Source organism: Pyrus communis, chromosome 1, assembly GCF_963583255.1.
Source record: "Pyrus communis chromosome 1, drPyrComm1.1, whole genome shotgun sequence".
Lineage (NCBI taxonomy): Eukaryota > Viridiplantae > Streptophyta > Magnoliopsida > Rosales > Rosaceae > Pyrus > Pyrus communis.
In genome coordinates this window covers 20,723,345-20,791,002 of record NC_084803.1, presented here as the reverse complement: position 1 = coordinate 20,791,002, position 67,658 = coordinate 20,723,345, and the positions used below count along the sequence as shown (strand labels likewise).

General features: G+C 37.5%; 5 protein-coding genes, 1 non-coding gene and 1 pseudogene across 6 annotated transcripts; 1 reads left to right on the top strand and 6 right to left on the bottom strand.

Moving 5' to 3' along the window:
• Nucleotides 1-22,179: 22,179 nt before the first annotated feature.
• Nucleotides 22,180-25,441, bottom strand: LOC137737424 (mitochondrial outer membrane protein porin 2-like). The gene is made up of 6 exons (XM_068476891.1): nucleotides 25,283-25,441; nucleotides 25,089-25,156; nucleotides 23,489-23,599; nucleotides 23,322-23,408; nucleotides 23,021-23,229; nucleotides 22,180-22,903 (listed from the first exon to the last, which is right to left on the bottom strand). Exons 1-6 carry the CDS (start codon nucleotides 25,329-25,331, stop codon nucleotides 22,597-22,599), a joined length of 831 nt encoding a protein of 276 aa, XP_068332992.1. The 5' UTR covers nucleotides 25,332-25,441; the 3' UTR covers nucleotides 22,180-22,596.
• A 5,630-nt stretch (nucleotides 25,442-31,071) lies between these two features.
• Nucleotides 31,072-35,511, top strand: LOC137733824 (calcium-transporting ATPase 2, plasma membrane-type-like). The gene is made up of 7 exons (XM_068473023.1): nucleotides 31,072-31,539; nucleotides 31,840-31,894; nucleotides 31,991-33,939; nucleotides 34,048-34,206; nucleotides 34,325-34,496; nucleotides 34,612-34,910; nucleotides 34,996-35,511. Exons 1-7 carry the CDS (start codon nucleotides 31,366-31,368, stop codon nucleotides 35,233-35,235), a joined length of 3,048 nt encoding a protein of 1,015 aa, XP_068329124.1. The 5' UTR covers nucleotides 31,072-31,365; the 3' UTR covers nucleotides 35,236-35,511.
• A 218-nt stretch (nucleotides 35,512-35,729) lies between these two features.
• LOC137733832 (uncharacterized) lies at nucleotides 35,730-39,118 on the bottom strand. Its single transcript, XM_068473028.1, has 2 exons — nucleotides 38,222-39,118; nucleotides 35,730-36,616 (listed from the first exon to the last, which is right to left on the bottom strand). Exons 1-2 carry the CDS (start codon nucleotides 38,968-38,970, stop codon nucleotides 35,974-35,976), a joined length of 1,392 nt encoding a protein of 463 aa, XP_068329129.1. The 5' UTR covers nucleotides 38,971-39,118; the 3' UTR covers nucleotides 35,730-35,973.
• On the bottom strand, nucleotides 37,521-37,615 carry LOC137720417 (small nucleolar RNA snoR109). Its single transcript, XR_011066513.1, has one exon. It is a non-coding gene; the product is annotated as a small nucleolar RNA snoR109 (small nucleolar RNA).
• A 5,302-nt stretch (nucleotides 39,119-44,420) lies between the features above and the next one.
• On the bottom strand, nucleotides 44,421-45,655 carry LOC137732893 (probable 2-oxoglutarate-dependent dioxygenase AOP1; annotated as a pseudogene).
• A 3,868-nt stretch (nucleotides 45,656-49,523) lies between these two features.
• Nucleotides 49,524-51,925, bottom strand: LOC137712100 (cyclin-D5-1-like). Its single transcript, XM_068451246.1, has 6 exons — nucleotides 51,672-51,925; nucleotides 50,689-50,982; nucleotides 50,517-50,599; nucleotides 50,115-50,409; nucleotides 49,898-50,031; nucleotides 49,524-49,822 (listed from the first exon to the last, which is right to left on the bottom strand). The coding sequence occupies exons 1-6, from the start codon at nucleotides 51,832-51,834 to the stop codon at nucleotides 49,616-49,618; spliced, it is 1,176 nt and encodes a 391-aa protein (XP_068307347.1). The 5' UTR covers nucleotides 51,835-51,925; the 3' UTR covers nucleotides 49,524-49,615.
• Nucleotides 51,926-62,351: 10,426 nt separating this feature from the next.
• Nucleotides 62,352-66,989, bottom strand: LOC137742172 (formin-like protein 6). Its single transcript, XM_068481962.1, has 4 exons — nucleotides 65,354-66,989; nucleotides 65,071-65,270; nucleotides 63,717-63,958; nucleotides 62,352-63,621 (listed from the first exon to the last, which is right to left on the bottom strand). Exons 1-4 carry the CDS (start codon nucleotides 66,784-66,786, stop codon nucleotides 62,830-62,832), a joined length of 2,667 nt encoding a protein of 888 aa, XP_068338063.1. The 5' UTR covers nucleotides 66,787-66,989; the 3' UTR covers nucleotides 62,352-62,829.
• Nucleotides 66,990-67,658: the final 669 nt, after the last annotated feature.

Genomic DNA, 67,658 nt, shown 5'->3' with positions numbered 1-67,658 from the left:
TATCAAAGTACTTTATGGGGGAGCATTTTATGTACTCATTTTATTATTTGACCTAATTAAAAAATGACATGTGTTTCTTATTTTTTAAAGTCCCCGATTTGGTCACTGTTCATGCACATGTTAATTCTTGTGTTTTTGGGAATTTCAAGCTTGTAGGAAGCTTGGTGAGGTTCTTAGGAGGCTCGGGGTGGTTCGTTTGAAGGTTTGGCCGGAGTTGGTGGTGTTTTCCCTGCGAGATTCCGTTGGTTTTAGTGCTTGAAAGTGGTAAGGATTTGTTCCTCTTCTTGTAAGCTTCATTTTGGTACCAATTTTGTGAAATTTGGATGAAAAACGAAGGAGATATCAAGTTTAGAATTTTTCCCGGTTTTCCGGCGCCGTCGCCGGCGCCGGAGGTTGGCCGGAGAAGATGATGGAATATTCCGTCAGTTTGGACGGAATATTCCTAACAGCATTAACGGAATCAATTAGATTTAATGGAATATTCCTGACGGCGTTAATTGACGCCGTCAATGTGCCAAACACGTACCTGCGCGTGGGCGGCGCGTGGGGGCGCGTGCGGTGTCAGAAAATTATTTTAAAAATATGGAGATGTTCGTGAGGTTGAGTAGATCACGTTGGTGTATTCAACACCCCATTTGAGCATTGTACGAGAAGTTATTTCGTAATGTTGGTTATGTGCTTTAAAATTTATGTTTTTATAGTTGTTTTGCATATAGGTGAGACTTATCCCGAGGACGAGCGCGGTCACTCGAGGCAAGGGGGTTACGACCCTTCTACATACCAGTGAGTGGGCTTTTGGTTTTCCATATATACCTATATACTTGTGTTTTTCCCAGAAAGTGAAATGAAACGTTTATATGTTTTAAATGCCATGAATTGCAATTGCATATTTAATTATGCATTATTAGTGCATATATATATATATATATATGTTTGGTACTGCGAACACACAGGTAAATGCCGAGTAAGTTATGGTTTATGTTTATGTTCAGTAGTGATTTGAGATGCATAGAGAGCTCATAACATGCACCCCCGGTGTTAGTGCTCCCGCCCAGAGTTAGGCTCAGTCCTTCATGTGATGTTCACCTCCCGCACCACACGCTTATCTTGGATCCAAGTTAGGTGCACAGTCCTGTCGTACAGACCACTTTAGGTGGTTCCGACTCGTAGGTGACCCGCGATTATTCGCCCAGTCTTCACGTAATCGTAGCACTTGAGCATACTTATTTTACACCCAGTCTTGTCGTACAGACCATTTTAGGTGGTTCCGACTCGTGTGCAAGTATAGTTAGTGAGATGGAGATTTGAGCTCTAGATTCAGCCGCACAGGTCACATTAGGTGACTCCGGCTGACAGATTACATGGCACTGATTTGACATTACCTGAGTACTTGCATTTTATTTAGAAGCATTTGACATGACATATTTCTAAGCATGACTTATATATATATATATATGTATATACTATTTTTCTGGGAAGTATACAATTTTTACAGCGAGGGGTTAGAACTTTGTTTATGAAATGATTTTTTTTTTAAAAGCTTTGTTTTTGCCCACTCACGCTTTCTGTTTTGCGCCCCTCCAGGTTCTAGTTTGGTTAGCGCTTTTGGTGGTTCCCCAGAGGATTTTCCCGGCTTATCTAACAGATTATCATCAGTGTAGGACCACCTTTGGGTGTTTTTATTTAGTGTTGTTTCTCCCGGACTGCACTAGGTCTTCCGTGCTCTGAACTTTGTTTCTCACACTTATGCTTGCACATGTATGTTATTTACTTTGTGTATAGCTAGGTCTGTTTTTTGTACTTTTATTATTATTTATTAGCTTCCGCACTGTGCACATGGTTACGTCACTTCCACGTAACAGCCAACATGCCCTGATCTCGGTTAGGGTGTGTCAATTTGATATCAGAGCCTTGGTTTGGCAGTCCTATACTTTTGTGAGTATTCTAATGGTTTTGGTGTCTTCTGTCAGAATTATGCTGCCTCGTCGGGAACCACGTCGCTCTGCTGAGCCTAGTTTCCCCGATGTAGCTCAACTGGGGGAAGTTATCGCTACAACTATTCAGTCGGTGATCCGCCCTCCCTAGATGACTCCTCTAGAGACTATGTACAATCTGAAGTTGGATAAATTCGAGGGCCACGAGGGTTTTGAGGGAGCGGAGCGGTGGCTAGAACATATTAAGAAGACCTTTCGTGTACTGCATAATCAGGGGAATCTCCCTGTTAAGAAGTGGGTTAAGACAACATCGTGGTTTTTGGGTAAGGATTCTGCATCCTGGTGGGAGCAGGAGGTTCGTCGTTTATCCCCAGAAGAGATGACTGATTGGGAGGTATTCAGAGATCTGTTCAGGAGAAGGTTTGTGCCTCTTGAGTATATTGATCGCAAAAAACAGGAATTCACTGCGTTGAGACAGGGGAAGTTAACGGCAAACGAGTATTACCGAAGGTTTATTGATCTGTTTCACTATCATCTGGATGTTGCTGGCAATCCGACAGAGATGCTTCGTCGTTTCCATTTGGGCACTAAGAAGAAGTGGCGTTCGATGGCGACCACTACCCCTTGTGACACCTACCAGGAGTTTTATGAGATTCTGTTGAGAATTGAGGATTCCGAGAACATGCCCAGCAAGAGTGAGGAGAAAGAAAAAGATGGTAACCAGAGGAAAGATGACAAGGGCAAGGGTCCGGCGTCGTTCGGACCTCGCAAGACCCAGAGTTTCAAGAAGGGTGGCACTAGTTCTAGTTCTTCTAGCGGTGGTTTTAGTGCCACTGGTCAAGGTCATGGTGGTAGATTTACTGGTGGTGCTAGAGGCCAGAGGTAGGGTGATGCTAGTAGAGGTAGGGCCCCAGTTTGCCGCAGGTGTAATAATCGACATTTTGGTGAGTGTAGGCACGGCAGCGACGGTTGCTTTACTTGTGGGCAGATGGGACATCGGGCTGCAAATTGTCCCTAGAGTCAGTAAAGGCCCCAGCAGACTTTCTTGCCACCACCTGCATCGATCCAGCAAGTTTCTGGTCCTGGTAGTTATGGGCAGACAGGTCAAGGTGGTGCCTATTACTATCAAGGTGATGATGTTCCTTATGCCTCTGGACAATATCCATATCCCTAGGATCCATATTCTCAGGGTGGTATCCCTAGTATTCTGGTGGCTATATGTCGTATCCTCCAGTTTCAGCAGGCGGGTCTCAGTGGTTTCAGGAAGGATAGTCTCAACAAGGGGAGATTACTGCGAGTAGTGTGGGGTCTTCGAGGCAGTCTGGTCAACCCAATTAGGGGCGTAGTGCACAGAGTCGTGGGGGCCAGTCGAGTAGAGGTCGTGGTGGACGGCAGCAGACCCAGGGGTGTATTCACAATATCTCTCTGCAGGACGCTCAAAATAATCCAGACTTGATCATGTGTACGTTAAATATCCTTGGTTATATTGCTAGAGTATTAATTGACTGTGGTGCTACACATTCTGTGATTTCTCATACATTTGCTCAAGTGACGCAACCTCACCCTACACCTCTAGGGTATGATTTAGAGTTTGCTATGCCTAGAGGGGAGAGATGTATTGTAGATCATGTGTACCCAGGATGTCCAGTGATGGTGGATGATGTTATTATGCCAGCTGATCTTATCCCGTTGGATATTGTTGACTTTGATGTGATTTTGGGCACGGATTGGTTGCATTTCAATCGTGCCAATATTGATTGTTACGGGAAAATAGTTACTTTCCATCGTCCTGGATTACCTGTGGTTACTTATGTGGGCGAGCAGAGTGGGGTGAGACATGGCGTTATTTCTGCTATGCGAGCGAAAAGGTTGTTATCTAAAGGTTGCCAGGGGTACTTAACTCATGTAGTGTTGGACGATGCTACTCCTAGTAATATGGAGGATGTAAGGGTAGTCAGACATTTTCCTGATGTTTTCCCTGAGGATTTACCTGGTTTTCCGCCAGACCGAGACGTGGAGTTCACCATTGATTTGCTTCCAGATACTAATCATATATCTTTGACTCCTTATCGTATGGCTCTTGCTGAGTTGAGGGAATTGAAAGTCCAGGTGCAGGAATTAGTGGATAAGGGTTTTATTCAGCCTAGTACTTCACCTTGGGGAGCCCTAGTGTTGTTTGTGAGAAAGAAATATGGAACCTTGAGGTTATGTATTGATTACCGGCAACTGAATCGGGTAACGATTAAGAACCGTTATCCGTTGCCGCGTATTGATGATTTGTTTGATTAGCTTCGAGGTGCTTGTGTATTTTCCAAGATTGACTTGAGGTCTGGATATTATCAGCTGAAGATTAGTAGGGAGGATGTCCCTAAGACGGCTTTCAGGACTCGTTATGGTCATTATGAGTTTCTGGTTATGCCATTTGGATTGACGAATGTACCAACTGCTTTTATAGATTTGATGAACCGAGTATTCCAGCCATATTTGGATAGGTTTGTTATTGTCTTCATTGACGATATTCTGGTATACTCTAAGTCTAAATTGAAGCATGGTCGACATCTTACTTTGGTGTTGAAAAGGTTGAGGGAACACCAATTGTATGCTAAGTTTAGCAAGTGCCAGTTTTGGTTAGACCAAGTTGCATTTTTGGGGCACGTCATTTCAACTTAGGGTATCTTGGTGGATCCTCAAAAGGTGGCAGCTGTGGAGAAGTGGGAGCAACCGCGAACCGTCACTGAGGTAAAGAGTTTCCTTGGTTTAGCAGGGTATTATCAACGGTTTGTTAAGGATTTTTCTGTGATTTCTTTACCACTGACGAGGTTAACGAGGAAAGATGTTAAATTTGAGTGGGATGATAAGTGTGAGCAGAGTTTCCAGCAATTGAAGTATTGTCTCACTCATGCACCTGTTTTGGCACTCCCGGACAATAGCGGTGATTTCGAGGTTTATAGTGATGCCTCCTTGAATGGCCTGGGATGCGTGTTGATGCAGCATGGTAGGGTAATTGCTTATGCTTCACGACAATTGAAACCTCATGAGTTGAATTACCCTACTCATGATTTGGAGTTAGCTGCCATTATTTTTGCGCTGAAATTGTGGAGACATTACCTTTATGGAGAGAAATGTAAGATCTTTACAGATCATAAGAGTCTTCAGTATCTTTTCACACAGAGGGATCTTAATCTTCATCGGCGGAGGTGGTTGGAACTGCTTAGTGATTATGACTGCACGATTGATTATCACCCTGGTCGTGCAAATGTGGTAGCTGATGCACTTAGCAGGAAGTCTCAAGGCTGTAGTCACGTTCCTCTTTTAGCAGATTTAAGATCCACGGGAGTGAGGTTGGAGGCAGAAGATCGAGAGGTGGCTTTACTTGCTAATTTTCAAGTTAGGCCAATTTTAGTTGATCGGGTGCTTAAAGCTCAGGTAGCGGATGAGGAAACTCAAGAATTAATCTAAGCTCGAGATCAAGGGAGGAGGAGAGACCTCAGAGTTTGTGAAACGGATGGCATGCTGATGCAGGAGGGTAGGATGTTTGTACCTAATAATTTGGATTTAAAGAAAGTAATTCTCGATGAAGCACATATCTCGGCTTATGTTATGCATCCAGGAGCTACTAAAATGTATCATACCATTCGACCATTTTACTATTGGCCAGGTATGAAGAGGGAGATAGCTGAGTATGTGAGTACGTGTGTTGTATGCCAGCAAGTTAAAGCGGAAAGGAAGAAGTCGTTTGGGTTGTTGCAGCCGCTTCCCGTTCCAGAGTGGAAATGGGAAAACATTACTATGGATTTTGTGTACAAGCTTTTACGTACACATAACGGTTTTGACGGCATTTGAGTGGTTGTTGATCGGCTCACTAAGTCAGCACATTTTATTCCAGTGAGGGAGAAGTATTCTTTGGGCCGATTAGCTGAGTTGTTCATCTCGAAGATCGTGAAATACCATGGTGTCCCTGTGAGTATTGTCTCGGATCATGACCCAAGATTTACATCTAAATTTTGGGTAGCTTGTCAGGAAGCTTTGGGTACAAAACTACTTTATAGTACGGCATATCATCCTCAGACAGACGGACAGTCAGAGAGAACCATTTAGACGTTAAAGGATATGTTGAGATCTTCGGTGTTGCAGTTGGGTGATGCTTGGCATAAGCGATTGGATTTAATGGAATTTGCCTGCAACAACAGCTTTCATTCGAGTATCGGCATGGCACCATTTGAGGCGTTGTATGGTAGATCTTGTCGCACACCCTTGTGTTGGTCAGAGGTCGGAGAAAGAGTTTTGGTGGGTCCGGAGATTGTTGAGGAGACTACTCAAAATGTTCAGGTGATCAAGTCTAACCTGAAGGTGGCCCAGGATCGGCAAAAGAGTTTAGCAGATCGGCATCCTATTGACAGAGTGTATAAGGTTGGTGATTGGGTATTTCTGAAGCTTTCACCGTGGAGAGGTGTTGTACGGTTTGGAAAGAAAGGTAAGTTGAGTCCCAAGTATATCGGACCGTACGTGATCACTGAGTGAGTTGGTGAGGTAGCTTATAGACTTGAGTTGCCTTCTGAGCTAGCTAAAGTACATAACGTTTTTCACGTGTCTATGCTTCGGCATTATGTTGCGGATCCGTCTCATGTGATACCTCCTCACCCCTTGGAAATTAATCCGGATTTGACTTATGATGAGGAACCAGTGACGATTTTGGATTGGAAGGAAAAAGGTTATGAGGAACAAGACAGTGAATTTGGTGAAAGTTTTGTGGAGGAATCATACTATGGAGGAAGCTACTTGGGAAACTGAAGATCGAATGAGGGATTTGTATCCTCGGTTGTTCTTTGATCGCTAGTAGTTGCTATGAGTGGTTGTTTTGAATTTCGGGACGAAATTTTATTAAGGTGGGTAGGTTGTGACAGCCCTTCCCGGACTTTTCGTATCGTAGGGGTGAAATGACAGTTTTGCCTCTAGTATGTTTGTTTCGTTGTGTGGTCATTTTTGGGCTTTGGTTGGTTGATTTTGGACCACACACACATCCACATTCATTTCTCTCTCTCTCTCTCTCCCTTTCCTATCCTTTTCGTACAGACAACACCACAAACCCTTGGAATCGTCACAGATCGAGGAAACAAACTATACATTTGTGCTCGTGAGGTTGTTAGGAGTTCAACCATACCCATTTCAGGTAAGGATACCTTCGTTTTCACGTCGAACTCGAAATCCCCGATTTGGTCACTGTTCATGCACACATTAATTCTTGTGTTTTTTGGGAATTTCAAGCTTGTAGGAAGCTTGGTGAGGTTCTTAGGAGGCTCGGGGTGGTTCGTTTGAAGATTTTGGACGTCGGGATCGTGAGTTGCAGGTTTGGCCAGAGTTGGTGGTGTTTTCCTGACGAGATTCTGTTGGTTTTAGTGCTTGAAAGTGATAAGGATTTGTTCCTCTTGTTGTAAGCTTCATTTTGGTACCAATTTTGTGAAATTTGGATGAAAAACAAAGGAGATATCAAGTTTAGAATTTTTCCTGGTTTTCCGGCACCGGATGTTGGCCGGAGAAGATGACGGAATATTCCGTCAGTTTGGACGAAATATTCCTAACGGCGTTAACAGAATCAGTTAGATTTAATGGAATATTCCTGACGGCGTTAACTGATGTCGTCAGTGTGCCAGTCACGTGCCTACGCGTGGGTGGCGCATGTGGCCATGCCTTGGCAGGCGCGTGGGGGCGCGTGAGGTGTCAGAAAATTATTTTAAAAATATGGGGATGTTCATGAGGTTGAGTAGATCACGTTAGTGTATTCATACACCCTATTTGAGCATTGTATGAGAAGTTATTTTGTAATGTTGGTTATGTGCTTTAAAATTTAAGTTTTTATAGTTGTTTCGCATATAGGTGAGACCTATCCCGAGGACGAGCGCGGTTACTCGAGGTAAGGGGGTTACGACCCTTCTACATATCAGTGAGTAGGCTTTTGGTTTTCCGTATATACCTATATACTTGTGTTTTTCCCAGAAAGTGAAATGAAACGTTTATATGTTTTAAATGCCATGAATTACAATTGCATATTTAATTATGCATTATTAGTGCATATATATATATATATATATATGTTTGGTGCTGCGGACGCACAGGTAAGTGCCAAGTAAGTTATGGTTTATGTTTATGTTCAGTAGTGATTTGAGATGCATAGAGAGCTCATAACCTGCAGCCCCTGTGTTAGTGCTCCCGCCCAGAGTTGGGCCCAGTTCTTCACGTGATGTTCACCTCCCGCACCACACGCTCATCTTGGATCCAAGTTAGGTGCACAGTCCTGTCGTACAGACCACTTTAGGTGGTTCCGACTCGTAGGTGACCCGCGATTATTCGCCCAGTCTTCACGTAATCGTAGCACTTGAGCGTACTTATTTTACACCGAGTCCTGTCGTACAGACCACTCTAGGTGGTTCCGATTCGTGTGCAGGTATAGTTAGTGAGATGGAGATTTGAGCTCTAGATTCAGCCGTACATGTCACATTAGGTGACTCCGGCTGACAGATTACATGGCACTGATTTGACATTACCTGAGTACTTGCATTTTATTTTGAAGCATTTGACATGGCATATTTCTGAGCATGACTTATATATATATATATACTATTTTTCTGGGAAGTATACAGGTTTTACAGCGAGGGGTTAGAACTTTGTTTATGAAATGATTTTTTTTGAAAAACTTTGTTTTTGCCCACTCACGCTTTCTGTTTTGCGCCCCTCCAGGTTCTAGTTTGGCTAGCGCTTTTGGTGGCTCCCCAGAGGATTTTCCCGGCTTATCTGACATATTATAACCAATATAGGACCACCTTTAGGTGTGTTTATTTAGTGTTGTTTCTCCCGGACTGCACTAGGTATTTTGTGCTCTGAACTTTGTTTCTCACACTTACGCTTGCACATGTATGTTATTTACTTTGTGTATAGCTAGGTCTGTTTTTTTTTTTTTTTTGTACTTTTATTATTATTTATTAGCTTCCGCACTATGCACATGGTTACGTCACTTCCACGTGACGGCCAGCATACCCTGATCTCGGTCGGGGTGTGTCAAAAACCCATCATGGTAAATTTCTCTAACAAAAACTCAATGACTAGGCTCCAACTAAGCAATATTCATCATTAAGTTTGGCTTGGCAAAATTTGTGTTTTTGGATGTCTAAATTACCCCTAATAAAACTTACTTTGGGTCTCTCACTTATCATCTACATTTATTTTACATTATTTCATTCAATTAAATGTCTTCAAATACCTTATGGGGATTTGGAAAAAAATTTAAATGTCATGATTCCTATGCGTTTAATAACAAAAATTTACATGATACCAATGTTCCTTATATAATTGTTTTCACATGATGCTAACAAGTAAATTAGTATATCCTACAAATATAAAAAAAGTGTTTTATTCAAAATTATCAATATTTTAAATATAACATAGGTAAATTATTTTGCACAACATATATATAATAACAATATAAGTTCCTAGTAAATTATGTAATGATACATGCAAAATAGTTTACCTACAAAATAAATAAATATTTTTTATTCAAAATTAATTAAACACCAATATTTTGCAAAAATATATATATATATATATATATATATATATATATATATAATTTACCTACAAAATAAAAGAATGTAGATTGATTGCACACTCTATATAATAATAACAAAATGTGGCTAGTATATATGTAATATCACATGAAAAATAATTTACCTACAAAAAAAATAAATGTTTTTAGCCAATTGATCCAAAATTAATTAATTACATATTATTTTACATAAAAATATAGATAAACTATTTGCACGCATATATATAATTTTAACAAAATGTGCCTAATACATACATGCAAAATAATTTACCTACAATGATTGTCAAACAAATAAAAGAAATGAAATATATGAGGGTAAGAGAAGTATAAGGTAGATAATTTTATAATAATAAGGCACTTATTTCCCACAATTATGGTGGATAATTAAAGTCATTAACATAATTAGAGTGTTGTGGCACAATTGTAAATAGTTTGAAAATAATAGGTATTTATTTGTTTACATGGCAGTCTACTTCAAATTTGAGTTTTATTTGGATGTTTAAAATGAGATGAGTTTTTGACAAGGAAGTAAGTGTTGCATGAATTTATATCTAAAGAACCTTTTTTTTTTTTTTTTTCTTTCTTGTTTGGGCTTTTTCACTTAGAATCTCTTGAAGGAAAATTTTGTTTATACTTGATTGTCGTCTATGGACATCCATTTATTTAGACACCCTTCTAAATTTTTTAACTTTCTTTGGACATCCTACTAAATTTAAAATAATTGACACACCCCGACCAAGATCAGGGCGTGCTGGCCGTCACGCGGAGGTGATGTAACCATGTGCACGGTGCGGAAGCTAATAAAACAATAATGGAAATAGTGATACGAATAAATAAAAACTAGTTTACACGAAATGATAATAGGTGCAAACGTAAGTGTGACACAGATTCAAAACATAACGCCTAAAGCAGTCCAACGAAAATGACGCAACAACAGTACACCCGAAGGTGACCCTACGCTGGTGATCGTCTGTCAGAAATGCCGGGAAAGCCCTCTGGGAAACCACCAAACTTGCTGGACAACTAGAACCTGGAGGGGCGCAAAACAAAAGCGTGAGTGGGCAAAAACAAAGCTTTTGAAAACCGTTTAGTAAATACGTTCTAACCCCTCGCCGTAAAACCTGTATACTTCCCAGAAAATAAACATATGTACATATATATACGCATATACGAATCATGCTCCAGGATATGCCATGCCAAAACTCAATATGAAATGCAAGTGCTCAGGTGAAAGTCATATCAATATCATATAGTCTGGCAGCCGGAGTCACCTAACGTGACCTGTACGGCTGAATCTAGAGCTTAAGTCTCAATCTCAATAACTAAACCTGCCCACAAGTCGGAACCACCTAAAGTGGTCTGTACGACAGGCCTGGGTGTAATACATATAAACGCTCTAGTGATACGATCACGTGAAGGCTGTGCGAATAATCGCGGGTCACCTACGAGTCGGAACCACCTAATATGGTCTGTACGACAGGACTGTGCACCTAACTTGGATCCAAGCTGAGCGTGTGGTGCGGGAGGTGAACATCACGTGAAGGACTGTGCCCTACTCTGGGCGGGAGCACTAACACCGGGGGTGCAGGTTATGAGCTCTCTAAGCATCTCAATCGCCACTGAATGTAAACATGAATAACACTTACCTGGCACTTACCTGTGCGTCCGCAGCACCCAATATGCATATGTATATATATACAACTAATAATGCAACTAATGATGCATAAATAACGATAATCTAATGCATGGCATATGGCAAATGACAATTCAAATCAATTTCTGGGAAAATATAAGTATATAGGTATATACGGAAAACCAAAAGCCCACTCACTGGTATGTGGAAGGGTCGTAGTCCCCCTGCCTCGAGTGACCACGCTCGTCTTCGGGATAGGTATCACCTATATGCGAAATAACTACAAAAACGTTAATTTTTAAAGCACATAACCAACCTTTTGAAATAACTTCTCATACAATGCTCAAATGGGGTGTATGAATACACCAACGTGATCTACTCAACCTCAGGAACATCCCCATATTTTTAAAATAATTTTTCACCGCCGCACGCGCCCCCACGCGCCGACCAAGGCACGGCCACACGTGCTTGGCACGTTGACGGCATCAACTGACGCCGTAAGGGAATATTCCGTTATCCCTAACGGTTCTGTCAACAGCATCAGGAATATTCCGTCGTCTTCTCCGGCGCCGGAAAATTGGAAAATTTTCAAACTTTAATATCTTCTTCGTTTTTCACCCAAATTTCACAAAATTGGTACTGAAGCTTAGAACTAGAGGAACACAATCATACTACTTTCAAGGGCTAAAATCCACGAAATCTCACCTGGAAAATCACCCCAACTCCGGCCAACCTCGAAACTAGTGATCCCGACGTCCAAATCCTTCAAACGAACCACCCCAAGCCTCCTAGGGACCTCACCAAGCTACCTACAAGCTTGAAATTCCCTAAAACGTGAGAAATCACGTGTGCATGAACAGTACTCGAAATCGGGCATCGTGGATTCGACGTGAAAACGATGGTGTTCTTACCTGAAAAAGGTATAGTTGCACTCCTACAAGCCTCACGAGCTCGAATATGTGCTTGGATTCTACGATCTGTGAAGGTTTGATGGGTGTGTCAGTTTGACAAATTTGGGTGAAAAACGAAGCTTGGAACTAGAAGAACACAATCATACTACTTTCAAGGGCTAAAATCCACGAAATCTCACCTGGAAAATCACCCCAACTCCGGCCAACCTCGAAACTAGTGATCCCGACGTCCAAATCCTTCAAACGAACCACCCCAAGCCTCCTAGGGACCTCACCAAGCTACCTATAAGCTTGAAATTCCCTAAAACGTGAGAAATCACGTGTGCATGAACAGTACTCGAAATCGGGCATCGTGGATTCGACATGAAAACGATGGTGTTCTTACCTGAAAAAGGTATAGTTGGACTCCTACAAGCCTCACAAGCTCGAATATGTGCTTGGATTCCACGATCTGTGAAGGTTTGATGGGTGTGTGGGTGTGTCCGTACGTTTCAAAGGAAATGGGAAGGGAATGGGGACTCGGGACAGTGTGCAGGAAACAGGGGGAAAGGTTGTGGTGTGTGGGGAGGTGTGTGTGGCCTACAACATGCCAACCAAACTCAAAAACAACCAATAAACGTAAAGAAATCGAACTAGGGGCAATTTTGTCTTTCCACACGTACGTTGTAATATTTCTGGGACGGGCTGTCACAATAATCCTAAATCAAACACAATGCATGTTGTGGCCACGAACAAGATGAAATTCCTCATAGCCTCTTTGGGCCTAGGAAGAGTGGATAACCATAGTTGCCACCCGTTGTCCCCATTTTTTATGAAAAAAAAAAAAAAAAAAACACAATGCATGTTTAATATAAAAACAAGAGTGTACATGGTCCATATCCTATTGAATAGCGTGTTGAGTCTCTATTAACGTGTCCTAGGTTCGAAACTTCCCCTCTCCAAAATATTGTAATATTTTCGAATTCTTCTCCTCCCCTTAATAATAATATTTAGAAAAAAAATAATAAAAATAAGTGTCTTTTAATAAACCCAAGAAGTTTAGGCCATTTTGCTACAATCTCTCATCTGCAACCCCTAATCTCTCTTCCTCCCTCTCTCTATTTGACGAGAACTTGCTCGAGTTTGGATTGAAGAAGCTAGCCACATGAACATGCACATCTCTCTCTCTCTCTCTCTCTCTCTCTCTCTCTCTCTCTAATATACTAAATTGATTGCATATAGTAAATATAAATGTCATTGCACCATTATAGTTATGAGCACTTGATGAGTGATATTTCATGTCCTTCAATTTAATTAATGGGTAGTGTTAAATTTTAAACCAAATTTGCAAATCAAATGAAGTGGTTGTTGATGATTGGATTATTACTTAAGCGTTGATTAATATGCTTATTTTATATTGGTGACACATCATTTGATTTGCACATTTAGTTTAAAATTTTGGTCTCCCTAGCATTACCCTTAATTAATAAACATACCAAAACTAAAAGTTCGTTGGTTTACTTCTGTGATGATGAGTTTCATGTAAGAGATCAGAACTTGCAGTCCCTCTAACTCTCATCCTATAAGAAGAACCAAACTCCAATCCGTTGTTTTTATTCTCATCCAACGATGCGTGGGAAGCTTACAAACCCATATAATATGAATTTAACGTTCGTATTCAAGCAATTGGAAGTCTGTAGCTCATTGTCCATATAACCATATGGGATATGACTATGTTCAACTCGATGTATGGTCACCTTGAATATTTTTTTCTCGACATTGATGAAATATTATTTTGTCTTTTTTTTTTTTTTTTTCATAGGAATGAAACAGCACATCCTAGTGACAAAGTTATTCGATTGAATCAGAACCTGGTGTTCGTTGATTCAACACAATTGAGGACCTAAAGTTCCTCGACTTTAATTGCATAACCACATTCGACAAATTATTTTGGTGGTACTTATGCTATTGAAATTAGGCATCGACCACGACTCTGCTATATGCCACAATATTTGGTGTATTTTTGCCAAGTCTTGATTCAAAAATGGTTGAGACAACTTTGATTATGCAATGAATTTGACCTCTGTGGATATAACCAGCTCTCAGATATAAGATTTGCTCTCCATACACATGGAAAAATCATTTCATTCCATTATTAGTGGTTGAGTTTTATCTCCTACATTGAGCTTAAGCAATTAACGGTAGAGATATCTCCCAATAGCTTGACTTTTCATTTTATTTTATTATATTCATTTCGTTTCTATTTATTTCAATTTTCTTATGTTATTATGAAATCGTTAATTGAATTTACTTTTATATTAAATAGTATTTAATTCCATTCATTCCACTTTTCGAAAGAAACTTCTACTTCTACGGAATGCATCGTCAAATATTCAATATGATTCCACAAGATCTAGTTTTGTTCAAGTAACGGATTCTAGCCAATTGAAAGGATCCTCTAATCAATCCAGAGATTATTTCAATTCCATTAGTAATGAGGATTCAGAATATCACACATTGATCAATCAAATTCAACAACTAAAAGAAAGATTGATTCTTTGGGATCCTTCTTTTCTTCAAACGGAACGAACAGAGATAGAATCAGATGTCTCGGCTATTCACAGAACGTGAGAAGCAGATGAATAAGCATATGATTCCGGAAGAAATCAAAGAATTTTGTTGGGAATCCTACAAGATCCATTCGTTCTTTTTTCTCTGACAGATGGTTAGAACTTCATCTGGGTTCGAATCTTACTGAGAGGTCTACTAGAGACCAGAAATAGTTAATATATTCAAGATAATTACGTATCTCATTCTACTCTTTTCTTTCACAAATGCATCTAAGAGGAAATTTTTTTCTTATCACAAGACTTGTGTGTGATATATATGCATGATACGCATACAATACAAATGATTTGAGTAAGGAATGCGTATCGACCCATGCAGTGCTGTAGCTAACGCGTTAAGTATCCCGCCATGGGGAGTACGTTCGCAAGAATGAAACTCAAAGGAATTGACGAGGGCCCGCACAAGCGGTGGAGCATGTGGTTTAATTCGATGCAAAGCTTATCATGACCATTCCTGATCCGCAATGATGTGACAAATTATTATAAATCTGTACATACATTTTTGAGGCCTCAACGTAGTGCATTGTGCACGTCCTTACAAGGATTGCTCACATGGAAAATTAGTACTCAGACCATCTAAGTCACCATTGAACTTGGATCCCCATTTTGTTCTCAAGAATTTAAAAGCACATTGTGAGCTTAATCAACATCTAATTGTGGACTATTTGACCTAGATGTATCTCCAAGATGGTCGTAATATTATTTGCTTGTTTATACAAGCGCAATTTCTCAAATTTTGTAGGCTATTTCATGCCACTTGGGATTACTTTTGAGCACACATTCTTTTTCATGGCTTACCACAAGGTTTAAGCATTTTATGCATTGCAAATTTTTGTTTGGGAGATGCATCTTGATCACTGCATCATCATGATCAGTTTGGTTGAGGTATATTTTCTAACCACTATGTAATTATGTACACAATGACATTTTTCATCTATTAACATGAGGATTCAAGTCAATTTATTTTAAGTTGTGCTCATAGTTACCGTAGTTTTGCCGATTGTCACTTTGGTCCTGACGTTAGGGGGAGAAATGACAGTTTTCAAAGAATCATCGAGAATTAGCGTTGATACATCCGCTTTCGTCTCATCCAAACTATATACAAGTCATAAGTGACTTAGATTAATATGTTGTATGCCTAAAGCATGATACATACATATATATATATATATATATGTAGGTTCTAAGCTTTGAACTCTCCACAATTGGAGATTAATAAAGTTCAAGCCCTAATTGAAAATAACTCTATGTAGGAGGTTATGATCCAAGTCTCTAAGTAACTCATCTTAAGATGTTTGTTCTAGATATGACAATAGAAGCCCGAAAGAGGCATTGTACCCAAGCAATGAAATACTTATAAATTTAAGTATGCACATGCGAAAGAGAATTGTTGGATCACAAATTGATGATCATCAAGGACTAGTAAGTCACGTTTTTTCATTAAATGTCAACAAATTGTAAAAGGGTTGGCCAAATTGGAAAGAGGCAAATTCCACTTTGAGAGCCATTGAAAAACGTGAAATAAGGGAACCTATAATTTATACCCCAAACGTTTTTTATAATGAAATAAAATCACCATATGACATGGTGCTTCATAGTAGAGACATGAGTATTTTTTTTGTCATCATATATGCAACCACGTTTCTACAAGTACAATGTTATTTTAACGTGAGACTCATAGCATGTGGAGATTTCATACTATTTGAGATTTTTAAGTTTTGGTCTCTCCATCGAAGCAATTTTATAATAAATATTGAATGCATGAAATTCTTTATCAAAGATTTCAAATGAGGAGTATAATTCAAAATATGTACTCAATACCTATATTAAATAAATTTAGTATAAATTGCTTCAACAAGTACTTTTTATTAGTTTGAACTAAGTTATATTGATGTAACATACTCTTAAAAGAGTTCAGAGTTTTTAGTATGACTCTTGAAGAGCCTACAAGGCTATTTGTATACATGGTTTATGTAATACCCTGAAAATTGAAAATAAATCGATTTATGATTATGAAAAATTGAATTGAGAACGTTTAAAGGTTTATTTCCAGGAATTTTTATAATTTACGTCGGTTTTCCTTGTCGATAAGTGAAATGACGAAAATGCCCTAGTTGGTTAAATTGAAATATACTAGGACGTATCCTATCCTTGCATATTTTATCGTTTTCTTGGCATATTAGGATAGAGTTTGAACTCACGAGCGTGAAACAGAGTTATACGTTTGAAGTTAGGGACATTTTTGTAATTTTGACTTTCAATTCTAGAAGGCTCCAGTTTTTCTAGAGCGAGGATGGCTGTGATGAAGCCATGTGTATGGCTGTGATGGGAAACAAAGGAGAAAAATGAGAGATAGCTGAGGGATCGGAGGGAAGAGGGGGAAAGCAAGGAGGAAAAGGAGAGAAAAGAAAAAGAAAAAAAAAAAGAGGGGGGGGGAACAGGAGTTCTTCCCGACCCAACCCGTGACAGCAATTCGACGTCAAATTGCAGCGTTCCACGGTGGAATTTCTGCCATCCCTCACTTGGAAATACCTACCTAACCTCTCCTCTACCCTTTCCACCCAAAATTAGGAAAAGTTTAGTTGAAATTTGGTGGAAAACCCACCATGGGTGCCGCAGGTATCCTTGGCCGAAATCCATCAATTGTGAAATGTTTTCCTCCAATTTCCACTATGACTAGACTTCCCTTGAGGCCTAGAACAAAGCCCAAACAACTGTAGGGGCGGCAGAGTACCGGAGGTGATGATTCGAGGCCACCCATTTATAGGGTTTCCGGCGGGTTCGAGGCAAATTGGAACCTTTCCAGGACAAATTGGACTTGGCCGTAGGTATAAAGTTTGCTCTACTCTTTGAGATCTTCATTTCTGTAATTTTTGAGAATTTTTAGAAATAGTTGAATTTTCCGGCGAGTTGGGGCTGCCGACCGCCACTCGCGGTGGCGCATGGCCAAGGAGCCGACATTGTGTTTTTATGAGAATTTCGTTATTCTAATTATGCTTTTGAGATCTAACTACTGTGGTTTGAATATTAATATGTTTGTGGTATATGTTGGATTAAATGAATATATTCGGATTTGATTTGAAATTTGGAAATGTGAACTACGAATGGCTTATCCCTGTTTAGGGTAAGTAGGCAGCCTAACGAGACGTTAGATGCAGCCATAAAATATGTGAGGTTAAATAAATTGGAGAATTTAGGTTACAAAATGGAAATTGGTCCATAAAAGGAAATGGTGATAAAATATAAAAAAAATAATATCGTACATTTGGTAAGGAATTATAATTATGGATCATGGGTAGAACTAAGGCTCGAAAATAATGAATCAAAATTTATAGTAGTCAAACAATCGGGTTTAGACCTCTTGGTTGGGAATTTATTATGAGAAAAGGAAATGGCAGGTATATGGAAGAGAAGAAATGGAAATCAATTGAAAGTGTTATGGCATGTGTTGTTAAGTCAATGATGATTATTGAGCATATGTAGAATCAAGGCTTCTATATAAGGATTAGTGGTGAATGGTTGTGAATTAGATAAATATTTTAATTTGATCTTCCATAAAATAAGTGAGATTGAATAATCGAGACAAAATCCTTGTTTGAGATATTGATCTAAGTAAGGAATACTGAAAAATAAGAGTTTACCCTTATGTTTTGGTGAGTAAATTTTTGGGCATAAATAGTTGTGTGGAATCATGAAACTTAAGTAGAGATTTGTAATTGTAGATAGTTAGAAGAAAAATTAATTAATTTGGGCCTATCAACAAAATTAATACCCGAAAATAAATATTTCAGGGGCGGGGCGTTACAGTTTATATTTACGATGGAGTTTTTATACTACTCTTAGTTTATTTTATCCTATATTTTATTTTATATTTGTTCTTTGTAGAAACACAAACAGCTGTTGTCAACCCCCGATGAACTTCCGCGTTTCCCCAAGTCAAGCCCTACTCAAGCTAATACTAAAGCACATTACTTCAAACGTGACAGTGATGACTAGTTGAATCAAGGCTTACAATCATCTATGGGAGTCAATTATTCAGAGTTATTCATTGGGGGGAGTCTTTGACAACATGCTATAATGGACATACAACCGCATTGTGCTCCTTCATTTCGACCAGGTTTTTATCCCACTGGGTTTTTTTCAGTCAAGGTTTTAGCAAGGCAACATTATGATCGTCTAACACCATATCAATATTTCATAATCATGGTGCCCAATTTTTTTCCTTCACTTAGGTTTTTTCCCACTGAGTTTTCCAAGCAAGGTTTTATTGAGGCAATGACCATTGATTGGTGAATATCCAAGAAGAAGTGTTATAAATAAGATTTATTATATGGTTGTTCACATTCTGAGTCAATATGTAATATGTAAATAGTTGAGACATTTTCTATGTAAATTATAAGCCTATAAATAGGTACTTTAATAAGAAGGAAGGGCACATTTGATTTCTCCTTCACATTCACTCGTCTCTCTTGTTCATTGTCTTTCTCTACATTTTATTTCTAACAAAATGTGACTTGTTTATAATTCAAGAGATGGAAGAGATTTTTTAATGTGCCCTTAACATTAGGCGATAGATCATATATTATTATACAAGTAAATGGAAATTCTTCTTTTAAATGTCTGTTTACATATATATAACATATGATGTATGTGTCTGTGTTTCGAACACACTGAAAAATCTATTCGAAAGATGTTAAGTGGAGATTTGATTGAGGTTGGGCTTCTGACAGAGGACGGTTGGACAAGGAGAACTGTGTAGCGAGAGAGAACACACATTTTCGATCAAAAAGGAAGTTCGGTCTAATATTAGATGTGAAATGCACTGAGGCCATCTCATATGTTACATCTCGTCTTAAAATTGACAAAATCTGCCTTTAGCCAAGTGCCAAAAAAATAAAAGGAACTTTAACGAAAAGTTCTCGATATTATTCACTTTAACAAAAAATTATATTTTTACGTTAAAAAGTCAATCATAATACTATTTACTTTACTTTTTAGTTTGTCCTTATCGTTAAAACTCAAGGTTTTCAAACCATTTTTATTAGTTTTTCTAAAAATAAATTTATACGGAATCAAACTGCATTTGGCCAAAGACACCGTCATGAATTTGTCAATGGATGGATTAGCTACAGTAAAGTATCATGATCACTTTCCTTTTTATTTGTTTTGCCTTCATGCAATTATAAACAAATCCTTCCTGAAAATAAAATTTGAAGTAGAAAACCAAAAGGTCCATGACTCCACTAATTGAATTTCTAACAATCTTCAACAAAAGAACATATAAAAATATATATTATCAATGCCATGACCGGTGGCAAAATACATTCAGGGAGTGTTTACATATAGGGAATGGATATAGCGGAATGAGGGTCATTCCACATTCCTAATCATTCCTCCGTTTACTAACACTTGGAAATGAAAAAAGTGTGTGGGACCCACTTAATATAGGGAATCAGACTCCCCAAACTCTCGGAATTCAATTCTCGACATTGAGGTGGTAATTGAATTCCCCGAAATGAAGCCTATCAAGAATCCACCTTTTGTACCAATATTAGCCCCATAGTTTTTTTCTAATTCTAAAACACTCACAGTTTTACCTTCCAACTCCTTTGCAACCCAAGACCACCCTCTCAATCTTCTGTCTTTCCCAAATCTACCACCATAAACGGACACAATAACAACCATACCAACCACGCCTATCACAACCCCTCCTAAAACCACCACAAATATAACAGCCACAAATTTAGAGAAAATGAAAAGAAAAAAAAAAGAAAAAGAAAGAACCCATCAGCCAAACATATACCCACTACGATCGGTAGTAGGCAACCCACTCAGGAAGCATATATGAGATCTTTGAACTTCGACCCACTCATCGGCTTTCACAAACACGTTGGATTGAACGGTGTTGCGAACCATGGTGGGAGTAACCGATAAAGCGGAGAGGGAGGGCATAGAGGAGAGAGATGGAGGATTTCAAAATTTGAGGCTAGGGGCGGTGGCTATAGGGGTAAGTGGGAAGGAGGGCATAGAGGAGAGAGATGGAGGATTTCAAAATTTGAGGCTAGGGGCGGTGGCTATAGGGGTAAGTGGGAAGGAGGGCAAGGAAAGGCAGGGATGGGGGAGGGTTGTTATGGCTAGGAAAATAAAGTTTTCAGGATGAAAGGGGTGGTGTGGGAAAACAGACAGGGTGGTTTTGGATGATGGGGGGCAAATGGAAATAACCATCTTCTAACAAAAAGGAACCTCTTTAATTATTTTTTATATAGATAAATTTTGGTATATAAAATTGGTTTGAATTTTTTTTTTTTTTTGAACAATAAATTAGTTTGATTAATTAGTATAAAAATAATTTATTTATATAAGGGCAATGTAGTAATCAAGCTAGTTTTAATTCCGATTCCAGTGAATTAGTAAACAACTTATATAAAACCAACATCATTCCTCTCCGATTCCAGATAGTTTTAGTAAACAACTTCAACAGGAATCTGATTCTACTTCCACCTCATTCCAATTCCTCCTCAATCCAATTCATCTCAATCTGATTATGGATTAGTAAACGCACCCTTAGCAAGTTGGGTTCAAAAAACTGAAAAAACCGAAACATTCACCATAAAATACCAAAATTGTTCATCGAACCAAATTGAAGAAACCAAATACAACCGAAAGTTATTCGTTAGGTTTCGGTTTCGTAGGTTCAGAAACCGAAATGAATCGAATAAAATATTATTAATTAATTAATTTAGGATGGAAGGGTATTCGTTTCTAAGCCCAATTTCAAGTCACGTATTTGCTTAAGTTCAAAATGTTAGCAAAGAACCCTTTTCGACCCTTAAAATAGTATAAACCTGGAAGAAGCCCATAAAGACCCAAAGAAAGAAAGAAAAATAAAGGCCCAAAGAGCCATGGTGGCCATTAGTGCTGATTGTAGATTACTCTGAGCACTACAGTAGACGTAGTCCAGTTTTTAGGGATGAACAACTTAAATATTGTTGTTCGGTTCTTATTGTTTCAATTCCGAGTGAACACAAAATAAGCATACATAAGCCTAACTTGAGTGTTAAAAGTCTAGAAGTCGTATCCCTTGAGAAAGCCTAGCCTATCCTATTCTTCTTTCCTTGTATCCCATCTTTCCCTCTTCTGTTTACTTGATATTAAGCAGCATATTTGCTTTGCCATTTAAAAGTCAAAACCCTAGCTAGCTAGCTAGCTGTATTACGTCGTGATGATGGCAGAAGCTGCGAATCTATGTATTTGATCCATCTGATCTTTCTCCTCCCACCACACATCTGCTTCGTCAATGTCAATCTAATTTTAACTCCAAATTCTAGCTAGTTCTTTATGATTCGAACTTTGTCTTCCGTATTGGTTTGACTTGCCTACCTTTTTTTTATTAAAATACAGGGGAACTGAACGAAAAATACGAAACCCATACATAGAATTCGTTGAAATTCGATCACTACGTCGACCCAAACAAGCACAACGCTAATACCCACTAAAATTGAAGGTTAAAGTCATTTTTTAGAAAAGCTAAAAGAAGAAAAACTGACCATAACTTGCGGCAACACATCGGTCAGTAATATCAATGTTGCAGTTATAAACTCGATTGTAGTTAACAATCGCATATCACTTGCCCCAACAATATATGCAAGCATATCTTCTATCAATCAAAATTCTAGGGTTCTCCATACAAGGAGACCTGAACGTGCAACGCCTCATCAACCTACGGTTACAAACCAAAAGAATATAGAGGAAAAGAAGAGACCACGACCACGCAATAGAGGCCCAAGCGCCAAACGATCCATCCACGGTCATCACGGACTAGGACAAATCTTTCTGTGGAACTAATTATTAAGCGCTCCTCTCAAGAGCCAGTCAAAAAATTGAGCCAGGTATTGAATTCATTAACACCAAAGAATCAAGGCTTGAGTGCAATGGCCACGCCAAACCTGGGATTTTTGTCCAAGGCCTTGGTGTCTACCTCACCAGATATTGTCAGCACCGACTTTGGTATGACTTCATGCTGCAGGAGGGCTCCTAGCTTTCCGTGATTGTTGAGCTTAGCTTTCACTACAGTGTAGATATCAACAGCATATTGCCCCCCCACGGTGAAAGTGTTCTCGTTCGTGGAGAACTTTCTAGTGATCTCTCCCACAGCAGCACTCCTCTTCAACAGATCCATATAATGCACATATGATGCTCTTATACTGTCTCCTTTGTCACCCCTGAGAGATTAGAGAGAGAGAGAGAGAGAGCTGATATCAGAATATATAACCGTTAATACTAGAACAACCGAATTTAAACTATTGTACATGATAAAAGGTTAGGGTACAAATGCTTACAGAATTATTGAAGCAGACTGATCTGGCTTTGTGATGCTGATTCCAGCAGTGTACTTCGTAAAGTTTCCAGACGTAGTGTCATAACCCCCTTCTGCACCAAATGCAATGGTTGGGGTTCCAATGGTGGCTGAAAAATCAATAGCTGGGGATTGATTCAAGGCAACGGCTGTAGTGATGGTTGCATGGTCATGGAAGTACTGAACCTCCAACTGAACAATAAATTTAAAAAATGACTCATCATATAGTTAATCACAAAAACAGATGTAAATATCACCTAGCCTAAAGATCCCAGATTTTATACCTTGCCAGAGTTGAAATCAGGCGCTTTGAATGAAGCTATAGTTTTTGTGGATGGGACAATCTCATTGATCGTGAAGGTCGTTGAGATCTGCCAAATCAAAGAGAAAAGTGGCATGCTTAAAAGAACAAGAAATTTTTTTGTAATATTCAACAAACAACGCAACCCACATTTGATTCTGTGTCAACTTTGACATCAACCACCGTGTTCTTGTACTTGTATTGTGTCAAGATGTCCCCAGTGGAAAGTCCTCCCTTCTTCACTGCTGTTGAGGTGAGGGCCTAAAGGATCCAGAAAGGAAAGTATTGGAACAAAAACAAAAATTTATCAGACAAGGAATAAACTCAATAACTCGCACAATTTCTTCCAAGAAACCATCACTACCATAGTCTAAGGTTGATCGTAAGAATTCAAAATTTATGATGGCATGGATCTTAAAGCATAGTAGGAAATGGAACTTCTGAGCTATAAATATCAATTCAAATAACAACTGCAGTACTGATAATTAAAAATGATGGGTACTAGATGACATTTCAGGTGTCTCCTCATCTTTTTGTTTTCAAAAAAATAAATAAATAAATAAATAAATCAAGACACCGTTCCTGTGCACAAAAGTATGCAAAATCTCAAGGTTACTCTTAAAATTGTTGTACTTTCATCCATTAATCGACCTGATAATACTACACAGCCAACTGTTCCAATTCTACACCAACATTCTCAGCTCAAGTTTTGAAGCTTCAATACAATATTACTTGAAATTGAATCACGATGAATCTTAGTAAACTTAAATATCATTTCAAATATCAACTGTAACCATAATGATTGGAATTGAGTCAATTGACACACACACAATTCAAAGGAGAAAAATACAATATTCACTCCAGCTTAGTAAAGAAGAAACATAAGAGATGAAATTTCAGAAGCAATGTCCTTTAATAAGTCAAGATATTCCCTTCATGTATGTTAGAGCTCACTTTTATTATTTATGAAAATATGTATTTAAAGTGTTACTAAGCGAATTTTCCTATGTCATTATAAGATGCATGCACATATATGCCCAAATCTATAATAACATAACACAAAGAAAAGAGCTGCACAGGGAGGAATAAGATACAGAGTAACAACAAATGAAACTGTCATGATAGTAAATTATATTTTTTTTCCACAAAAATCCCAACAGATAAGTACTTCAATCATGAAAATAATGAAAATTAGACAACCCCACAATCTCCCAGTTTCCAAGAAAAAACAAAGACAAGGAAACACTTAACTCTTCTATTGCCTAAGAGACCGAATTATAACAAAAATTTAGTATTCGAATACCAAAACAACTAAGGGTCCCGTTTGATAACCATTTTGTCTCTGGTTTTCATTTTTTTTTTTTTTTTTTTCCTGCTACAGATAGAAGAAAGTATGTGGGAGAAAGGAGGAATGGAAAACACATACGCTTTCACTCTATCTCTAGCGCAAAAACTGAAAGCTAAAAACTAAAAACGAGATGGTTATCAATCGAAAACGAAAAATATGATCTAGTTTATAAAAAAACAAGCGTACAAACTGATTTCGGGCAGAGGAAAGCTACAAACTACAAAAATGACTCAATTCTCAAATGCAACAGCCTCAATTTCGAACCCAACACGGAAAATGGCATGAAATTTGCACCATAATCGAGCTCAAAGAAGCCACACTAGCAAAACAACACCGATCCGAAAAAATATTTTCTCGACTAATCAATTACATTTTCTTTAAATAAGAGCTTCGAGTGCGTACCACGCCGGCATCGCTGTAGGTGGAGACGGTGAATTTCTGATCGGAACTGTAGTCCTTGGTCAGAAGATCTGCAACAGAAGCCAAAACACAACGTTTCAGTTGCAAATTACGCGATCGAGAGAGCGACAAACAATAGAAATATCACAGAGACGAAGAGCGAGAGAGAGAGAAAGTGAGAGACAACGGTTCGTTACCTTTGGCTTTCTTGCCGATGTCGGTGAAAAGTCCAGGTCCCTTGCTCATCTTTACGGCGGAGAGAGAGTCTGGGAAAATTGGGGAGCGAGAGCGGAGGAAGCGAAATGAAAGAGGAAGAGGGTTGTTTATTTTCGTGGTGGCAAGTTTGTGGTGTGTGATCGACGGCTGTCGCGGTCTTGTGCTGAATCGTCGCTTCCCAACCGTCGATTTCAATACTCAAATTCTCTTTTTCTTATTTCTCTGCTTTTGATTTGTGGAATTAATAGTTATTTATGGTTAAGGAAGAAGAATCAATGCTTTGATTTGACGATTCACTGTCAAATTATTTGAAAATTCGTTTTGAAGCGAAAGGTTTTTTAGTTAAAATAATCTACGAAATTTGTATAACTTATCATTTTGGTTTATAAGATTTAAAATCAATAAAAGTGCATTATTGAAATTGTCCATCATCAATCATTTTAGTCATTCTATGAAAAAATTATATTAAATAAGAATTAAAATGACAAAAATACCCTCAATTTAATAAACAATGGCCCAAATGATTTGATAAAAATTGAGAGTATTTTTGTCATTTTAGCTTTATTTAACAGAGATTTTTCTGAGAATAATCAAAATGATTGATAGAGGATAAACTCAGAAACCATTTTTATTAATTTCAAATCTCATATTTAAGACTTTGGAGATGTCATAAAGTGTCAACAATAATAGTAAAAAAAGACGGTGGTTTCTAGTTGAGATGTCAATGAAAAATTTTATTTGAACTCATATAACCTCTTTTTACAACCAACTTAAATTTTAAATATGAAGTGTCTTTTCTACCCAATTACATAATTACCATAAAGTACAAAATAAGATTAACAATAAAACTAAAATTTATCAATAAACTCACTTTCAATAATCAAATCCTTATCATTATGCAGTCTTTCTCTTACGTTCTATTTTGACTAAAATTCTAAAACGTTCTCATAAAAAAAAATAAATTCTTTCCTTACAGAGATAAAGTACTCAAAAATAAAAAATTAAAAAAAAAATTACGGAGGCTTGCATAACCATATTTGTATAACATCAACTTTAAGCCGCTGAAGTTCAACTAGACGATTTAACACTAGGACCCTACTGTGGCAATTCCAATATAGTTCTACACTCCGGGACTTTTGCAAATTAATCCTATCCCACTTCTCCTAACTTAGGCTTCCCAAAACAACTATGTATTACTCTCAATATACTTTACATCCCCATAATGGCGACCCAAAGCTGTGCAAGTTCTTTCCTAGATTGCAATAGACAATTAAGACTCATATGTGACGCACATAGCGTCAGTTTTCACGTGATTGTAGAACTAGAGCGTAAATCATTATTACACCCAGTCATGTTCATCTTAGAATACCTCTGCATGAACTCGTGTGTCAGCATATGTCGATGAGCACATGTTAGTATATGTTTATTTATTCAAGATATTGGGGTTACCAAGTGTTATGTGAGTATTGCATCCTCGACGATTTTACTGTTTACGGTAAGTATTTTCATACTACACTAGTCTGGTATGTTTAAAAAATATACTTGTTTTACAGCGAGGGATTATTATGTTTTTTAAAAGGTTTTTACAAAACTTTATTTTTAGGCCCACTCACCCTTATTTTTCGCCCCTCCAGGTTTTAGTAGTTGAGATTTCGTATCGATGAAGATCTTGGCCAATCTTTGTATGGGAGATTACCTTCAATGGTATAACTCTCATTCTACTTTTATTGTGCTTTACTTAAACTCTGACATCACGTGTGAAATGGGTTCATTTCCGCTCACTAGCGCACTCTTACATTTAAGAACTTTTAGGTTTAAATTTACTCACATTTTCCACATCACTACATTTCATGGCTTCATCACCCTCCTGCTGTTGGCTAACATAACTTGATTCGGAGTCCAGGTGAACATTCCGAGGCAGGGTGTGTCACTTCTTCTCTGGTAGTGAGAGATCTTAGGTTCGAATCTTGTAGATGGCGAATTCGAAATCAATTTATTCTCTTACAAAAGAATAACAGGCAAAGAGACGAGTTACATCATTGGTTTCGCGACACATATAAGAAGTAGCTCCAGGCCACCCTAAACGGCCACTAGTCGTTAGTGCCCATTAACATCAATAGCCATGGGTTTGTACGTGGCTATAGATCAAATTCTAGTAGAGAATCCCACTTAGCATCACTTTTGAATCATCCCCAATCTGTCCAACACTGGACATTTTAATAGAGGGGACATGAAACGTCGTAAGGAATTGGAGTGAATCACTTTCTAGATAGAAGTTTGAAAATCTCATTTCCGTCGCCAAATAAGGCCTTCTTGCATGGTCGCACCGCTAGGGGCTTCTTCAACCCAAATTACAGTGGGAAATGTTTTTTTTTTTCTCTCCAAACCTTGCTTGAATTCTAGCATGAAATGTTGATTATCTTTGAATAAGTACATAATTGGGTTGCCACTTAGTACTACGGTCTAATAATATTTCTCTTCACTTGTAAATGAGGTTTTAGGTTTGGTTCTTATGAAAGACAAATTTGAACCACATTATTGCTAGCCTATTGTGAGAGTAAACTCACTCTCCCATCTCTTTAATATAAATAATGTCGTTTATTAAAAAAAAAAAAAAAAAAAAAAGTACGCACTTCTTCCTTATTCATGATCTTGTAAAAAATCTTAAATTCTAGTAGTCAACGCATTCATTCCTTTTGGGCCTCAAGTGTTTCTTGGTTGGATCAGGTTTTTGCTCATGTTGCTACATATCTTATAGCCCAGTTTGTAGCACTTACATTGAATAATAAATTACGAAAATCTATGAGGATCAGGGGGTGTAATCAATTGGAACTTTGGAGGATTTTAATGGATTTGAATTCCCTCAATTTCTCTGGGGGAGAGGTGAGCTTTGAGACTGCTTAAAATATACTATGAAATCTCTCAAATTCCTTAACTTTTTAAAATCCTTTAAAACCAATTTCTAATTGAATACACCTATAATGTTTTAAACTCCTTTAGAATTCTGATTGAATATACCTAGACTTTCAAAGAATCACTTAAAATCATGATTGAATATCCCTAAATTTATAAAATGAATTATATCTCTCAAAATCCCAATTGAATACACCCCTATCATCCAATTTATCATAATGTGGAATAATGGGATTTTGGGCGTTAGAACTTTGGTTTGTTATTTTCCTCTTTAAATCTTATATTTTGGATAGAAGTTCTAACAATGTTACTAAAAAAAATAATTACTTTTATATTATGATAAGTTTAGAGATCAAAACTCACAAATTTGTATTTCAGAGATTAAAGTTTTAATTGAGTTAAAATTCAAAGACCCATAGTCTAATTTTCTCATAATTAGACCATCTCCAAAGGAGATGCAAAATTTTAATCATTAAATTTAAATTTGCTAGCTTATGTAGCTCTTTGACATCTTTAAAGTTTGCTCTCCAATATGTCAAATTAAACTATATTTTATTACTTTTTTTTTGTGTACGAGAACTAGAAAACTTGTAGATTTAACACGTGAAAGTTAACTTCTTCCACAACACCAAAAATACACGGACTCTTATTCAAACAGACATTAAAACAGAACAACATTTTTAAGACCACCAAATTCCAACTGCAACAGAAACCTCCACTCGAATTCTGCAGATGACTTGACCTTATATGTACTCATTTAGTTTTGGGGGTGACGAGATCATGGCTGTTTTGGAGGAGATCATCATAGTGGCCTCTCCGTCCTGTAACCTGGCTAATCTGGGCATCACAATGGAGCTGCGAATTGTGGCACTCAACTTAAGTAAATATATTATATACTGTATAAATAAATGTCTATTTATATTTACAAATGTACATATTGTATTGGGCTAAAAAAAACTACAAAATAAAATGTCATATAGATTAAAGTATTTTAACATATTGAAAATATAGGAAACAAACATATAATGAGTGTTCATACAAGTCTTTAACAAGTTTCTTACAATTTATTAAACAAAAATAAAATCGAAAATGAAAGAGTTATTAATTTTCTGTCAAAGTGAGAGTCGCAAACTAAGCGGGTACCTAGACGGGCTAAGCGAGTGCTTATGCAGGCTGGGTGGACACCTAAGGAAGTCTAGACACCATTTTTTTATTTTCAAACGGCTAAAGATTAATAAGCGTGGTAGTCAACTACCTATCACCGAAGATGTGACATAGACAAACTAAGCGGAAGTTTTTAGAATATTGGTAGCGCTCACATCTCCTCGGTCTTTTGGTACCGCCCCGAATACACGTGCTCCCGGAACTTTCCCATCCCTCTCCTTAGAGAAATGTGAAACAATAAATGTTTTTGAGAACTGAAACAATAAATGTTTAAACAAATAAAAAGCATGTAATAATTAATTAAAAAAAATATTTAAAGTTGTTGTCAAATTTAATAGCAATCCTCTTATCATTCTATGTCATGCCACGTGTCTTTTCATATCATATCACATAAGAATTGATATTAGAAAATTTTATTTGAACCCATATAACTTTTTTCTATACCCAGCTTACTTACTATACCAAAATTAGGTTTAATTAAACTATCAATATCTCTTTAAATCCAAATTTACTACATAAACTATCCTCACAAACCCAATTTAGTTATGTTAAATGTCTCTACCCATTAAAAAAAAAAAACTCAAGGCATACGTTCTCTCCTGATTTGTGAATGATGCTTTCTCCAAACACTGTCAAACATGCCCTAATTAAACAATATAGACTTAAAAGAAGAGGAAGGTGGTTGCCATGAAACGTTAGCGGTAGACTTTTGAACAAGCTTTTGGTCTTTCCTTTTATTCTTGTCGCATTAAACGGTTCGAGTTGTCTCTAAGTCTTGGTCCCCTCTTCTGCCATACGCGTACCCAACGCGGTATAGTTACCTTATTCTTTTAAATTTCAGTACCCAAACCGCGTTATCTTATTCTTTTAAATTTCAGTAGTATTCTTCACATTCTTTTATCAGTACTTCATGTGACTTACAATACTAAATTCACAATATATATATACACAAAAATGGTTGTGATGTGTGAGACGCGAGCACAACCGTTGATGATTGTAGATTTCTTGATGATTCTCACATTGATTAATAGTTGTGTCAGCATTACAACGATAGTGACTCCATAACTTTTCTTTTTGTTTGAAGGACTCCATTAGCTAAAGTAGAGACATGAGGCCACCTGAAGATAATGTAAAAAGGATCATGATTTTGAAATTCCAATATCATCGTTGTAAAAATATACAATGTCTAACATTTAACTTAAACTTAAATCCACCACTTAGTACTACAATCTAGTGATATTTATTTTCCCTTGTAAGTAGTCTAAGGTTCGATTCTTGCCAATGATGAATTTGAACTACATTATTGATAGTCCTGCTCCTTAATATAAATAATATCGTTTGTTAAAAAAGAAAAAACGTAAACTTAAATTCTTATATAATTATTAATTTCGCATAGTTTTAAACTGCTCTAATATAGAGAGAAATTGAACTTGGATGCAAAATTAACTGTCTTAACTGATATTTGGTCGATTATTTCTTCTCTGATTTTCAAACATTGTTCCACTAAAATTGTTTAGAATGATTTAATCTGGTCTTTTTTTTAAGCATCAATTGTTTCGAAGTAAACTCTATTTAACATCCAAAACTTTGCAGTTTTTAGTGTTGAGCGTTGACCGCGCAAATATTAGGAGAGATAGGGCAACAAATAAGAGGAAGAAGACGAAGAAGCGCTATTAGCTCTCAAGCCATGCAATTCCCACCAAAATTTCGGATCCTCGGTCGTTCTTCCTCCACTCAGTTTTTTCGTATTTTCCGTACACAATTGCACAGAGAAGAAGAAAACAAATCCCATTTTCTTATTCTCTCCTCTTTCCGAGAAATGTTACTGAAACTTCCTTTTCTCAAAAGCGCTTTTCCTACGCGTTTCGCTCTACATATATATGCCCTGTGTGTTTAATCTGTAGGAGGAGGTTGTGATAAAAAGAATAAAATATAATTAATTGCTTGGATAAGAAAGTGAAAGAAGGGTAGTTAAATTAGTTGGTCGATGGAGAGCTATTTGCAAGAGTTCGGGGAAGTGAAGCCGAAGGGTTCGTCTGAAGAAACGTTGCAGAAATGGAGGAACCTTTGCAGCGTTGTCAAGAACCCGAAACGGCGGTTTCGCTTCACTGCCAATCTTTCCAAACGTTTCGAGGCTGCTGCTATGCGCCGTACCAATCAGGTCTTTATTTCATCTCACCTCTCTCGCTCTTCTTCTTTTTCTCGTTAGAAATACCTCGTCCGTCAGTCGATGGATGTTATGTATTGATGTAACGCTCAAGTGCTAATTATTTAATAAATTAATACGAAGGTTACAGACCATAAAACAATATGATTCCCATGATTTATCATATAGCATGCGTACTAGAGCATTCATGCTCTGTTTAACAAACACAGAGACGACCAAGACGTTTCAAATTATAGTTTTCAACTTCAAATTCTTTACTAATCCTCCGATAAATTTCTGGTTTGAAAATTGCAGGAGAAACTGAGGATTGCTGTTTTGGTTTCTAAAGCTGCATTTCAATTTATTCAAGGTGAGTGTATTTGGCATTAAAGATGAAACATCATCAGTTCATCATATAACAAGACGAGGTGGTTTTATAGTTGTTCTAAATTTCTAATGTCTGCAGGTGTGCAACCAAGCGACTACGTCGTACCCAAGGAAGTTACGGACGCAGGTTTTCACATTTGCGCTGAGGAACTGGGATCCATTGTTGAAGGCCACGATGTAAAGAAGCTAAAATTTCATGGCGGAGTAAGTGGCATCGCAGAAAAGATCTCCACATCAGTAAAAGATGGGCTTAACACCGAATCAGACTTGCACACTCGAAGACAGGAGATTTATGGAATCAATAAATTTACCGAGAGTGAGCAACGGGGTTTCTTGATATTTGTTTGGGAAGCCCTTCAGGATATGACTCTTATCATCCTCGGAGTGTGCGCATTCGTGTCTTTGGTAGTTGGGATAGCAATGGAAGGGTGGCCAGTTGGAGCACATGATGGACTTGGAATCGTTGCAAGTATCCTGTTGGTTGTTCTTGTAACAGCAACGAGTGATTACCGCCAATCGTTGCAGTTCAAGGACTTGGACAAGGAGAAAAAGAAGATTGCGATGCAAGTAACAAGAAATGGATATAGGCAGAAAATGTCAATCTATGATTTACTGCCTGGCGATATTGTGCATCTTTCTATTGGAGACCAAGTGCCAGCAGATGGGCTATTCGTATCAGGATTTTCCGTGTTGATTGACGAATCAAGCTTAACTGGTGAGAGTGAGCCAATAATGGTGACTCCTGAAAACCCTTTTCTTCTTTCGGGGACTAAGGTCCAAGACGGGTCATGCAAGATGATGGTTACAACGGTTGGGATGAGAACCCAGTGGGGTAAATTGATGGCGACTCTGAGCGAAGGTGGAGATGATGAAACCCCCCTGCAGGTGAAGCTGAATGGAGTGGCAACCATTATTGGAAAGATAGGCCTTTTATTCGCCGTTGTGACTTTTGCAGTTATGGTGCAAGGATTGTTTAGTCGTAAACTGGCTGAGGGGACACACTGGAGCTGGAATGGAGATGATGCAATGCAGCTGCTGGAATTCTTTGCTGTTGCAGTTACAATTGTTGTTGTTGCTGTCCCTGAGGGGTTGCCGCTGGCTGTGACATTGAGCCTTGCCTTTGCCATGAAGAAGATGATGAATGATAAAGCACTTGTTCGCCATCTGGCAGCTTGCGAGACTATGGGATCAGCCACAAATATTTGCAGTGACAAAACTGGGACGCTAACAACCAACCGCATGACCGTTGTAAAATCATGCATTTGCATGAATGTCAAGGAGGTGAGCAATCCCAATGAGGCCTCTAGCTTATTCTCTGATCTTCCGGAAACTGCTAAGAAACTTTTGCTAGAATCAATCTTTAACAACACCGGCGGAGAAGTTGTGGTTAACAAAGCTGGAAAGTATGAGCTGTTGGGAACACCTACAGATACTGCTTTGTTGGGACTTGGCTTGTCACTAGGTGGAAATTTCCAAGCAGCGGGACAAGCTTCGAAGCTTGTTAAAGTCGAGCCATTCAACTCAACGAAGAAACAGATGGGGGTAATCTTGGAGCTTCCCGAAGGAGGTCTGAGAGCCCACACCAAAGGTGCCTCAGAAATAGTTTTGGCCAGCTGCGACAAGGTGATTAACTCAAATGGCGATGTTGTTCCCCTTGATGAAGCATCCCTCAACCATCTCAAAGTTACTATTGAGCAATTTGCTTGCGAGGCTCTTAGAACTCTATGTCTTGCGTATACAGAACTAGAAACTGGTTTCTCTCCAGAGAATCCCATACCTGTTTCTGGTTTTACTTGTTTAGGAATTGTGGGAATTAAGGATCCTGTTCGTCCCGGTGTCAAGGAGTCTGTTGCAATTTGCCGTTCAGCTGGCATTACAGTAAGAATGGTTACTGGAGACAATATAAATACTGCAAAGGCTATCGCAAGAGAATGTGGGATTCTCACCGATGATGGCATAGCCATTGAAGGTCCGGAGTTCAGAGAGAAGAATCAGGAAGAATTGCTTTCTCTGATTCCTAAAATTCAGGTACTAGCTCCCTTTCCTTTGAGGAACATAATCGCTCGGGTTTGTTTCTTACTGACTAACAAGTATGGTTTATGAATCTGTGATGCTGAAACTTGAGTTCTCGTGTAGGTGATGGCTCGATCTTCACCTCTTGACAAGCATACATTGGTGCAGCACTTGCGGACCACATTTGATGAAGTTGTTGCTGTCACCGGTGATGGAACAAACGATGCCCCAGCGCTTCACGAGGCAGATATTGGACTAGCCATGGGGATTGCTGGAACTGAGGCGAGTATATATTATATAGTCCTCTATATTGCCAGATATCTTCACATTCATTGTTGTCCCTTACGAAGCAAGCGTTACAGAATAAGCCCTTAACTAATCATATTTCCCATGCTTTCAGGTGGCCAAAGAGAGTGCTGATGTTATAATTCTGGATGATAATTTCTCCACCATCGTAACAGTGGCGAAATGGGGACGTTCGGTTTACATCAACATTCAAAAATTTGTGCAATTCCAGCTGACGGTTAATATAGTTGCATTGATCGTGAATTTCTCCTCTGCTTGCTTGACAGGTTAGCCGGCTCACATTTTCAATATGTTGTGCACTTGTGTAACAAAATTGGCCATACTTTCCTATCCCTCGTAGACACCATTTCTCACTTCTGCGTTTCAAAAATCGTGCTTCAGGGAGCGCTCCTCTCACAGCTGTGCAGCTATTGTGGGTTAACATGATCATGGACACATTAGGCGCCCTTGCTCTTGCCACTGAGCCTCCGAATAATGACCTAATGAAGCGTCCGCCAGTTGGAAAGAGACAGAATTTTATCAACAATGTAATGTGGAGGAACATTCTGGGGCAGTCTTTCTATCAGTTTACGATGATTTGGTTCCTTCAGGCAAAAGGAGAGGCAATGTTTGGTCTATACGGACCAGATTCTCATGTGATCCTCAACACATTGATTTTCAACACATTTGTGTTCTGCCAGGTAATATTTTCTAAGATTACTCATACAAGGACTACTGCTGACGATTTTTACTGCTACGAAGGGTGACCTGATTCTGTTTATGCAGGTTTTCAACGAAATAAGCTCGCGAGAGATGGAGGAAATAGATGTCTTCAAGGGCATACTGGATAACCATGTCTTCGTCACAGTCCTCGGTTTCACAGTTGTGTTCCAAATCATTATTATCGAGTTCCTGGGAAAATTTGCAAGCACAGCACCCCTCTCCTTGGCACAATGGTTCGTCACTGTATTCATTGGGTTTTTAGGGATGCCGATTGCTGCCGGATTAAAGATGTTTCCTGTTTGAACAACAGAAGATTTAGAGATTAGTAAGACAACAAAAGAACAAAGTTAGGGAGCTTAGAAGCCTATATTGGGAAACATTTCTCCGAAAATTCCACATCCTGCAAAGATGCATGAGATAATGAACAGAATTAGCAGATATTAGCTAATTAAGCCAATGTCTTATGTTTAACTGAAAATTAGGAATCCTTCAAGTTTGACATGGTGAAACCCATGGTTGGTTGCCGGTCCTGTAATTCGTCCACTGTATTTTCTTATCGACTTATCGTTTATGTAACTATTTAACTAGTTTTCCGTTCGGGCAACGATTTGTTTAACTTTTCACGCGGTTCCCCTTTCTGTGCATTACCTAGTTGTGAATCATATTATCACTAACATAACTTCAAAAGTATAATGCGATAGCAAATTTCCGTCTATTTTCAGTCTTGACAAAATTGTACCTGCAAAACAAATACACACCTTCCATCAAGTTCATTTTGAATCTAACTGTTCCAAGAGTTGTAAAAAGCAAAGCTCAATAAATCTTCGACGGATTAAAAACAGCATCGGTTCAACTTTGGCCTCTCAGAACTCCTTAAACGCTGCTGCTGCGGCTTTCAGCTTACAGATTCACACCGAAAATCTAACAGATAAACATTACATACCAAGGTACTAATGCAATTTTCACATGAATAAGTTCAGTGCTGCCTACACGAAAGTAAGATACAAAAATAAACAGTTGTTTCTAGGCTGAAGAAATCACTCAAGATTGCATGGCATTGGTATCATCGTCGTCACCTTCCTCGCTGAACATGTACTGACTCTGATACTCCATCAAGTATTGTGTTGATCTCTTCACATCCAAAAACAGATGGTAAACTCGGTTAATATCCTCCATCTCCACAATATTTCCCTTTCGCTTTTGGCATGCCAACGCAGAAGCTGTTATGAGATGTATAGCATATCTCAAGGATGCATCAACACCAATCTTGGTCAACAAATGCTTTGCTTCTTCGGACATCTCGACCTCTTCTTCCTGGCATCTGATGTTCAGAATCTTACTAATTTCATCCTCTGTGTAAGGCTGGGTGGTGATAATAAGCAGTCGATCAAGGAGATCAATAGGAATTCCATGAGGGGATTTATAATTTGTGCCTCTGATTGTAGTGATTCCTCTGTTGGTAGCAACAACTAATATGGGAGCCATCTCATTCTCCAATGCACGATTCAAAAATGAAAAGCACTCAATGTCAAGCATGTGCACCTCATCAATAAAGAGAACACCTGGTACAATTTCTGCCTTCCCTTCCTCCCTCCACTCTGCTACCTTTGTGTCAATTTGTTCTCTCACTTCTGAGCGGATTTCACCAGTATCACCGGTAAAGAGAGCCAGAAATCCCTGTGTTCTGGATGAGAGAGATAATAAAATCAGATAACAGAATGTCATGTATCCTCAGCCGGTACTGAGTCTAAAGTAGAACAACCCCCACCTCCTCAACTTACAAGCCAAGATTCATTTATTAAATTTGAGCAGACTTTTAATATAGGTGCCAGTTGCAATGTATCCATTGTATACAGAATTCATTAGAAACATAAAGCAACAAAGCAGCCACAGTTATCATGATCACAATTATAACACCAAACAAAGTCACACAATCTTAAAGATTGATAAATTCCTAAAACATCGTGTAGAGATTTATGTTCATGTGTATGCCTATGAAAGAAGCCACTTATTACATCAAACCTTAATAACCCAAAAAATTAAAAAGTGATGATATTCTATAACATCCAAGCATGTAACACATACGTACTTCTCTCTTGTGAATTCTACGATGCAAAATAGATACAGAGTTCTGTTATATTCAGATTTAACCTGCAAACTTAAGTGACCAAAAAAAGTACATCTGAGTAACGAGATAAAAACTGGAACCACTTTGTAGCAACAGAAAAAAGTTCACTCTTTCGCCCAAACCCGGCAATAAGTTTGGGTTCAAGGTTCAGAAAAGACAGATTTTGATCAAGCTGCCTTTAAGTTTAAGGTTAAACTTTCTAATTTTGGTCGGAAGGTGACTGAATGAAGGTTTTCCTAGGGGTGCTGTAACAAAATAAGCCCATCCAAGACATGTAGGCACCAATAGATGCAAACAACTGGGTATTCAAAGCAAGTTTGCCAGGAAGGTGACCTGATGAATGTGTTGATGTTAGAGCCTCTTGGGATGGCTAAATCCTATGCTATTCCCCTCTTCTCCCCTTCTTACATGATTACCTTAAAAAAAACGAAAAACGAAAAACGAAAAACAAAAATTAAAGAAATGTGAGAAGCTCGGTAAGCAGATCAGTCAACAGAGAGAAATCTCACAACAGCCGGCCTGTAAACTTCTCAACTATTTGATTTGCTACAGCGGCTTTGGCAATTCAAGATTAAGGGTACTATGTTGTTTTTCAAACCCTTCCCTTGGTACATGTAGCTTTAAAATCCTACATATACTTTTTCAAAACAGAAAAACGATATAAACTGTTTTCTTTGTTTGATGCACATAGAAGAGCAGAGAAACTTCTACTTTCTAACTTCTAAATGATTCAAACCTACTACTCAAGTAAATTCCAAATTAACCACAGCTGAGCTACAAAACATCCAACTCAGACACAAAAGGATTCTTAGTGCCCTACACCACCAATAACTACGTCACAGAATTCATCGATAGACCATCATCCTCAACAGTGGACTAACAAGGAGTAAAAGGTACCATTGACTAATTATTGGGGTAATGAACGAACCAAAAAAAAAAACCCATAGAGCTTGTTTCTAAAAGGTAACTTCTAAGTACGGAATACATACATTCATTAATGTTCAACAAATTAACAGGCTAATTACTAATTTCCCATTAGCCCAAAAAGATTGCAACTTTCCCAAGAATATATGATTGCATAAACTCATTAACTTGTAATTTACAGCAGCATGCTCCGTAAATTAAGACTAGGAAAAAATGCAAGCTGAGATTTTGAAGTACCTGCTGTTGATGACATCAATCTCATGAAGTGTGACGCAATGCACAACCTCCTTGCGCTTCTGCAACTCCCCGTCCGGGCACTGCATAAATTTAACCTGCGGTCCCATGGCATCGTAGTCCCTCGACCTCGAAAATGACCTACCAAGCTTGGTAATCTTCCCAGAAGCTTTATCGATGGCAATCACATCCCCACTCTGCACCTTCTCCTTCCCCAAAGCCTCAATCATCTTGGCCCCCAAGTCGTACACAGTCTCCATCTCCGTTGTCTTCAGCGTCAATTTCCCCGTCTTCGAAGCTGCTCCGGCCACCGCAGGCCGGTCAATTTGAACCTCCACGACCTCCCCCTCGATGATCTCAGTCTCTTCCTTGATTCTAACCCCAATGGCTTTCCTAAAAGCTTGCATTAGGGCTTCGGTCTTCGACATCTCCAGAGAAAAGAGCTCGCTTCCGGCCAACATCGCGAACGGGGTTTCAAGGCCGAGCGACTTCGCCATGCCCATGGCGATGGCGGTCTTGCCGGTTCCCGGCTGACCCGCCAGAAGAACAGCCCGACCCGCGATTTTTCCTTCCTTGATCATCTGGAGAATGACGCCAGCGGCCTTTCGGGCGGAAGTCTGGCCCACCATGCCTTGGGAGACGTCGCGGGCTTCTAGGGCAGAATCGAGGCCGAGGCCGCGGATGTGGGAGTGTGCGCCTATGCGCTCTATTCGGGTCAGGTCTCGACTCTCTGAGAGCTTGAGCTCCGCCATGGCTGAAATGTGATGGTGGAGTGGGGTGGAGTGGAGTGGAGTGGACGGAGCGGAGCGGGGCGGCTTCAGGAGATTTGTTCAAATTCAATGGCAGCGGCGTGAAAGAGCAAGAAGGGGTTTTGTTCCAAAATCTGCACTTTTGACTGTTTATGTCCGAATAAAGGGCTGAGCCCAGGTTCGATATATAGGCCGAATAAGGGTTTAATTTATTTAATAAATGAGCCTAACTCGCTTTTCAGTTCTCTAAGGAGTAAGAACCGTTTCGTGGGCTGGATGAGACGGGTTATAGCTAATTAAAATGGTAATCCAATCTGTTATGTGATGGTGGGTGGTGGTGACGTCGGTGATGATTTTGGGCAATGGTTTGCAGTAGCAACGATGATGGTGGTATGTGGTGGACACTGAGATGGTGGTGATGATAGTGTGGTGGTGGAGGTGGAGATGATTGCAGTGATAACGATTGTGGGTGGTGGCAGCGGGACATTGGTGATGATGGTAGGTAGCGGTGGTGGTGTCAGTGCCACCTGCCATTGGCATCCATATGTTTAAGCTTCTTGGGCGGTCAGTGTTTAGTGAACTTTTTCAATAAACAAACACATGTACATCCATTACATGTCCATCATGCCTAGCACAAAACCATGCTAACCTTATTGTGATATGAAACCATGTTAACCTTATTGCGATATAGACCGGTCCTTCCAGATAGTCAATGTCTAGTTGACTTCCTAAACAGTTAGGAACTTTGTTTAAGGACTAAGTAACTATGGAATACAAGCCTCCCTACCCTAACCTCGTTTAGGACATTGTTTCCATACCTTAAATCATATGGACTCATTCATAGTTTATTATTTCTATAATATAAAACCAAAACTCATGAATGAATTAGTCTGCACTTTATTAATTAATTAATTAATTAATATGGAGGACTTGTTACATAAGTTTAGACATTGACCTATGTAAAAATATATGGCCTGAACTGATAAAATCATTACAAAACGTCTATCTGTTTGCTACCAATGATTGACTAAACTACCTTAGGTTTAAATGAATTTTTGGAGAGATGATCTTCATATCAACAAGAGTAGATAAAACTATAAGATAGTAGGTTTAATCATTATATTATTCTTCTCCCTCTAGGAGGCATTATATATGAAATATATCTTGTGATACAACGAATAATAAAGGACTCCTAACTAAATTAGGAAACACAATTATATTCCTAATAAATAATTATTCTCCTAACTTGTCGGGGTTGACTCATGTCCACACTTCCCCTCAAGTTGGTGCATAGATATCCTCTAAGCCCAACTTGTCGAGTGAGTCTTGAAACCTGGTAACAGAAACTGCATGTGTTAGAACATCTGCCAACTGTTCTTCTGTCTTCACAAATGGAATGTCAACCAACTTAACGTCAAGTTTCTCCTTTATGAAGTGTCCATCCACTTCCACATGTTTGGTCCTATCATGTTGCACCAGATTGTTAGCTATCTCCCAAGCTGCTTGATTATCACAGTACAACAACATAGACCCCTTAGGTTTAAAGCCAATCTCAATAAGAAGAATTTGAATCTACAAAAGTTCACAAATACCATGTGTCATTCCCATGTATTCAGTTTCTACCAACGACCTCACCACTACATTATGTTTTTTACTTCTCCAAATCACAAGATTACCGGCTATGAATGTAAAATAACCTGATGTAGATCGTCTATTAGTAATATTCCCAGCCCAATCTACGTCAGTATAGCCTTTCACCTCCATGTGTCCCTGCTTTTTGTACATTAGACCCTTTCCTGGAGCTCCATTTAAATAGATTAGGATTCGCATTACTGTTGCCATGTGATCTTCATTCGGTGCATGCATAAACTGACTCACCACACTTACCGCATAAGCAATGTATGGCCTAGTAAGGGACAAGTAAACCAATCTTCTCACTAACCTTTGATATCTCTCCCTATTTGTTGGAACTTGATCTTGATAGATTGCAAGGTCATGATTTTGCACAATTGGAGTATCTGCCGGTTTACATGCCAGCATACCTGTTTCAGACAACAAGTCCAACACATACTTACATTGTGACAATTATATCCCTTCTCGAGATCTAGCAACCTCAATACCTAGGAAGTACTTGAGTCCCCCTAGATCTTTCATTTCAAACTCTGAAGCCAAGTACCTATGTAGCCGTTCAATTTCCTTCGTATCATCCAATATGATAATCATATCATCAACATATATAATGAGTAAAGTAAATTTACCATCCTTGCATTTGATGAATAAAGTATGATCTGAGTTTCCCTATTTGTATACATACTTTTTCATGGCCTAAGTGAATCTTCCAAACCATGCTCTAGGCAACTGCTTAAGATCGTACAATTTTTTTCCCCTTAGGAAGTGTAACCACACTTCACGTATTACTCTTATGTAATGCCTCCATCTCAATTTGCATTGCCTCTGTCCATTTTGGATTTTTCAAGGCTTCTTCCATTCTGGTAGGTATTTTGATGGTGTTCATTTGTTAACAAGCGCATAGTATTTCGACGAGAGTCGATAAGTGGAGACACAATTTGCAATAGGGTCTCATACCTCCCCTTCTAGAGAGTACCTTTCTAGCGGCTTTCCTCGATTCTGTCTAGGAGGTAACACATAAAGTGGTTGAATAATTTCATAGTGAGCATTACCTCGAGGATATCTGTTGGATCATAAACCCGTATTGGAGGAGTGTAAGGAGGGTTGTTGGGCCTTTTGCCAAGTACTTTTGTTGGAACTTTGACACCTACCCAAATTGGCTATAGCAGTCATTCTGAAATCTAAAGCCACTTGGCATTTCAATCCTATTCCAACAATGCACTCGGAAGCACCACGAGGTGCATTTAGTTATCTTACATGAGACTAAGGATATTCCTCACTTCGTGGCACCTTTGGCTTACCTCTGGTTGTCTCACGATCCCTTATACAGCCTATCCCTTATCAGTTCCTTGACCAACCCCAGGTCCAATAAAAGTAAGCCCAACAGCCAACCAAGCAGCAATAACGAAAGTGATAGAAATCAGTATATTCATGTTAAGTTCCTCGCATCCAAAAAGAAAAAAAAAAAAAAAAGATTTACTATTGAACTAGGACCAAGATTAAAATATAAAAAAATAAAAAAATCCTTCTATCGAGAAGGTCTGCTCTTCTTTTATTGAAATAAGTGTCAATGGTCTGATTCAAAAATAAATAAGCTTATATAAAAAAGACAATATAAGGATTCCCAAAGAAGCTATGCTAACTTAAAAAATTGCCCTTGTGATAAATTCATACAAATCAATTGAATGTTGAGGTGCAACAGCTAATTGGACATCTAGGGGTAAAACACTGTTTTGAAGCGAGCCGCGAAAGCAGTACCAAATCAAGGCAAACTCTAAATACTAGATATGACCTCAAAATAACAGGGGTCAAAAGAGGACCCATATGAGGTGAAAATCTCAGGATTCTATAGAGTGGCCGTAAACGTGAGTTGTGATAGAAATGTCTTATTTATCTAGACGAATAGGCAGAATGGCTATCGTAATTCCCAAAAAAAAATCACGACTTTCAGTATTAAAATTTTTAAAATAGTAAAACCAAAACAAGTGGCACAATATGTAACTCGCCCAAAACAATATCTTAGGGCATGCAGTATGTCGTTGGACAACAACTATGTTGTTTCCCAGAGTGCAAAGAACCAACCAAACTAACCTAACAGATAAATTAGGAATACATAACCAAAAATAGCAATTGGACTGGAGAACGCGATTGCATTATAAGGTCGCAATTGAACAAATTTTAATATATTTCACTTACTAAATTGTATAGAAATGTATTCATTTCGTATGTATTGACTCCATTTATGATACTATCGAAGTGAAACAAGGGATCTAAAGAACAACCGAGGCTAAAATATATTAAATGATAAACCTTACATATAACAAAAATATTAGTTCGAATACTTTAATTGGAGTACAAAATATTAAATTTCAGTATTAATTAAGAAATTTAATAACAAAAAATTATCAAATCCTTCCTAAAATCATGCAAAAATTAATACCGAATAACCGTATTTTATTTGTATATATTGGTACATTTTAAATTCAAAAATGGTACATTTTATTTCAAAATATGGGCAAAAAGTGAATGGATTTTACATTAAGAAAATTGGTACATTTACATACATATATATATATAACAAATTGGTACATTTTTTAATTAACAATGGGAACATCATACATAAATTATGGGTAGAAGATTACAAAAATAAAAGTACAAATAAAAGTTTAGAAATATGGTCCAAAAAAATAAATATACAGGTACAAATTAAATTTAAAAAGAAAATTGGTACATATTAAAAAATGGTTACAAATTGACAATGGGTATAAATAAAAATAGAAATATATGATACAAAATTCATAAATATAAATATAAATATGTAACGGTTCTAACACTAAATTGATCTACTTGGAAATGGTTAAACAATTTTTAATTATAAAATAAGCTGACATGTAAATTTTTTTTATTATTGAAATAATGACGTGGATAAATATCAAAGGACCTTGATAAAAAAATTAAAAAGAAATAAATGAAGTAGAAAAATCAGGAATAAAATCCTAATTTCACCTTGACAAAAACAAAACAGCGGAGGAGAGAGATGTTTACTAGTGGACCTTCCTTTACTATTGTTTATTCACATCATTGATCTTTCTTTCTTTTTTATCTTTGAATAAAACTATATGCATTAATAAAAAAATTCACATTGAATCATATATTACACAGTGAATATGATGAGTAAAGTTGTAGCAAATAACACGAAGATTTTTCATATCTATTTTCTTTAGTTGGCAATGTCATTCTGTTTTGTTTCCCTATTTTCTTGTTCAGTGGTGAGAAGTTAAAACCTACTTGCTCCTTTTGTTTCCTCTTGAATAAACATATTGCTTGCATTTTTTTGCTCTTATCTTTTGATGTCTCAACATTGCTTAGTTTCTTAGCCTTTGAAATATCAAAGGCCTTACACACATATTGTTGAGAGCTCACCTTCAATTGTGTGATTCCTCAATTAAGTATATTTAAATGACCACACCACATTATATTTTAACGTTTTGCACTGTTTAATTTTTAGTGCTTCCTCTAGATATTATCATTGGTAAAAATTCATTCAAATCCGAAATCAGTACTCAAGCATGATGAAAGGGATTGCAAATTCATACTAAAAAAACACATTATAAAGAAAGTAAACCATAAACCTTATTTATTCAACGGAAGCCAAGAAGAAACTAAGATCAACAACCCACAAAAGAGCCATATGACATGCACAACCAACACTTAGGTACATAATTGAAGATCATACTAGCTAGCCTGCGGGCGTTTCAGAGAACTATTATGCAATATAAAGTAAGATAGCCATTGCCCCCCTCTCTCCTAAACCAAAAGAGATCTCAAACTCCACGGTAGGTTTTGATAGCACATTCGGATTGCATTGCCTCTGGTGTTTCAACGAAGTGAAGGTAACTGACATGATCAAATGGTTTATAGGATAAGGGGTGTTTGTCGTCGATCAGCTCTTCTGGAACTTGTACAGTTAAGGAATGACAAGAGTCCCATGGATAATCTGGTTTTGTTCAGTTTCATGACCACTTGGTGAAAACAAGACTGCACTCTGCCATTGCACCATGCCAGCAAAGACAAAGTTACTTAAAAAATGGAAAATAATTAAACTCTCTATATTTCATGTCCATCCAATTAATCAAAAGATAAAATAAATATTTGAAACTCCATAATTAATTAATCATACACCCTTTTCCTTTTACTAACAAGTTGAAATTAAGAAAGTGAGTTATATACGTACCATGAAAGTGTCGCCTGCCATAACTATAAATGATGTGCGTGAAGGCTCAGCACAAACCACTGACCATCCTTTGTTTTCACTTCCAAACCATTCACCTCCTTTTGGTGAAGAATGGATATGAAGGTCTTGTCCGTGTGAGGAGTCGTCCCACGTTGGTTTCATTCTCCGTCTGTTCTTTATACTTAAAGCATCTGAGCAGGTAATTTGTTGACGCCATGTGAGATTCGTAAAGCCTCGCTACCCCATAAACATCAAACACCATTTTTGTCACCAGTTTAGTCAGCTCAGCCACCAGATTTGAGAAGGTATAAGCTTTTTCACTACTCAAAGAAATAACACAGTATTAGCAAGGCATAATATATACGTACCAAAAAAATGGTGAGTATACTACATTATATCCTGAAAAAAAGTTACAGAAATTTAGATTAGGTCATTAAACCAATAAAAACATACCAAAATTAGTCATTTCCTGCAGGCCACATCATATTTGTGAATTTTTCTACTCCTTCAGGAGTTGTTGCGTAATCGACTCCCAAGGATTTGTAGAGAGGAAGGAAAGAATATTGGCTAACATAGCTGGGATCACTGTTCTTCTGGCATTTGGTTTCAACTGGAAGATCAAATAGACCTTTAATCACAGAAAACATGGCGTTGTGAAGGCCCAAATGTACTCCGTGGTAAGTGGATTCAAAGCAGCCAGAGTCTTCAACTGCTTAATTGCTGGACTTGTTTGCATGTCGACTTCCAAGCCTCAGTTCCAGGCTTCAAATTTTCAACATTGGTTAAATCTACAACAGGAAGCTTGACCTCACCTTCTGAACCCATGATAAGTATCCCTCTCTTGAACTGTATATTTTAGCTAGTTCTTGGAAATAAAAGTAACTATCTTACCAAGTTTTGGGGAATTGGTGCACTGACATGCATGGTAACGAAAAGATTATATATAGCAACAATTTAGACAAAGTTTTTTACCAACAGAATGAGAAATCTAGTTAATCCAACGCCCTTCACGTATTGTTAATGTTATCATCGCTATCCAATATTGACTGAAGATCCTTTTTGCATTATTAGCTTGCCACTAATGTAAAAATAATGCAAGAGAGATGTAAAATACCACATGGTCCCATTTTGGTTTCTTTTTTTCTCTAGGTCCTTGTTCCGTCCTTTAGTATTTAGTTTTCTTTGTTTTTGTGTGTGGTTGTTTCTTCCATATCAAATTAATATATCTTTAATTTCAAGGTTCTTTAATATCACTCTGGTAGTTCACTACTTTGTCGAAGTTCTGATTCTAAAGTTTTTAGTTACAATTAGTGCTGATAGACGTTATTTCCTGTCATCATTAGTTACAAGTTAGGAGGGAAAAACACCGGAACTCTACACACAATCTCAACAGGATGCATGGCTAAAGATCGAAACAGGGATGAACCAAGAAGAGGGATATCCACAGGGGCAGAGGAACACTACAGATCAGTAAAGAAATTAGGGGGAAAACAGTAGAAGCTAAGAAAAAAGAAGTGGAAGAAAGAAAGGGGGAAAGGCGACCAACCCCATCGGCAGCTAGGGTCGGCACCACCAGATTTGCTCAAAATTAAAATCCTCATACTAAAACTGAGAAGATCTCAACATAGAGAGAAAGACTCTCATTCGGAGAGAACTTTTTTTACCAACAAAAATATGACATTTTGAAGCTTTGGAAGAAATAGTTTCATTTCTTGATCCGAGTTCATATTGGGAGTGCCTAAAACCGTACTTAGTTTTGTGTGTTGGATTTTGTGTACCTTTTTTATTAGAAAGGGATAACAACTCTTTTTTTTCATACATATCACTGTTTAATCATGTTTATTGTTTATAACTCAACGAACGAAAGTAAAAAAAATATATATGTATAGAAAGAGTAAAAAAGTGTGGTTGTCATTTCTCTTGCTTATTTGTTATCACCATATGAAGGGGTTATTGAAAACTTTGCAAACTCGCTAGTCGTTACTAGTTACTGTTAAAAAAGTTGGTTTATTTGTTTGGTTCAAACAGTAAAACACACTAGGGTCCCTCTGCTGAAAAAGTGTTGTGCAGCAGAGATTGGTAAAAACTAACTAAAGTTGGCCCTTCCAACTCACGATACAATGCTTTTGACTCCAACCCTTGAGATTAAGTAGTTTCTAGCTTGTAACCTTGGTGGGAGCAATAGGGTGATGGAACATCAACTGGGTTCTATTGGTTTGCTAATGTTGCCTGTTCCAAACCAATAGAGAGATGGAGATTACACGTTTACAGCTCGGAGCTTTGCTAAGTAATTGTGAGTCGTTGATGCGTTGTGAAAGCGTCATAATCATGACAATTTGAAATTCTACTAGCACAAGTAGCTCACACGTGCATAAGTGATTGTGAGTCATTGATGCATTGTGAAAGCGCCATAACTTTGTGATAATGGAATGTCGTGCTAGTCCTAGCTAGGTGAAAGTAACCTTTGTTTCTCTCTAACTACCATGCTCTCAAGATGGTAATGTCCAACATTTTTCTTTTTTCAATTTTCTTTCAATCCCCCTTAGGTCCCTTAGGTTATTTTCTTCTTAAAAGAAGTGAAATGTTTGTTCATACCATAAACCAATAACATCCATCTGTATGAAAACGTGGTCCATTTTCACCTCTGAGCATCCTAGCCGGCAATTCTGGCAAACATGGTTGCAAATTACATAATTACCTAATCACAAAAACCATCTTAATAACATAATAGAACTTCATTTTGGTGTTAATCTGGAAACTAAAAAGCTTTTTTTTCCCTGCATTATTGGTTTTGACTTTTGGGACCCTAAAATTTCTGAATTTGAAATCATTAAAGATCACAAAATACTTTTGGTTGCGACTTAGTACTACAGTCGAGTGATATTCCTCTTCACTTCAAAGTGAGAGGTCTTAAGTTTGATTCTCGACAAATGCGTATTTGAACTACATTATTGCTAGCTTATTATGAGGTTAAGCTTACCCCTTCCTCCCTTATTGTAAATAATATTGTTTGTTAAAAAAATATATACATCACTTTTGTTTAACCGTACACATCTCTGTATTAATATTTATCGTGCCATGTGACATCTCTTGCCAAATAATAATCCAAGACAAATTGTGTGTAGATTTTGGGTGGATTTTGTGACCACGTTTGACCCCCAATTCTGCACAGGAGTAAATACAAGGCTATTTTAGGGTGAAGGTGCTGAACTGTCTCCAACCCAAGGGATTAAATAGAGATGCTAAAACTGAAAGTAAAAACACAACCAAAAACGACAGCAGCAAATTCTGCAGAATGCAATTTAAAAGCTAAACAGAATTTATGTATACTTTCATTGATGAGGTTGGTTTCCTTCCCCGTGATACAGTGAGACATATTGGCCAGAAGATGAGTCTGACCCAAATTTGCATCACAAACTCCCAGCCCTCAATAATACCCGTCTTTTCTCCTTCTACACACTCCAGTTAATTTTCGCCCACTAATTCTCCTCCCAATTTATTCAATCCAAAGATCGGAAACAGTAAGGGGCGCACAAGGAAAGAGAAGGGGGTGTGCAAAAATCATTTCCATTTTTTAAAATTAATTTTACACGAATATATATATATATATATATATATATATGAAAACAGATTTATGAAGCAGGCAGTGTGGTTTTCTGGTTCAGGCTAAAATACAACGGTGTACTATGACAGACTGGCCTAAGAATCCTAAGAAGGCATGTGAGGCTTCTGACACCATTTTTACTATGAATCTTATGCACCCAAATCCAACCGCCCTACCCCAAATGTTTGGGTCTCTATGTTCATAATGATGGTTCATTTGGGTCCTACAACTTCTCTCAAATGGTTGCAAATATCAGCATTTGCATTTTCTGGTGAATTCAAATGCCCCATTCAAGAAAATCATACCCCGACCTTCATTCATTTTCTTTTGTTGTATAGGGCGTGATCTACCTGACGATTCTAGAGAGCACACATACGCTCAAATTCACGTCAAGAGTTCGACTCTTGCACCTTTACAGGCAAAAGTGCAACCCCTAATAGTGAAAGGGGAGTAGTTTCCCACTCATCAAAAGGGAAAACACAACATTCCCAGCAAATATAATCACATCACCTTTATATATGTATATATAATTTTTTGAAGTGGCCCAAATACAACATAGACATATCAAATCAAGCAAAAACAATTCTTCACTCCTCATGGCTTTCAGCCTTTAGAAAGACAGATAGGAAGCATCCCAACCACCCCCCGCCCCCCTTTTTTCCCCATAAAAGTAGGGTTAGCTAGTGATGTATAAGTACTTATAAATTAATGTTCTCTATCATGAAACACAAATAAATAAATTAAATTAAATAATCGCAAACGAAAATACAACTGTTTTCTTCAAATCGTCATGGCCACGGATAAAAAAACCATGCCCAAAACAACAACAAATTGAAGAAAATAAAACGTGGGTAAGCAATAATGGCACTCTGAAAGCAAAATACTACTCAAAATTACTATCCACAAACTTCAGTCAACTTCTTCTTACTTTTTACTTTATTTACTTTTTCACTTTTCTTCCCGTCCTCTTGGTTGTCACCAGCTAAAATCTTTTGTTTGGTATTGGAAATTGGAACCAATCATCAAATCCCAAACCATATATACCATAAATTGGTAGAAATTAATTATGGCACTCATTAGACCTATAATTTAAACCCCCCCCCCCCCCCCCCCATCTTTTAAAATATCATGAGTCATTTATTTTTCCCTCTCTATAATTCAATAAAAAACCAACAAATTAATCAAAAACCTCTATCGTAAGCCTTCTTGGTTGGGCAACTTTGATCAGAAGAGTCGCTGAATGTAAGCCTTCTCTTAGTGCCAAATGATGAAGTTTCAAGCACTTCCATCGAGCTTGATGAAGGGGAAATTGAAAACTTGGGCGCTGGTGTCTTAGCTTTTCTTTCCACCACTCCCTGCATAAAATTATAGTAGGAATATATATGTTCCTGTTCCAATGGAAATTTAATTAAGATTAGTTAACTTAAATAAATCAGTGAACAGTGTATAATTAGTAGGCTCACATAATCTTGGGACTGCAAGAATGAGATCACATTCATCTTAATCTCCAGAATCTTTCTAGTTAATCGACCATCAAATGCTGCTAAAACTGCAGCAGCTGCAATAATCGACGGCCGAGTATCCATTAAATCAATTTCTGCATTACAGAAATCAGGTTGATTAGGAAATGCAACAAATTATGCAAATTTAATTATAATTGGGAATATGGGACTAGATTACCTTTTGCCATTGCCATAATAAGTTTTATAGCATTAGAAACTAGTCCTTCTGGCCTTGCTTGATCAGCACAAAACTTATTGATGAAGTAATGCAGATAAGCAAAAGGAGTGATTGAACCCAACTTCCATTCCAATGTATTCAACACCAAAAGCTCCATTCTTTGAATGACTTTGCTTTCAAAATCATAATCCGAAACCGAAAACTCTGATAAAGTTGGTATTTTGCATTCTTCCATCTTAGCAGCCAAGGATAAACATGCCACTGATAACAATCTAATAGCCCACAATTTCTCATCCTATGTATTAAAAAAAAAAAAACCAATAAAAATCCAGATATTACTAGCAAAACATATATACTCCAGAAACCCAGTTTGCAAAACATTAAAAGTATTGGTTAACTTACATCAATGGATAGTTTTGAAAGAAACCTATCAAAGTAAGTCACTGATAAGTAAGCTGTTTGCAACTGGAACCCAAAAACTGCCCCTGTCTGCAAAATCCACAAACTTTCAGGGACTGAACAAGAAATATAAAAACAAGAATCTGGGAAAGTTAAGAGCTTTAGGGAGAGTGACATGCATTGAAAATCCAATCAATGGCATCCAGTCGAGCAGTTTTCAACCAGCTCATGCCAGAGGCAGAGCAATCCATTAACCCATTGGATCCAAAGCAATGAGCTTCTTTCTGAACCAAGTTTTCGACATATTCATCATCGTTATCGAAAAGAAAGCATGGCTTGAATTCTACGGATGTGTTCGATTCGTCTTTCAACTGGTTCAGACAAGTTTCATCTTCTTGGCAGAGAAGGCTGGAGAGAGAGAATGAAGTTTGTGCAGAGTCCCCCATTTCTCCCCAGTCTATCTGAACATCTATGATGAATGAACAATCAACAGATACTACAAACTGTCGAAACCAGGACGTGCATGTTACTAAGCAACTGATAAATCCACGGTGATTAGATTGTGCAACAAATTTAGAGAGAGATAGAGAGGGAGATAGAGAGAGAGAGGGACAAAGAGAGAGAGGGAGACAGAGTGGAAAGTGGGGAGTGAAGGAAAAGTGGCGGTTTTGGTGCCGCCAAAATGACCGGATGAGATACAGGGAGGGGGAGGGGAAGTTAAATAAGCGGTTAGAGTGTATAATGTGTGTAGAGTACTCCTAGACCATACTGATACTATTCCTACGATCTCTCTGAGACCAATCCTCTGCACCCAAAACCCTGTGGCCTCTCTCAGAGTTTGACACGTGTCCATCCCTAACCCCAATTTTAACACTGTTAACTTTTTGAAAAAAATGAAAGTAAAAAAATATTAAACCCTGAAACCCAATCGTCCCCGCTTACTCCCACCACCATGATCCCCAATCCAAATTAAAATATATATATACATACACATTCATATATATACAGTTATACACGCTCATCATTATAATCCCAATTTCACAGGCAGATTACCAAAACAATTGGATTCAATTTTACAGATCTGTATCAAAGATCAAAACTTCAGAAAACCCAAATGATTTCATCTAAAATTACAGATCGGATCAGCGAGACTGTTACCATGGTTGTGGGGTGTAGATCCAGTAGCTGGAGTGCATCGCTGGTGATTACTCCGCACCTCCCTTGTCGAATTCTCTTTGAGGCCAGTTCTGACTGTCGCCCTTATTTTCTCTTTCGCTACCAGACCACCACCATCGCACTGCAACACCCAGCGCACCACCATCGCACTTCGTCGTTTCCTTCAAAAGAGGAGGAGGACGATAGAGAGAGGAGGAGGAGAGGGATGGGTTCGATGGTGGTTGTCTGGTTCTTAATTTTTTTTTATTTTTTTTTAATGTTTTTGGGAGAGTTAACGCTGTTTAAAAGTGATGTCAGTGATGGACAGGTGTCAAATTTTGATATGGCCACAGAGAGGCCGCTGCAAAGTTGGCGTGCGGAATATTGGAACTCTTTCGCTCCAATAAATGCAATTTAATTGCGTTGGCATTTTAATGGCTAAATATTTTCGAGAAATTAAGATGATAATACCATAGCCATGTGATACATATCTTGACTTGCATGGGCATATCTTGGTCCTTTCAAAATATTAAGTTAGTTAATTTGTTAAGTATTTTTACTTTTTAAATTAGATATTTTTCTTTCTAATGTTTGAAAGAAAAAAAAAAATTAAGTTGTACGTGATCAGTTGCTCTAGCAACGCCTAGCTAGGATAACCTACATTCAAGTTCGAAAACCCTAATTACAAATAACTCCCAACTTGTTGGGGGAGGATCTACATTCATCCAATCAGTTTGAAACCTTGATTTTGAAGGTAGAAGTAGTTCCCAAATGGGTTATGCAAATAAATTGTTTATACTATGTATTAAGAGAATCATTTTTGTAATCGAAAAGTCTTAAATGCTCCTTATAACGCTTACAGTTAGACGAGTTTTTTTTTTTTTTTTTTTTTTTTAAAGTATTATAATAATTCAATTTCAAACTTTACGCACATGCTCTCACTCCCTAATTTCTATCAATATATAATACTAAGGAGTGTGAAACTTTAGCTAAGTCATGCAATAAATGAAGATGAATGTTAATAAAATAGTTATTTTATGAAAAAAAATCAAAATATAAAACGAAGTATTGTACTTACGAGTTTCAATTTGTTTTAAACAAACGATATTTTATGTAGTAGGGGGTTGGGGGATTGAGCTAAATCTCACAATTCAAATTCATCTTTGACAAGAATGAAATCTAAGAACTCTCATTTATAAGTAAAAAAATATCACTAAATCGTAGTAGTAAGTAATCTATTTTTTTTCTAATTTAATATCAAATCTAAGGAGTGGCTGTGCATACCTTAATATAAAATGAGTGAGTATTCATTTATGGTATTCTTTACATGGGAAAAGGATCCTTGTGGGATCATTTTCTTGGGGATCCAATGGATTCAGTGATAGTGATCGTAGATAGTATATCGTGCGGTCAGAAATTATTTCAAAATTTAAAATTTAAAATTAAATGTAAATAATACCTAACAAAAACTAACTGTACAATGTATGATAAACGATTACGATCACAAGATTCTTAAGATTTCCAGGGAAATGATCTATCGAGGATATTTTTCCCTTTACATAGTATACCTTTTGGGATGTGCTATCCACACATCTCATTTTACTTCTCACACATCTTAGTTAATTTATATCCGTTGATTTTTTTCAATTCATCCGATCCGACGGTCGAAAATTAAAAGGGTGTGTGAGAAGTAAAAAAATGTGTGTGTATATCACATCCCGACCTTTTATGGGGTACCCTTAAATTTTGGACAGCTGTAGGATGGGAAGTTTTGTCCTATCTGATTATAAGGGCCTTATTTGGCACTTTGGTTCTAGGGTTCATCATGTTCATTGTCCTCGACAGTTCTCTCTGTGTGCCTTCTTTTTCCATCTTTCTTTGAGGAACAAGAGGGAGAGGGCCCGACTCTGTGTGAAGGATGACAGAATGTGTGTCGTTGGTGTTGGGGTATGAAGTTGAGCATGTACAACAAAAATTATATAAATAATCGAGTTAAGAATTCTAAATATAGTAATCACTCAAAACAATAATATGATAATATTTATTTTTACTTGTGAGAAGTTTTAGGTTTGAATCTTTTGAATAGTAAATTTGATACCAAATTAGGTTATTCATTATGTGGCATAGCCGAACTCTCATTCCCCTCAGTGTAAAAATATATAGATGTACTAAAAAATATAAGAATTCTAAATGCAGTATTGATCTTTTTAATTTGACTTGTTAATATTTATTTTTAGTTTTCTTAAAATAAAAAAGAACGGGGAAAACACCTTTTACCTTGCTTGTTTTGTACCGGCTGGAACTATTTGTCTGCCTTTGTTGTGTAATGTCATGCAAAATTATTGTCATGGTACGAAACATATGTTCCTATTCATGATTTTCCTCCCAAAAAAAAAGCGCTACGAAAATTAAAATTAAAAATATATAAAAAAATATCTAACCTTAAATATGTTGTTTGACCTAATTAATAAACGATAGATTAGCCCAAAAAGTTTACATATAACATCAAAGTAGTGAGTTTGACTTGTCTAATTGTTCTCTGCAAAACACGATATATGTCATTTAAATATGCAAAGTTAGAAGTTTATTGTTTTTAGACTTAATTAGTCTCCCATCATGGATTCTACACCATTTAATAAGTGGTGATGAGTACAGAAATGTATGTATTAGAATTAAGTTAGGTTAAACATTTGATTCCGTTAACAAAAACTTCTTTTTAAAACCCGAAGCAAGAAGCTGCCACAAACTTTTTAAACATATGTACTTGTATTCGTATAAGCACATGAGTTTTGAAAGAATGATGGTCCAAACATGATAAACCAATTTTTAATAACTTTGTCATCTTTTCCCTACTTGTTTTGGGGACTTCTTTTTTGTTAAGGATATGTTTTAATTAGAGAATTTATCATATATAGCTAAAATTTACACTCTAATTTCGTAAATATCAGTTTTTATAAAAACAATCAAATATATCCAAAATTTTAATGGAATAGACTTCAATACCCTCAAAGTTAATAACAAACCCTAAATCCAAACATTATTAGATAAAATTATGACAATTCCATCTGTTTATGGATGAAAATGTTTTGTTTTGTTTATGATTTTGGTTTTGCAATAAAAACTGGAATTTGTTTGCTTACATGCAATTGTGATGGGTTTTTGACAAATGGAAGAGCTCCTGATGATCGCCGAACATATGGCAGCATGCCGTCGTCGCTCCCAATTAGCCAGACCCTTTTCAACTTTGCCAGTATATTTCCTTTTGATATGTTAGGTTTCCAAGGCATACCGAAAGTACAAGAACAAAAATTAATTAGTATTTTAATTTTTTTAATTGAACATTTCAAAACAATACGAAGGAAAAGGACAACAGAGGCCAAAAGGGGAGAGTGTTGCGGCGGTAGGTGGTTCGGTGACAACAATCTTGTTGTGAGTTTGAATGAAAATGAATTCCAACGATTTTAGGTGTTGTGTAATTTGATTTTAATTTGTAGGACAGTTTTGTCTCGCAGCGGTAGGTGGTTCGATGACAACAATCTTGTTGTGAGTTTGAATGAAAATGAATTCCAACGATTTTCGGTGTTATGTAATTTGATTTTAATTTGTAGGACAATTTTGTCTATTTAAGTATGTTTTATGCTATAATTGATAGTTCTTTTTATAAAAATTAACATTTATGAAATTAGAGGTTAAATATTGGTTATATATGAGAAATTCCCTTTTAATTAATCACTCTTGATTCTTTATGAACGTCTGGGATAATAGGATTTGAGACTACTTGCATCCTTTCTTCGCAAACCACAATTTAAAGAGACCTTTTTATATTTTCATTATTTGGCTTCCAATTGTATCACCACTAACAATCCATAATATAACACCTTATTTTTTTTGGAAATGATTTATCGCCTTGTTTTCATCTTTACAAACCCATATTTATTTTTAGCTATTGGATTGAATAATGATAAATAAATGAATCACAAGAATTAATAGGAGTGTAAAAAATGAACGAAGACGTGCATAAACCCTTTTTTTTATGATCGTATTACACCTATTTCGTCGCACCTATTTTACGAGTAAGATTTTTTTCCTAGGTTACAAAATTTCTATAAGTGAATTTAATTATTCGGTAGCTAGCTAGCTAGCTAGGCTACATTGAGTATGGCCAAAAGGCAAAAGATGAAATTGAGTTATTTTACAAGTGTAAGGTTATGGTCTGCATAAATTATTTAAAGGAAAACAAAAAAAAAGGGTAAGCTATATAGCTCCAATACAAAAATTATGAAAGGACGCAAGATCCAAAATCTGGGCTGTCAGTAAAATTAGTTAACCGCCATCTTATTATTCTGCAACTCAAACTATAATAAGAATATTACTCCAGTCTCTCACCAGACTCATATAGCACTGGTGACATTCTATCTTTTTCGATAAGTAGAGGAAGGATATTCTATCTTATTAATTAACTACAACTAGATTTTGTTCTTTTAATTACACATATATAAATCATAAAATAATTGGTGTGGAAATATGATTATATTTTGCGATCGTACGAATAAATCTATCACAATAACCACCGTCCTGCTTGATGGTATCATCTTTAGACTGATGAATTCAGAAAATTTTCTTTTGATAACAGTCCATATGAAGTTGCTTGTTTGCTTTTACCTTTGAAATGTTTCAACAATTCTATCCACTTCACGACTTACTTGATATTAATGTATTTTCATCATGCACATATATCATGTACAGTACCAATAAAATATTTATACGATGAAAATAAGTTAATTACAAGTGGATAGACAAATATTCATGAAAACTCAACTTGTTGATGCCCCCACTAGCTTCTCAATTGTGATGACCTGTCCCTAATTTTCTATGTAATTTCTCCCCGAATATGTGAATTGACATTTATGCCTTGTTGTCAAGTGACGTGGACGTGTTTATTTGTTCTGAAATTATTTTTTTCTCGCTATTGTAATTAAATAGTATTCGTTGATACGATCGCATGAGCGCGAGTTTGACCCGAATCGGGTTCGTAACGAAAAAAGTACATCTCGTTAAAGTGCGTAATCGTCGGGTAGAATTGTACACACGAATGTACTATTTTATCAATGTTAGAAACACTGTTTTGGATAGATTTTCTAAGCACTTTTTGCTATTTAAGTCTGAAAACCCAATCCTTTTCTTCTTTAAAATAGAGAGCGTAACTTGTTGTTCACCCTTCTGTTTTTCGCCCCTCCAGATCCTACATAGCTAACCTACTCTGTGGCATTCAAGGATTACCTACGATTCTGACATATCGCCATTCTTAATGTAGGAACTTATCTCCAATTGTGTATTAAGTACATCTCTAATTCGATTGCTTTACCCTTGTGTTTCTATGCTCTGAATATTTGTAGTTATGGGTTGTAGCCACTACTGCGCACTCACCTTATTAGTTAATTAGGTTCTAGTTTCAGTTTTAATTTATTCACATTTTTCTTACATCACTTGCACTTTTGGTTACGTTATCTTCACATGACAGCCAGCACGTCTTGATTCCGATCGGAGCGTGTCATCAATTGATCCTCTACATTCTTGCACTAAATTCATTAATTATTCGAATACCATAACATGCACAAATAGTTTGACAAGAGAATACTTTTTTAGAACAAAAGAATCAATCGTTTATTTTGGCATTTTGGATGTTTTGGATATGTTTTATTTTATTTTTATAAATTTTGGATATTTTACAGTAAATTCATCAACAGTATGAAGAGTTAGGGAGCTTCGAATTTAAGTACAGAGGAGATATATTGTACATTACTCTAGCCAACTTTACTGAACTCAAATCTACTTGACATTTCAACTTTCATTTGCTATAGATTCAAAGGATTTTCTTGTTCAATTAAGTTCGATATTAAAAGTCAAAGATAATCCTTCATTTAACAATTTATAATACTAAAACTCTGCTTAAAAATTAACAAATAGAACATAATCAAAATGATCACACCACTTAAAACTATGGTCAAGTGACATTTCTCTTCACTTATAAGTGAAAGATTTTAGGTACAATTCTCGCCAAATGCGAATTTGAACTACAATTTTATTATTAGCTAATTGTGACGCTTAGTCCACTCCCCCACTCCCTTAGTATAGATAATATTATTTGCTCAAAAGAAAAAGAAATGAACGATCACACTCTATTAATAGGTGCTAATTACTTATTAGTATTAAGTATAGTGGTAATTGTCTTCACTTAATTGATGGAGGTCTTAGCATCGCCTCGTCCCATATACAAATTTGAGAATAATATATCTTTGTAGTCTTGCGTAATATTATTAATAGACATGTTAGCTTGTTGTAAAAGTATCTTTAAAAACTTATTCTAAAGTTTCCAAAAATATAAATAAACAATAATACTACGTACCTATATAACGACCGGGTTTTCACCTTTTAGTTTTCGCACCATGATACTATACAAAAAACTTGTGACTTCGAAATTAGTTCAAAACACATAGTCATATAGTCCTACCGGCCACTCTTGTAAAGAAATAAGTTGTAGATATTTGGAAGGGACCAAAGGTGGAAAGCTTTTGAATTGCTTTGGGTCACAGTTACAGTAGGAGGTAGGGAATTATGAAGAAAATAAAACAATAAAAAAGAATTGATGAAGATATGATAACACACGTGAATAAAAATTATAATTGCAGAGGGGGGAAGGGGGAGGGGGAGGAGCGTCTTCACGTGTTAAAAAGGCTGGACCACTCCAGCCACTGGTAGCAGAAGCACGAAGAGGAGGAGGAAGAAGACGCTCCTCTCAGGGGGACCTCATTGGTCATTGCCACCCACTCATATCAATGGATATTATTGAATATTATTAACTAATTGATAAAAAAATATATATATGTTATTTAATTAGTTAATATATTAGTAATTAGTAATATATTGTTTAGGATATAATATTGAAAGTTTGGAAGATGGGTGGCGGCAAAACTTGGGTCCTGCTGCTAAGACAGAAGTAGAGTAGGAACCTTTGACTCTGAAATGGCTGCGAAGCCCAAGATGGTCAGCAACTAGCTTTGACCGTTAACATGATGCTGCTGTATTGCTTGCAGGAGAGATGCAAGCAGACAGAGACAAGGGTGGTTAAAATCATGGTTCCATTGCAAGACTAGGGTTTTTCCACCATCAAATTGCGAATTGTTTTGTTTCCTTATTATTTGTTCTTACCATCCTTTGAACTCTCATTTGTTTTTGCAACTTACCGTGACATCCTTTGTCACTCTTCCATTGATTTCATCATAAGCATTTCCCTTTATTTTTATTTTGCATAAGCAATTTTCACTAGATGATCAAAAAGACGAAATGTTAATGTAACAAACGAAAGATAAGAAACACAAACGCTATATCAATCAAAAGTCCTAAAATTATTATGTGTTAAATCGCATTCTTATGTTTAGTAATCCAATATTTCAACATTTTGTTTAGAAACATGTCTATAGCTTGTCTGAATATATATATACATACATACATATATATATATATATATATCTTGTGTTTAGTAATCCAATATTTATGAAGGGAGAACTCGAAATGCTTGTGCCGGATTGGTTATCCAATTCTCATGCTTCTCATTATTAAATTACCATAATTCTCGGTATTCATTATTACGAAGCTATCACATCACATGAGAATGAAGAGGGAATTTGAGGATGACGATCCTTTTCAAATATCTTTGTAAGGATTATGGGGATCTTCACATCTTATTTATTTTTCGTACATTGTACAGTCAGATTTTGTCAGGTACTATTTGTATTTAATTTTAATAAAAATTTAAGTGATTTCTCGCTGTACGATGTATGATGAACAGATAGAATAAAATGATCTCTAAGATCCTTACAAAAAGGATCTGGATGGGATCTCTTGTACGCAATTCTCATGCATTGAGAATGAGTTTACGAGTCTCGATCTTTTAAGTTCATTCACTGATTTTTAATCTCTATTAATTAATGAAACTCTCTTTGTCAACCAACAGAAGATGAAAATACAACTTAGTCTTCTATCACTCAAAAAAAAAATGATGGGCAATAATGTAATTTCACAGGTCCAAATTTTACTGCTTTTTATTGAAGTTTCACCTACCGGTGATGTTAAAATATCTCTAATATTTAAAATTAAAAATAAATTTTAAAAATAAAAAAAATAAAAAAACCAAAAACAAAAACCTCTCTCTCTCTCTCTCATTTTCTAAAAGAATATGTTCATGCACACAAAGTGTATAGGCAAATGTTAGTTTAATATCTAAAGTTGAGATTGTATTTCTTTATTATTTATTTATTTATTATCAATTTTTTTTAATTTAAAAGTTAAGATTAAAATTTTAAAAGCACATTTTTTTTGTTTTCCACCATTTAATATTAAATTCAATGAAGAGTGATCGTGCATTTTTCAGCCACTTGGTAACCAAGTAAACGTTGTTGATACATTTACCATACCGACTAGGTGACCCTATTTAATATTCATTTTGTTCTCCTCCACTGATGTCAAATACTGACTCTTACAACTGCGCAAACCAAACATGAGAACGAAAAAAAAAAAGTGTACTACCTAGTTATCATTTTGTAGCATTTCCACTTCCAAAGTGAATAATTTAGAACAATTAAAAAAACTAAAAATCAAAAGTTGAAAACTGAAAGGTAAATGTTAAAAACTCAAGAAAGTAGTTTTCAATTTTCGAGTTTTTTTTTATATTTCTAAAATTGAAAATTAAAAGTAACTACCGAACGAGTTTTCAGTTTTTAAAAAAAATGAAAGGAAAAAAAAAAAAAAAAAAAAAACTAAAAGGTTATCAAACTGCCTTAGTTTCTAATTGAAAAGGAAGATCATGCTTAACTCCAAACTATACACATTTAGCTAAATAAATCTCGAGTTTACTTTATAATAGTAAGTGAGATTTAAAAACCCACATGCATTCCTATCCTGGGTAAAGTCCCACAATCAAACATAGCTTAAATGGGTAAAAAATTCAAAATTTTCATAGTAATTCTTGCGTGAGATTTGTTGTTTCCTAAGGCTATTTCCAATGTTTCAGCATAAAGTTAATCTTCTCTATGCAACTGCCATACGGACCATGTTTATTTTAATTTTATTTTATTTTTGATAACCTCAGAGCATCTCCAACTTTAAGTTTATTTCTTCCATCTATTATTAGAGCAAGAATTTCGTCACGACGATTAAAGAAGCCTTGCAAGTTTGCAACTCTTAGATTGGATAAGGAGTACTAACGGATTTAAGGAAAATAAATTAGAAATGAACAACAAAACATGGGACTGAGAGATTTAAACTGCGCTCTACACGATCATTACAAGGACATAAACAAAGAATACAAATAACTCATTTCAAATACTTGTTTGGGCCAAGTAGGAGCAGAGTTAGGTCTACATATAAAATGGGTGCTCGGCCCACATTGGTTGGCTAAAACTCGTTCGTGTTTCCACTCATTTTCAGAGGCAAATGGAGCTCCTGTGCACATATACAAAGATGGTTGTGAACAATTCGCCATTTTGCTGCCTGCAGGTTGAGAGTCCCACGCGGTTGCTTCCTTTGCAAGGGAATGCGGCACCTGCAGGACTTAAACTCTCGCCTTTTTTCTAGTTCCCATCACTGCCGGGTTCCCTTGTGCAGGGGGGACGCGAGAATCAAACTCTTGGTGTGGGCGTGGCGGTAGCAAGTGATCCAACCACGACACCTATAAGCCCCGATCTTTCCCCCCATAGTTTCATATTAACATTGCATGCTTGAGTTTAGACCATCTAACCGAAACCGACAATGGGCTATGCTCTCAACATGCCCCCTCATGTGTAGGACTTGAGCCTAATATGCAGACCACTAATATTGGGCCGATATTGACTGTCTATTTTATACCCTGTAGAATTAGGAGTGTCCAACCAAAACCAGTTGTCAATGGGACGGAGAGGCCCGCGACCACATATATTGCGAGACGTGTGACACAAGGCTCGAGAGTTCCCCATGTGAGATTCTATACTCAACAAGTTTAGTTAAAGGAGGCATGGAACATTGAGTTTTGTTTTGCTTTGTATCGTTTCAAACCGCACGTTGTGACAAGAATTTAAATGGGACCATTCCTTTATGATACATTTACATTATGCTCGTATTTGATTGGAAAAGTGTGCTTCGAAATTGAAACTTCTTAGGCCCTACTTACTAGGAATGAGATCATTCTCATACATGCGTTTACTAAGACCTAAGGAATGAATAAATATGTTAAGTCCCACATTGATCTTGGTGACATACCGAAAAATCAAGGTATGGGATATAACCAAAGAGTTGTTTGTTTCATACCCATTCCTTTTCATCCCCGTTCATTCTCATACGGTCACACATGTAACAAGTAAACTTGTCATTAAGATACGTACAGAGCTCGATTCCCTTCAGTGTAACAACAAACAGTTTCATTATTTCTAGAATTATTTTTCTTTTTCATAAAGGTGATCTGATCTTTAGAAGGATGTAGTCTTTGTTTGCTTTCCTTCAAGTGGTTAGTGTTAAGAAGTGGAGCTTGGTTTGTCCTTAAAGTTTGAACATAAATATGAAGACATTGACAATATCTCTCCTCCTCCCCCTCAATTATTTTCATCAAACAATAAAAACAAGACAATACTGAAGAATAAACATAGCTACTAATTATTATTGAACTATATTTTAATTTGTGAAATAAATGCAGACACCACCACCAAAACATTCTGCTTTTCCCTTCAAAATGTGTGGGACTCTGGATCAAGATGAAGAATCCTACCCTAATTATAAATGTTTGTAATTTCCAATTTTTCTTTCCCTTTTCTTTTAGCATGAGTGTAATGCTCTTCTAAGTATCGTTCAATGCTTAACTTTTCGGACAATGCATCCGATATTCTCATACAAAATCTCAAGAGACTTACCTGATAAACTGACTGGGGAATCTCTCCGTCTGAATTGGGATTTTCTTTATACTGGAAAGAGTATCAAGAGTGCCCTCCCTCCTGCGTTTCTTCTACTCCTTTTACATGCTTGTAACAAAACAAAACAAATATACTGGTGGTGCCGCTTCTTCAGTTTGGACGTGTTGATGACTGTGGTACTATCCTCTAACTTATGTGTCTTCGTGTGCTTCATATACATATTTTTATGGTGACAAGCTTTCATCATCCGAACTGTTATCTTGTCTCACGTTATACCTGCTGAGAACTGGTAGAGGAGCGGTTGATGTTATGCGGAATGATCTAGCAGAGCCCACCAGTGTTCTATCCTGCAGCATCCCCACTTCCTTGCAAACTTGGTCCAGTACATTTAGAAAATCTCTCACGATCATGAAGATTCTGAAAGGATGGGCTTCCTCCTTTGTTGTATCCCCATGAAAATATTCGGTAACCTCTTTCACCAGAATTAAAGCCTTTCTTTCATCAGCCTTGACCCTAAGAATTTCATCCTCGGCCTCTTTTAGAAATACCTTCATCGAGTTGAAGAATTTCCCTTGCATATCGGGCTTCTCATACTGCAAAACCAGTTTGACCTTCTGAAGCCCCATTTCAAGCTTCGACACGTAGCTACTTAGGACATCTGAGTCCATTCCTGCTGCTTTCTTGACGTTGCTGAGGTCTCTGCCCAGCCCTGCAACCATTTGCAATCCTTGCTTTCTGAAACCATCTTCCTTGGTATTGACAGGCATGTTTTTAGCATTCTCATTTGTAGAATCAACAACTTCACCTTCGGATTTTATGATCTCTTGGACCACAAAATGGAGCAATGTGGTCTTTCCATCTGTTGCCTTTACGTCAACTAGTTTTAAAAGTGTATCAAGTTTGAAAGATTTAGCATCACCACGATTAGTCCCAACATTCATTCGGTTCCCTGTCTTGAGGACAGCTTCAAGGAGTTTGAGGAATAATCGACTGCTCTTTAGTTCATCACTTGCTTCCTGAAGAATGACAAAATATTTTGTATCAGGTTTTATGTCAATATTCATGGATTTAAGAGATCAAAAACCAAAAATTTTAATTTCAGCCAAAATACCTCCAACGTTTGAAAGGACTTTCTCAGGTACTTCACTTCTGTATCAAAATTAGCTCTGTATAGCATTGCCTCAACTCTCTTAAAGGCAAATGGGATATCGAGCACAGCTTTCAGAAAGCGTTCAGCAGTCCCTAATTTTGAGACGTCACCCTTGTAGTCTCGAAGTTTAATTTCTTCTTCCTTAGTTGGAGCCATCTTCACCAGAGTTTCCAACAGCTCGGTGCCCAAGCCTTCGGGGTTACCTGTTATGTATAAGCAAATAATGCACATGATGTAGCAAATATAAATACCACCAAAAAGCGGAGGATCGAGAGAAGGTCAACTAGTGGCTGTGATACGTTGACATCAAGTGATCGAACTTTCTAGAGGTGAATATGCAACACCGATAAAAAAGAGAATTTGTTTTTGTTTGATGTAAGCTTTTCTGTGTGCTTGCATTTTGAGTTCTGAGGAATAAGAATGTTTCGACGATTGTTCCTGTTTATTGGAATGTGATTACATAATGGGTTAAACTGTTTGTGCAAATCAGATTTCACACATTAATCAGATTTCTACGTGGCTAAAATTGAAAGCAAACCAAGACACGCTTGCATGGTCGCACCAGAGACCTTTAAGAAAGCCATTGATAGGAGCACAACCAAGTATAAACATCAGTTGCAGCAATTATTGCGTTTGCAGTTTTAAGAGAGGATAAAACTTCAAAGTATTCCTCATAGTGTAAACTTCATATATCTATTGAAAGTTTTAATCAACAGGGCAGTGCATTCCTGTTGACAAAGGTTTCACCTGAATCTATTGCTTCTAACAGAACACTTCAATTTTTACGATATGAAATTTTCACAAGGGAGGTTGTTGGGAATTGAAAAAACTTTGCAAAAATTGCTGGGTTAGCAGCTACAGTCAGTGTCAGTAATTTGCTCTTATGGCTCTACGGTGCTTTCGTTCTCTCTTCTTCCTTACAAACCAAAACTGACATAATCATGTGTGTGGTAATTACTGTTAAACTGCTTTTACTCTTATTTTCCAAGTAACAATAATGACTTATTGCTTAAGCCTTTAACTGTCACTTCTGTATTGACATCCTCCATTATCTCCTTCTCTTGTTTCCTTTCCCAAACAGTGGCTCGATATACAATGTGTGCCTCCAAACAATTTGTGCTACTAGAAACTCATTTAATTTATAATTCCAAAACGCATTAAGAAATTCATGATATCCATATTAGTTTAATGGAGCCCTAACATTGATATGCTTTCAGTAAATTACTCAAACAATTTGATGACAAAGTTTCTATATCGCTACGCAGAATTAAGGAGCTAATTACTCATCGGAAATGGGAAAGAAGTAATCACTTACCGTCTAAAAGCGCTTCAGTGACCTCATCTCGTGCTACATTCAGTGCTCTCAACAGTATTGCTATGTTCTGTGACTTCTTTGGATCCAAAACCCTGTTTTCCAGCTCAACAGGAGGAAGAACTGATCGTCTAGTAGTCTCTTTCGGGACTGAATTCGCTGGGTTACACCCGAAAAGAGTCTCCATCATGTCCTCATTTAACCTGCAAACAGATTTAGACATCACCAAAAATCAGATTGCGCACACATTATGCAATTAGCTTGATTTCGGCTGAACTTTACTTACTGGAATGAGCTCGATTTCAGTTGATCCCACACGGTAGCGCGGTCGGAGGTTGCCCGGACCTTGTCCCAGTGCAGAGGCTTCAGCTTGGGCTTTGCCCCTCCTGAATCTTCATTCTCAAATCTCTCTGACGACGCCAAGCTCTCATCAACAAATCTCTCAGCAGGTTTTCTTGTCCCATTATCGAAAGGCCCTTTTGGGATTGCTGCAAAGGAGGATTGTGGCTGTGGCTTTGCCGGAGCTTGGGCTGGGCTTGCAGAAACAACCCTTTCTGAATCCCCAACTTGCCTTAATATCGTCGGTCGTGACGGCGGCGGTGGCGGAGGAGGCGGAACAGGGGCTCTAGATACACGCACCAAATTTGGTGGAGGTGGTGGAGGGGAGGAGAATTTCGGCCTCTTATTAGAAGACGATGGAGCTCCCTGTTGGGCGTCGTGGGTTTGAGTCTGAATTTGCATTGGCGGAGGGGGAGGTGGCTGGGGAGGCGACGGAGCGGCATGGTTCCTTGTGGTGGAAGAAACCGAAAGCCGCGATTTCGGAGAAGTTCGTTTCGAGTGGGGAATTGAACTGGCGACGTGAATTGGAGCACAATTGGCGACTCCATTGTTGCTGCTCTGCTTCGGCGTGTAGTAGCTGTCGTCGTAGCTGATGGAGGAGCAGTTCGGCGAATGAAACGCCGTTTCGTTGCTCTCTTCATCGGAAGACGACATAGCTGACGGCGAGTTGAGGTTCTGAGGAGGTTTGGTCAGAGGAGGAAGCGGCTGCAACTCGGGACTCGGCCGGTACCGATCCGATCTTTTGACAGAGTTCAGTCTGTGATACGGAGACCGGTTCAATTCCACAGTTGTTGGTCCGCTAACCGCTTCGCTGCTCGTCGTCGACGTGTGGCTGGGTTCGACTGTGCCAATGTAGAGGAAGCTCGAGGGTGGGACTCTCGGGTCGTCGGCGAATCTCTGGGAACCGGGTCCTCCGCCATTGACGAGTTTCTGAGACTCGGACTGGTGTTTGACTCGGTGGCGGTAAAGGAAGAAGGCGAGTCCGGAGAGCATTCCGAGAGTCACAATTCCGACCGAAGCAGCAATGGCGACTTTCTTCGTCCCCTTGGTCGGTTGCGGCGCTTGTGGGTTCTGCACAGTGGTGGCGTTCGACGGCAGCGGTGCGGGTTGAGTCTGAACTGGGGTCGACCCAGATGGCAATTCATGGAAAAATGGCTGGTCGCTTGAAGTGTCCGGCGGAGGCGGCGGTGGAATCGGCGGCGACGGGGTGTCCGGCGGAGGGGAGGAGCTGTCTGGAAACAGGGGCTGGTGGAGAATTCTTCTGTGAATTGCAGTGGGCGTTTGAAATTGAAGAGCGTGGAGGGGAGTGAGGGAGAGAGAGAGGGAGAGGGAGAGAACAACGGAGAAAATGAGATGGTGAGGAGGAGCTTGCAATTTCATGGTGGAATTTTAATGGCGGAGTGATGGATTCTGGTTTTGTTTTTGTTTCGGAAAATAAACCCAATTCATCGTCGTCGCCTTCTTCCTTCGTTCTCACTGTGGTTTTGTTGTTGGGTTTTGGATTTTTTCTGTTTGTTTTGGTTGGATTGGAAAGACAGAAATTGGAAGAGCGAGAGGGAGAGAGAGAGAGAGGGTGAAGTGAGAGAGTGAGTCGAAGCTTCTTTTGGCTGCAAGATCTGGGAGATGCCAATAGTAGCCGCTGACCTCAGCAGGAAGCCACATTCTTTTTTCTTTTCTTTTTCAGGTTGCTTTTCACTTAAATTTTATTGAAAATTTTAACGAAACATTTCTGTTACTGTTTATTTTTAACGTTAACGATATTTTTACTTTAAAAAAATCATTTATAGTATTATTTACTCACAATATTTTTTTATGATTTTGGTTAAACTCAAAATTTTTAACCTATTTTCTTTAATTTTCTTTATTTTATTTGATCATGTGGATTTGTTAACGTCTTAGACTAATGAAATTATACATAAATACTTTATTAGTGGTTTTTTGTTTAAATAATCCCTAATAGAAAACTAATCTCTATCAAGAAAATTAGAATGTATTATGAACTATATTAAGATGATGTCATCCGGTTCAAATAAAATTGAGTTTGTAGGGTAATGATTGTGGTTGAGATGGAGATACCAAGATTTGAGTCAGACTGTATTCATATAATAATTTGAATTATTTGATTTTTTTTATTTTAGTGAAAGGGATGCAAAATTCTTATGTAGCTTAAATCTGACTCATTTCTCACTCAACATCCATCACAGCCGACCCAAAAACTAACGATATTAAATACAAAATCGTCGTTTTTTTTT

Coding starts and splice junctions, on each gene's coding strand:
- LOC137737424 (XM_068476891.1), bottom strand. CDS start 25,331: ATGAGCAAGGGACCTGGACTTTTCACCGACATCGGCAAGAAAGCCAAA. Junction 25,157..25,282: donor CATCGGCAAGAAAGCCAAAG/GTAACGAACCGT, acceptor CTTCTGTTGCAG/ATCTTCTGACCAAGGACTAC. Junction 23,230..23,321: donor CTGATTTCAACTCTGGCAAG/GTATAAAATCTG, acceptor TTTATTGTTCAG/TTGGAGGTTCAGTACTTCCA.
- LOC137733824 (XM_068473023.1), top strand. CDS start 31,366: ATGGAGAGCTATTTGCAAGAGTTCGGGGAAGTGAAGCCGAAGGGTTCG. Junction 31,540..31,839: donor CTATGCGCCGTACCAATCAG/GTCTTTATTTCA, acceptor TGAAAATTGCAG/GAGAAACTGAGGATTGCTGT. Junction 34,911..34,995: donor ACACATTTGTGTTCTGCCAG/GTAATATTTTCT, acceptor CTGTTTATGCAG/GTTTTCAACGAAATAAGCTC.
- LOC137733832 (XM_068473028.1), bottom strand. CDS start 38,970: ATGGCGGAGCTCAAGCTCTCAGAGAGTCGAGACCTGACCCGAATAGAG. Junction 36,617..38,221: donor ATTGATGTCATCAACAGCAG/GTACTTCAAAAT, acceptor TCTCTCATCCAG/AACACAGGGATTTCTGGCTC.
- LOC137712100 (XM_068451246.1), bottom strand. CDS start 51,834: ATGGTGGTGCGCTGGGTGTTGCAGTGCGATGGTGGTGGTCTGGTAGCG. Junction 50,983..51,671: donor ATCTACACCCCACAACCATG/GTAACAGTCTCG, acceptor CATTCATCATAG/ATGTTCAGATAGACTGGGGA. Junction 50,410..50,516: donor TTTCAAAACTATCCATTGAT/GTAAGTTAACCA, acceptor TTTAATACATAG/GATGAGAAATTGTGGGCTAT.
- LOC137742172 (XM_068481962.1), bottom strand. CDS start 66,786: ATGAAATTGCAAGCTCCTCCTCACCATCTCATTTTCTCCGTTGTTCTC. Junction 63,959..65,070: donor CACTGAAGCGCTTTTAGACG/GTAAGTGATTAC, acceptor TATACATAACAG/GTAACCCCGAAGGCTTGGGC. Junction 63,622..63,716: donor AGTCCTTTCAAACGTTGGAG/GTATTTTGGCTG, acceptor GTCATTCTTCAG/GAAGCAAGTGATGAACTAAA.